This window comes from Vulpes vulpes, chromosome 11, assembly GCF_048418805.1.
Source record: "Vulpes vulpes isolate BD-2025 chromosome 11, VulVul3, whole genome shotgun sequence".
NCBI lineage: Eukaryota > Metazoa > Chordata > Mammalia > Carnivora > Canidae > Vulpes > Vulpes vulpes.
The window spans coordinates 8,491,406-8,549,091 of NC_132790.1; the positions used below are offsets into that span (position 1 = coordinate 8,491,406).

Sequence of the window (57,686 nt, forward strand, 5' to 3'; positions counted from 1 at the left end):
TTCAAATTTCACCCTGGCATTTTTTTCAGAAATATTTTCAAACCCCCCACCTACTTGGAGGAATCAAGGTGGGACATGGGTTTTAGAGGCTCACTTTTCTTTTTTTTTTTTTTAATAAATTAATTTTTATTGGTGTTCAATTTACCAACATACAGAAAAACACCCAGTGCTCATCCCGTCAAGTGTCCCCCTCAATGCCCATCACCCATTCCCCCCCACCCCCCGCCCTCCTCCCCTTCCACCACCCCTAGTTCATTTCCCAGAGTTAGGAGTCTTTATGTTCTGTCTCCCTTCCTGATATTTCCCAACATTTCTTCTCCCTTCCCTTATATTCCCTTTCACTATTATTTATATTCCCCAAATGAGTGAGAACATACACTGTTTGTCCTTCTCCGATTGACTTATTTCACTCAGCATAATACCCTCCAGTTCCATCCACGTCGAAGCAAATGGTGGGTATTTGTCATTTCTAATGGCTGAGGAATATTCCATTCTATACATAGACCACATCTTCTTTATCCATTCATCTTTCGATGGACACCGAGGCTCCTTCCACAGTTTGGCTATTGTGGACATTGCTGCTAGAAACATCGGGGTGCAGGTGTCCCGGCGTTTCATTGCATCTGAATCTTTGGGGTAAATCCCCAACAGTGCAATTGCTGGGTCATAGGGCAGGTCTATTTTTAACTCTTTGAGGAACCTCCACACAGTTTTCCAGAGTGGCTGCACCAGTTCACATTCCCACCAACAGTGTAAGAGGCTTCCCTTTCTCCACACCCTCTCCAACATTTGTTTTTTCCTGTCTTGTTAATTTTCACCATTCTCACTGGTGTGAGGTGGTATCTCATTGTGGTTTTGATTTGTATTTCCCTGATGGCAAGTGATGCAGAGCATTTTCTCATGTGTAGAGGCTCACTTTTCATGTGCTCTTAAGCAAGAGACCTTACCACTTTGAGCCTACATGCTCTCATCTGTAAAATGGGACTAGTAAGAGAACCTACTTCATAGGATAGTTGTCTGGATTAAATGAAAAAAATGTATGTAATGTACATACAATAAGTGCTCTGTAAATGTTGGTCAGCATTGGATACTAAGACAACTAGAAAAGCTGAGATCTTAGGGAAAACTCAGCCTTACCAATGATTATGATCTAATTCTGAAATGTTCATGACTTCACAGGAAATATAATGACCACAGTTCCACTGGTCAACATTTATTCCTTGTTCCGACAAGGACGTTGATTTATGACATTTTATAGGAGTAATTGTTCTTTCCTTTCCATCACCACCCTGTCCTACACACTAAACTATTTGCGTTGATGAGGAGAGCTGCATTCCCGTCAGCTGTGCCTTCACTAGAAGACAAGAAACCAGTTAAATCTGCTGTTAGCTGCTGCCCAGCGGGCTCCAATTATAGTGACAGTGGTGTCCATGGTAACGGGCCAAGCTGGCTTGCTGTGGTGCAAGTTGTTTGAGGATATAGAAGGGACCATGGGAGGCCTAATTGGTTAACTGTCATCACAGTTTCTAAATGAAAGAATTCCACCCTGGGCTTTGGATGGATGGTGAATCCAGACAAAATCTGGATTTCCCAAGCTGAAGGCACTGAGGTCATTCCCCATCTGAGTTCCAGATGAATAGTTTATCAGCAGGGTAGTAGGTGGGATGGCAGGAGAGGTAGATCACTGAATAAAATGATAACATGAAATTCCCCCATTCCCTTGAACCTTCTGTGGCTCCTGATTGCCTGTGGCAAAGTCCTTTGCAGACTTGGAGTTGAGCAGTAAGGCACCCTTAAGAACCAAGGTAGGCAAAAAAAAAAAAAAAAAAAAAGAACCAAAGTAGGCATGGTCAATAGTTTCTCTCTCTTGTCTCTGTGCCTCTGGACATCTCTCCCTGTAGAGTGGGGTCCTCTGTGTACTCTGTACTCACAACTCTCACTTTCCCACAACTTCTGCTTATATGTGACATTGACTCCATCCCTGACTCTACAAGATCTTACAGGCCCGGCACTTGCTACCTGCTTGTCACCGACTGGAAGAGCTCTCAAGGCCGGAATATACCCAAGGTGTGGAGGGGAGGGTACAGATCAGAAAAGAGAATCAAGACTGGTGACTTATATACAGGACCCTGCCGTGCCCCCTGACCACACTCGCATGCTGGAGAACCAGCGGCTAGAGACACTGAGCAATCTGCTCCAGAGCCAGAGCCAGTTGCTACGTGAGCTAGTGCTGCTGCCTGCTGGGGCCGACTCACTGAAGGCCCAGGGCCATCGTGCTGAGCTGGACTGGAAGCTGGCACAGGTAGAGGAAGCCATCGAGATCTTTTCTCGCCCCAAGGTTTTCATGAAGATGGACGCCTGAGCCCTTTTATGGGGATAGTTATGGGGGTCCTCACCAGGGATCACTGCACAGTTGCAAAGGGCAGGATCAGGCCCCATTGTAGAATGGAGTCTGAAGACAGGAGCTGTGGGGTGAGCAGTATCCCTGGAGCACTCTTCCCAACCACTGGTTGTAGAAGGGTCAGCCCAGCCTCTTAACCCCTTTGTCAAAATTAAACCTTTTGTACACAGTGGAAAAAAAAAAAAAAAGCCCAGGCCTCCAGCTGTGATCAGAGCTGGGTCACAGACCCACAGAAATCCTGAGGCAAGAGCCTGGCCCTTCCCTTGCTTGGCTTCCTCCTCCATCAGCCATGCCCCTGAGCAGCTGGTGAAGGAGATGTGTGGGACAGTGCTCAGGGGCATGGCCCTCCAGGCCAGCAATCAGGAGGGCCAGCTTTCAAGCGGTCAGTTATCGGCTGAGGTCTCTGGCAAGACATCAATCCTCTATAGGTTTCCCGACCTGCAAATGAAACTTTGGCCACAGCACACCTGAGCAGTACTTAGAAGTATGTGCCATGGAAATATCTGCATAGTGTGTCATATGCCACAGACAAAAAAGGAGTCCTGAATTTCCAAGGCCAAGTTAGTTTGATTCCAGTCCCAAACATGGGACTGTGGACACTTAGGGTTGATTCTCTTCATGTGAAACAAGCCAGACTTCTGCCTTGGGAAGGAAGAAATAGTTCCCCATCATTCCTTTAGTGCAACACTGGAGTAATGGACCCAGGGGCACAGAAGGAAGCTCCCTGAGATGCCTCTCAGACAAGACACGGGCTCTGCGCTCAGTCCCATCGCGTCCTTTTCTCAGGCAATTCACGTAGAGTCTGAGGCAGAGTATTAAAATTAGTAAAAAATTTTCAGACAAGCAGTCTAGTCTTAACTGGATAGGCATAAAGTACGTTTTAAATGACAAAATGAAATTAAAAAGTCTGGAGATGTCTCAGGCAGACTAAATTGCTTGAATTGCATGAAAGTTTGCAAAACGTCCCCATGGTGTGTCTATATTACCAATATATGGTTTTGTGGGGTTTTTTTTGTTTGTTTGTTTGTTTGTTTTTAAACAACCAATGTGTCATTTTGACACATTTGAGTTACCTAATTTTTTTAGTCAATTTACCTTCTGGAGTTGACCCAGAATCTCGGGGGAGCCTCGTGAAAACTGTAACTTCAAGAAATGGGGTGAGCAGAAAGCAAGGAGGGGTTTCATGGCTGTAGGATCTTTAAAATCCCTCTGCCCAATCTGCTCCCTGAGTCAGGATTTTCTCACTCTTCCACATCCCTCAAAAGCTGCCCCATCACCATCTCCTTGAACACTCACATCACCTTCTACCATTTGGGTTATATTGAGCAGAGCTTCAGCTCACTGTAACTTACATAGTTGGTGCTGTTTCTGGCTCTTGGGGCCACAAAAATTCCAGTGAATTCTCTCTTCTACCTCATAGCCCATTGGATATTTAGATGAACAGTGACACCCCTGTGTGTGCTGTCCTGCTGGTTAACATCTCTAGTTCTTTCAACCATCCCCCCACTAGTGTGAAGACTATACGGGGGAGATGCTGCTGTTGGGGGAGCCAAACCAAGGTAGCTTTGTATCCCGGCTTTCACAAGGTAGCTACATACCTAGGCCAAGTGACACAATCTTTCTGGGACACTACTGCTATTTTGTAAGGTTGTGAAGAAGAGTAAATGAGAGCATGTGTGTAAAACATCTGGTATGGTGTCATGGTGTCTGCCTCGCCGTGGGTGCTTTGTATGTGCCAAGGTTGTTATGGGACCAAGGAAAACTTGCTTATGATCACCCCCCTTGAGGACGATTTTACATCAAAAAAGGAATGGAGCTGAGATATTTAGAAGTGGGAAGAAAACAAAGGCTGATGTGACTTGGCTAAAGGGAGTTGGGCAGACAAGGCTTTGAGTCCAAACGGAGAGAACCTGCAGGTCACCAGGAGGCCAAAGATGATTATAAGGTGAAGATGAAAATGCCTGCTTCGCGGTGGCTGGCATCATGAGGAACAAATTACATGGTGTATGTGAATGTGTTTCATAGAATAAATGCTCCCCTGTGCTCCTAGAACACTTGATACTTCACCTCATCACATGACAATAATTTGTCAAGATGTCTATTTCCCTCTGAAGATTGTAAAGGTATCATAGTGGGAAAATGTTGGGGTTTTTTCTGCCCAGCTCCCTCTTTCACTGGGGAAGTGTGTCTGCCTCATTCCGAGTGGTTCACATGGGACAATGTCAATACCCTGCCTGTGATGAGCTATAGGGCTGGGTCCGTGATCAGTGTGCTCCAGTCCTTTGTCCAGAGAGATTGGTCCAAGGCACAGAGGGGCATGTGGCCCAGCCAGGGCCAACTAGAATCCTTCCATTTAATTTGATCGTTGGATGCTGGAGAAGATCTTTCTTTCTTTTGAACTGTGAGCTCTAAGAACATTAGCTTGGCAATACAATTTATTCATTCAACAAGTATATATTGAGGACCAAAATATTGAATCAGAGTTGAGAGGATCCAGTCATATGGATATATAAGACATATAAGACATATACCTCTCTCTGGATATATTAAACAGAGTGAATTTAATATAGAAAAGGGACTCTATAATGTTGGAAGGGCCCAGGAGGTAAAAAAGGGACTTTGAGCTAATCCAGAGCTTAATGACACAGAAAGAAGCTGCCAGCCCTAAGAGTGGAACAACAGCAAGATAGATGTGGTGTGAGCGGAGTCCAGAACCTGGGAGGACGGGGGGCTGGGCTGGTGCTTTGAACCATAAGATTTCCCAAAGGTGGCCAGAACTGAGATCATGATGGGGCTACACTGCAGGCTGGTGCCAGAACCATGTCCGGGCTCCGAGGAAGAAGCTTCACATGCAGGTGCTGGAAGTGCCAAAAATTCCTTATGACACTCCGTGCCTGCTGGGGAGACACTAACGCAAGTCCAGAGCAGGAAAAGAGCCTCCCCGTCAACTCTTTCTGCCAAACTTCCACCGTTGCCTAATTGATAGAGACGATCTGAAAGCCTCTTGGCAAGAAAGTCTGGAAAATGCGGTTACGGCGTCCAAGCCTCCCTAAGATACACAGCAGAACAAAGCAGAGCGGACATGGAGTCTGAGAGCAACCAGGCAAAGCACCAGCCAAAGTGCACTACAAAGTAGTGCTATGTGCTAGGTCTTGTTCTAGGGACTCGGGTTACAGCAGTAAGCACAACAAAACACCCCGCTCTCCAGGAACTTACTTCTAGAGGGGGAGGGTAGACAATACAAAAGCAAGCCAAAAGCAAACGAAGTAGTACAGCAGGACCCAAAGCATCAGTTGGTCTTAGCACAGTTCCTTGGAAGCGGAGTATGAGATGAGGATTAATATAAAAGTGATTCAGTAAGGGCACGCTCTCAGGAACACCTGTTAAGGCGAGAGGACGTGATGCTTAATTTTATGTGTCACCTTGGCTAGGCTGTGGTAAGCAGTTGTTTGGTCAAACACTAGTCTAGATTTTGCTCTAAAGGTATATGTTTAGATGAGATTAACATTTATAATCAGTTGACTTTAAGTGAAGGAGATGATCCTATATAGTATGGGTGGGCCTCATCCAATCAGTTGAGGGCCTTAAGAGCAAAGATTGAGTTTTCCTGAAGAAGGAACTCTGCCTCCAGACTTAAATATAGAAATTCTAACCCTCAGACACAAGACTGCAACCTCAACTCACCTAAATCTCCATCCTGCTGACTTGCCTTACAGATTTCAGAGTGCCAGCCAGCCCTAACAATGGTGAGCCACCTTAAGATATTTCTCTCCCTCCTTCTCTCTCTCTCTCTCTCTCTCTCTCTCTGTTTTGTTTCTCTGAGGAATTTTGACTAATGTTGCAAGGGAGAGGAGGAGAAACAGAACAAGGATGTGGTCTCAGCCGGATGTCATGGGGAGCTCTGGAGCATACATTGCACCACAGACTTTGCGGTGCCTGAGACAAAGGAGTTGGGCTTTGTACACATGCATCACTCGGTTCCCAGGCAACCCTTCAGAGAAGGTTGTGGGTGCAAGTTATACACATACTTCAACGCTTGGGAATTTCTTTTATCTATTTGTTAAGGTCATGTTATTTTATTTCCAGAGGGTAACAGAGACTCCTGGGAGGAATAGTTATTTCTCCATTGTCCATTGACAAACTAAAAGGGATTCCTTTAATTAGGAAAATATCTTTGTGTTTTGTGGGACACAGGACTTGGATAAGGACTGAGATGATCTGGTTTCAGGTTCCAGCTTGGTTAACGCACTGTGTGATTTTTTTTTTTTAATATTTTACTTATTCATGAGAGACACAGAGAGAGATGCAGAGACACAGGCAGAGGGAGAAGCAGGCTCCCTGCAGGGAGGCCGATGCAGGACTCACGATCATGACCTGAGCCAAAGGCAGACGCTCAACCACTGAGCTACCCAGGGGTCCCCTCACTGTGTGGTCTTAAAAAAAAAGTGGGGCATCTGGGTGGCTCAGTCGGTTAAGCATCTGTCTGTGGCTCTGGTTGTGATTTCCGTGTCCTGAAATTGAGATAGAGCCCTACATCGGGCTCCCTGCTCAGCAGGGCGTCTGCTTCTCCCTCTCCCTGTGCCCCTCCCCACCTAGTGTGCGCTCGCTCGCTCGCTCTCTCAGATAAATAAATACAATCTTAAAGGAAAAAAAAAAAAGGTGCTTGTCTTCTTTGAGCTTTACCTCCTATAGATATATAGGATATATATATGCCAAAGAGCTAGCCAAGACAGTTAAAAGCTCTACTCAACCCTGTTTCCCCACTTATACCCTCCCTATCTCTACTGTTTGCCACTACCAGGTAAATAGCACTTCTGGAAGCTTCCCTGATCTCTCCAGGAGGGCAGCCCAAGTGGGGTTCCTTTAGGGTTTCTGAATATAAAGACAGTTCTGGTTGGAGGTATGTTGGGCCAGAGAAGATTTGGCTTAACTAAAAGGCTACTGAAGCTGCTCGTTCCCAGGGCTTCCGGTGCCCTAACATAATTTCCCCAAGGTAACTGCGGGCCCCTAATGAACCAGATCAGCACACTCAAAACGGTATTTTTTTTCCCTACGCCATCAAATATAAAGCGGCCAGTTTCTTCATCATACCCAACAAACGCCTGTACAGATTAACCCGATTCCGGAGAGGTGTGAGGAAGGCTGGAGCCGAGGCCACCTTGGCTTTCACGGGACAAGCAGAGTGTGTGCCCTGGGCCGCCCGTGGTCGCTAGGGAGGGGCATAGGCTTAGGAGCACAGTTTCTACCACACAGTAACTCACTGTAGCCCACTCAACTTGGGCTCTCCAAGCCTTAGGCCCCTCATCTGTGAAATGGGGTACAAGGGGCTGGATTAAATACGTTCAGCACAGGAGAGCACCCAGAACTACTGGCCGGCCACCAGGCCACCAGGATGTCCAGTCTGGTGGAAAATCTTCCCTGAGGCTCTTTTGACAACGATTTTCCCAATGGCTCTTCTGTGTCTTCTGGCAGCAGGTGTTTTCTCCCGAGCGCAGCATGTGCAGAATATTTAATTAAAAAAAAAAAAAAGTGGCACAGTGACTCACATTTTAATATTTGCATTGCGATTATCTATGACAGCCGTCTTCTGAATCCTCAGATATTAACATTCCGAACCTCTCCCGAGTCCGATTTCATAACTTCCCCAACACACATCCATCATGAAGATGATTTCATTATTAAAAATTCCATTTCTCACAATGGATTTTTTTTTTTTCTAATGTGGGCTCCACGGGCAAGGCGCCGAGATGACATGATTGACTGCTTCCACTTTGCAGGCCTTGGATACCAGCTCCGCCTGGTATGAATGTTGTGGCAGGTTGAACTTCTGCTTCTTGACCAGCTTCTTCCCACAGGAGGAAAAACTGCAGCACCTAATACCTTCAAAACAAACCAACCAAAGCACGCCCAGAAGGTCGAGGCACGCCTTTCCCTTAACACAGAGCTCACATTTGTTCTGGATGCTCTTCTACTGTCCATGGCCCCTTGAATAAAATCTCAGAAAAATAACTGCTCTGGTAGGAAATGGAGCGGACTGATTACTTTTTAATTAGCATCCTTGTAGAGTAAACATCCTTGTGCCGGAAGCATCTACGTGGTCCTAATGGGCATTAGATTTTGCCTTGAACATATTTACTCGTAATGGAGGTCTTCCTTCCTGGCAATGAAATAAATATGGAAATACATGTTATTTATTATATAATACATGTGCATGTGTACTTTCTAGAGCTCAGAAGGACTTTGAAGAGAGGGAAAATTAGTATCTACTCCGTATATTAGTTTCCTGGGGCTGCCATAACAAATCACCACAAACTTGGCAGCTTCAAACAACAGAAATGTATTCTCCACCAGTCCTAAAGGCCAGAGATTCGAAATCAGTGTCACTGGGTCAAAATCAAGGTGTTGGCAGGGCTGCACGCCCTCCAGAGCCTCTGGAGAAGAATCCATGCCTTGTTGCCTCCAACCCCTGGTGGCTGTCAGTGTTCCTTGACTTGTGGACACATCTCCAAATCTCTTGAAGCTATTTCACATCACCTTCTCCTCTGTGTGTGAAATCTCTCTCTGCCTCGCTTTTAGAATAAGTGCACAAGTGATTGCATCTAGGGCCCACTTGGATGATCCAGAATAATCTCCCCACCTTGAAATCCTTAACTAATCACATCTGCAAAGACCATCCCCCCATTATTGTTCTGCCATATAAGGTAACATTCACAGATTCTAGGGATTAGGACACGGATATCTTCTGGCCTTTTGCAGCCTACCAACTGAGCATTTACTCTGTGCTATTTTCTACCTGTGTCTCTATACCTGCATGCATCTCCTTCCACAAGGGGAACATGCAGCAGGGAAAGAATCTGGGACTGCAAGTCAGGAAATCTGAGTTTGTTAGGTGTTTGTTTGTTTGGGGGTTTTTTGTTTTGTTCTTGTTTTTTAGATAGGGAGAGAAAAAGGGAGGGGGAGGGGCCTAGGGAGAGGGATAGAATCCCTGCGGCGTGGAGCCTGACACGGGGCTCAATCTCATGACCCTGAGATCATGACCTGAGCTGAAATCAAGAGTCAGACCCTTAACTGACAGAGCCACCCATGTGCCCTGGGAAAACAGGTTCTTTAACGCACCAGCACGAGTGCCATCACCTTCCTCTTCAGTCCCCAGGGCAGACATTGCTAACTGATCACAGCACTGGTTTTTGCCAAACCCCTGAACTTGACCTCAGAGCCCTCAATGCAATGTTGCAGAAAGTCAAAGTGAATTGAAAGCTATCTGTCACCCCTACCTTGAACCCTCAGTCTTCTCATGTGTAAAATGGGAGTACTTTTCTGCACATCTACTTTCTAAGGACAGCCTAAGGATCAAATGACATAATGGGTGGGAAAGCACTTATAAATGCTTAAAGTAAGTGACTAAAAGAGATATGTCCCCAACAGGAACTCATGGGGAGAGTGTCAAAGCAGCCTTGCATAGAAAGGTAGAGGGCTCTCAGTGCAAGGAGATTATGGTGGTCAGGTTCAAGAGTAGTGAGGATAGATGTTCATTCTGCTTTTTCATCCAATAAAATAGCATAAGCAAACATAGCCTATGCATTCAGTAAGGATAGCTTTAAAATAACGTCACCAAGCACATAAATCTTACACTAGTGTCTCCTTGGCTCACAATAGCTGTCTGGTATGTGTCAGCCTAAAGTCAGGGCTATATACTTACTAGGCATCCAGCATCACCAACTCTTTTCAAATTATATCAACCCTTCCAGGGTTGTACCCTTCCAGAAAGTTTTCCCTGATATATGGCGGAAGGGACTCTCTCCCAACTCCACATACATTTTTGTCATTTTGCATATGCATTTTAAGGTCCCCTTAGATGGAGAAAGGGACAATTCATTCTTGTCTGCATAGATGTTTCATGGGCTCTTGCCAAAAAGCTTTTAAGTGAAGACCCTAAATCCCCAACCAGAACATCAAAGTGTCTCTTCTTCCTTTCCACTTTTGGAGTCAGAAAACTACCTCTAAACATTTTGGTCATTGCTTCGGATGCCAGGCCCAGCTGGCCTGCCTTCCCTGGGATCTGGCTGTAGGCTTTATTCTGCTTACAGCCCAGCCACGTGATCTTGACAAGGTCTGAGACTCAGCTTGCTCTTCTATAAAATGAGAAAGGTGTGGAACACTGCCCTCCCTGCCTCTCAGGGTTGACTAAGAAGACAGGCTTTGTTGCATACAGACTGGTTCAAATCCCAGCTCATTTACATTTACATCCCAGGTGGGAACTTGGGAAAGTTGCTAAACCTCGATGAGCCAGTTCTTTTCACCTATAAAATGGGAATGCCTACCTTCTAGGACTATTAGTGAGAATAATACCTGTTTAATGCCTAGCAGTACTTGACATCTAATAAGTGTTCAACGCATGTTAGCAAGGGTTGTTATTTTAAAGAAACTGCTTCAGTTGGAAGATAGGTGTTGTCAAAGTAGAGATACAGTTAGGCAGAAGAGAGGCATCTGGGGCTAGGCAGGAGCAGGCAGGTCTAGGAAGGGGGATCTTTAGTCTGAAGTTCAAGATCAGGCAGGTTGTGTTGAAGTAATTGTAATGGTAACAATCGACACCCATGATGGAATTGTCCTAGGCATTGGCAACTCTCTTCCCATTCCCCTTACCCTCCACTCAAGATTCCAGGTGTTTCTGGGACCCAGCCTGATAGGAATTCAGAATATGTGAAACATGGTTATCAAGTACAAGGTGAAGATCCCAACTGGATCTTGTAAGCAAGGACTTGTTCTTAGGAGCTAAACAAGACCCCGTTTATACTCGTGGAAGTCCAGCACTAAGGCAGCAATGCCCTGGTGAAAGTGAGGCCACAGCATGTCTACCTGGATGTTTCCTAGAGGTAAGTGTTCTCACAGAAGACGGTGCTATTTTACAGATGAAGAAATCAAGACTCAGAGACGTTAAATGACTTGCCTAAAGGTCACACAACCCTTAAGTGGCAGAGCCATCCATCGTCTCCAGGTCGTGTGAGGTCTCACCCTTGGCTTTCTCTGCTACATGATGCTATCCTGCGATTCCAGGAGAGAAATGGGCAGACCCACTTCACTTTCTCCCCTTTCTGAGCATTTTCTGTCTCTACTGGATTTACTGCTTTGATATCACTGGTCAGTAGTATGTCTGCGGGGGAGCCTCATCTCACCCTGCAAACCTTTTCCTCCTGAGAGTCCTTACAGCTTATCTGGAACCTGAGAGAGGAGGGGAGCAGTTTGGGGGCTGATTGAAAAATTGAGAGTTACATTGCTGGAGATGTATAAATTGGTATGTGTTTTCTAGAGAGTTGGTAGCAATATGTACCAAAATCTTAATAATATGGATATGCTTTGATTCAGCAATTCCACTACTAGAAATTTATCCTGAGGAAATAATCCAACAGGTATATAAAAATACAAACAAGTGCAAAATAAAAAAGAAAAGAAAAGAAAAAGAAAGCAAGGTCTAAAAAGTCCTAGTAAGGGATTAGGCAAAGGTAGCATATCTGTACAATGAAATACTATGTAATCATTCAGAGGGATAATGTTGGATTATATTTATTGTTACGTAAATAAACAATATGACCAACCAAAAAATAAGCCATATGGGTAGTGTGATCTCATCTTTTGTAAATAAATTATATTCGTGTGTGTATATACATTGTGATCTCTCCTGGTTGGCATTCAACCACTTAGCTGACTCCCCACTTGAGTCAACCCTTCCCTTCCACCTGAAAACCCCTAGGACTGATGCCCAGATTCACTGAAGGTTCTGGATGGAAGGCTGTGCCTTTTTATTCCCCACTTGTGCTCCCACTAGACAGCTCACATCATCAGCAAGTGCCAGTTTTATGGTTCTCTAGCCTCTTTATTTCAATGTCCTTGTTACTAGAATTTCATAGTTAAATATTATGTAAATTGAAAAAAATGAGTGAAAGCAGAAAAAAGATCCTTTAAAAAACTGAACGGAATGCTTTGAAGAATTCAACCGCTCTTGTAGTAATTAATGTAGTTACAACGGATTGGCAGGGTGGAGTGGGGGGGGGGGCGGTCAGAAAAATTCAAGATTCTGCTCTCAGAATGCTTTCTTCTTCAAAGAGGCCAAAACAGGAATTCGGAGACACCAACCATCATGGTGTCTATAGAAGAAAGACAAAGGCGATAGTAACATAAAAGGCTATATTAAAACATTGATAAATTTGAAGCTAAAATAAAAGATTTAAAGGATGTATATATCTTGGGGCTAATTATCATTCATTATTTCAACTAACTTTTTTGCTTAACCCACTAAGCAATGTCTCAACAATATCAGATGAAAAGACTTCTGGTACATAGGTCTAGAAAAAGGAAGAATATAATGATGTATCTGGAAGATTATAGTGAGATTATGGTTATTTTTACTCCTGTGCCTTTCTACACTTTAAAATATAAAAGTACCTCTTGTTTAAAAATCAGAAAATACCATAAAGCCATCACTATCTGGAGAAAGGAAAACAGAAGGAAGAACTTCAGGATGAGGGAATGATGTGCTGATGCTGACAGAGTGCCCTGGGGAAACCCCCCCGTCTGTCTTCCTCTGATGACTGGAGCTGGTAGGATTATTTTGCTATAAATCATGATAGTGATCATGAGTGACTCCTTGGTTTCACCCTATCCCGAGGGTCAGGTTGACATCAGCACTTGGACATCCCAATACACTTAATTGCTATGGGAAGGGGGCTCAGGGACTCCAGCAGAGCAGGTCTGGGGAGGAGAGATGGGACATCCCCAGGTGACACAAGCCAGGCTGGGGGTGGGGGGCACATGAATAAGCCAGACCAGAATCAGTATGCAAAACGGAGGGCAACAGTTCTGAGCACCTCAAGTTACTGTCATTCACAGAGATTACAGCAAGTTGCTTAAGATGCAGCCTTGCACAAAGATGAGCTCAACTTCCTTATATATGAAAAAGCCCAACAGCTTCATCTTTATTTTTTTATAAATATTATGTTCTTTCCATAGAAACTTTTAAATAATTCTTCATTCTTGACTTATAGAAATATTTGTTGAAAATAAAACTCTATGTTAATATTAAAAGGGAACCCACAGGACCCCAAATGGCATTACGTAGGCCAAGTCACCAAACCGGAGTTTAAGACTTAATTGCACTTTTAAGCTCTTCCAGAAATGTAGTCTTAACCAGTCAGTCAGGAATTTTCTGGCCAGCACCAACATGATAACCTATCACATGGGCCCTCTCTATCCCCAAAATGAAGATGAGATAATCCCACCTATAAGGACCCATTGGACCCCAGATGGAGATGATCTTGCCTGAAATATTCCTTTTTCTGTTTACGACGTCCTTGTCCTGCTTTAGAAAACCTTCTCCTTTCAGTAGCCCTTTGGAGTTCCCCTCTACTTGCTGGATGGGGTGCTCTCCAGTTCATGAACTGTTTAGTAAAGCCAATTAGATCTTCAAGTTTACTGAGTTGAATTTTGTTTTGTTTTGTTTTTATCAATAACTGATTTCAAAATTATAATAAAGTCTTTCAAAGTCTTGCATTTAAAAAAATATTTTATTTATTCATGAGAGACACACACAGAGAGAAGCAGAGTCACAGGCAGAGGGAGAAGCAGGCTCCCCGCAGGGAGCCTGACATGGGACTCAATCTGGGGACCCTAGAATCACACCCCAAGCCGAATCCTTGAGCCACCCAGGCATCCCTAAAGTCTTGCATTTTAAAAGAACAGCCACCATCAAATGGGAACAAAAATGTGTTCTCTTTCCAACATCTCTGCATAATACACTCTGCTCCAGCGCTGGCAAGGCTGGGACCGTGGGACAGACAAAAAGAAACCCTGACAGGTTTGCCGTCCTGCCCTTGGCAATAGGATTCTTCATTATGCAAGGAAATTCTGGGGAGGTGGAATTTAGCAGCTGCTCAAAGAGAAAAGATTCAGGGCTGTTCTTGGAATGGGTGCTCAGAGCAGGGGTCACACACAAGCACACTGAAGTCCTCGTTGCTCACGGTCCAGCTGCGACTGGCGCAGGCCTGCCCGTGCCCAGAGGAGCGGGGCAGAGGTGGAGATCCTCACCCTTCCAGCCTGCTCTTAGGAGTGCAGGCACTTCACAGTCTGGGATGAGAGCTGCAATTGCAATCCCATTCCAGGCACTATTAGGTGAGTTAACTTCACTCTGATGCTGAGCAATGGGCTTTGGGGTGAGCCAGACTGAGATTCAAATCCTGGCTCTACCACACATGAGTTCTTTAACACAGATTTTTAAAACCAATTCAAATAGAGGGGGTGTTGGAGGGCACTTATGCTAAAATTCAGTCAATATGTCATTTTATGTAACTTTATGTCCCTGGAGTTGACACGCAGAGCAAATGCTGAGTCAAATGCATGAAGGGCACGCACACTCTCTCTATCCTAGGCACACACATAAAATCAATGTAACCCATTAGACTCAAACACTTGAGTCTTTTTAAATCTTTCTGAAATCTTTCTGAATCAACCTAACTCTTGCTCAGCTCCCACTGCCTGGTTGGCAGAGTCAGGAGATAGAATCTTTCTGAATCAACCTAACTCTTGCTCAGCTCCCACTGCCTGGTTGGCAGAGTCAGGAGATAGAATCTTGGCCTTTTGGAAGGTTGTGCCCTGTTGCTTGTGACCGTGCATGCATTTTGAACTTGCACAGTCCAGGAATTCTGAGGAGGCAGCTTGATTCTCACACAGCCATGTAGATGCTGATGACCAAGCCAGTGTGTGTGTGGTGCATTTCAGGGCAGTGGCTTTACTAGTGGCACTGGTACCATCTCAGGCACTCTTGGCCACTGGGCCTCATGTGGCTCTAAGGGTATAGTGTCCTGTGATTAGTACCTGGGCAGCCCTGTAGCCCTCCTCACTGTTAAAAATCCTGCTACCTCCAGGGAGGTGGGGAGAGGGGGTGTGAGGGCTTCCCAGCCTTCCAGTTATCCCGATCCTGTATTCCCAGCTCCCCCAGGCTGGGCCAACACTCCTCTTACTTTGGTTGCTCAAAGCCTCTACCCTCTCTGATGGACCCAGCTACCTGCCCCCTACATCTCAGAGCTGAAACAGAAAAGCCATCACCTCCCGAGAACCATCCAGGTCAGAGGAGCCCAGAACTGAGAACAGAATCCCCAAAGGAACTTCCTGGGAGGAGAAAGGAAAGTTTAACTACCCCCCACCCTTTTATTTCGAACTTCTTTCTTTCTCTCTGTTTTGTCTTAACACAACAGAAAGGATGACATAAATTAATTTCTCTATAACTCAGTGTCTTTTTTTTTTTTTTAAGAAAGTTCTTTTTTTTTTTTTTTTTTATGATAGTCACACAGAGAGAGCGAGAGAGGCAGAGACACAGGCAGAGGGAGAAGCAGGCTCTATGCACCGGGAGCCCGACGTGGGATTTGATCCTGGGTCTCCAGGATTGTGCCCTGGGCCAAAGGCAGGCGCTAAACCACTGCGCCACCCAGGGATCCCTAACTCAGTGTCTTTTTAATGAGGAAACCCTGTGGCAAATCCTCCAATAGAGTAAAAACATCCTCTAAAGATTTGGTTCATAGTCACCTCCCAATATAATTGCTTTGAAGCTAGTTTTTTTGGTAAGTGGCAAAACCAATAAAGTAAACACGATGGCCACATCGTACTTAAAAAATTTTGGAGGCAACATCGGCTTTGAAGTCAGTGGCCGTAGGTTTGATTCCAATTCCATCACTTACCAGTGTGTGATCTTAGACAAGTCACTCCATCTTCCTGAGCTAGACGGCAAATATCGAAAAGGCAGTTACCACGTGCTTACCTTTGTATCGGTATATAGATGCGTCGGATAAATGAGTAAGCTAAAACCACTTAGTACAAGCTAGATATTTAGTAAGTATGAGGTTCCTTTGCCTCTTCCTTCCCAGTCCGTTTTTCACTTTTTTATTTTGAAATAGTTACAGACTCACAAGAAGTTCCAAAAATAGTACAGAGAGGTCTCACGTACCCATCACCCAACTACCTGCTGTGGTGACATTTTACATGCCTGTAAAGCACGACCAAGCGACTGGCATGATAGCTTCACAGTTTCTGCAATGCACCTTTCTTTTGGTCTGTCTTTGCATTTGTATAATTTGTAGAACAACCGCCAAAGCAAGACCCAGAACTGCCCCTCGCCACAAAACAGCTGTTTAATGCTTCCCCTAATGGTCATATTCCTCTTCCCATCCCAAGCCCCTGGCACCCACTTATCTCTTCTCCACAATCTGAGAGTGTTTTATAAATGAAATTATACAATATCTAACCTTTTAAGATTGGCTCTTTCCACTCAGCAGAACACCTTTAAGATATATCCAGGTGGTTGCATGTATCAATAACTCATTCCTTTTTATTTCTGGGGAGGGTTCCAGGGTGTGGAGGTGCCACAAGGTGTTTAACCTTCACCCCCTTGAAGGCCACCTGGCTTGTTTCCAGTTTGTGGCTACTGCAGATAAAGCTGCTATGACCGTTTGTGGGTAAGACATTGTGTGTGAACACATTCTGTGAACATTTTATCTGAAACAGGTTTGTCTGGAAAAAATGCGCTATGAACATTTTGTGTGACTATAAGTTCTAATGGCTCTGAAATGTCCAGGATTGGGAATCATAGGTCATATAGCAAGTATATGTTAAACTTTTAAAGAAATTGCCTACTTCCTGAGTGGCTATACCATTTTTACATGCCCACCAAGGACATAGGCAAGATCTGGTTTCTCCACATCCTTGCCAGCATTTGTTTTATCAGTATTCTTTATTTTAGCCATTCTAATGGGTATGTAGTAGAATCTTATTGTGGCTTTAATTTGCATTTCCTGGATAATCAGTGATGTTGAAGATCTTTTCATGTGTTTGTTAGCCATCTATAGATCTTCTCTAGTGAAGGGTCCAAGTCCTTTGCTCATTTTCTAATTGGATTATTTTCTTACCATTGAGTTGAGAAAGATCTTTATTCTGAAAACTAGTCTTTTGTCAGATACGTAATTTGCAGGTGTTTTCTCCCAGTAGATACTTATCATCTCATGTCTCAACCAAATCTTTCACAAAGCAAAGGGTTTGAATTCTAATAAAGTCCAGTTACTTATTCTTTTCTTTCATGGGCCATGCATCTCGGACCTCTTCTATCAGCTCATGAAGATTTTGCTCCTATGTTCTCTTCTAAGAGTGTTACGGTGTTACATTTTACACTTAGGTCTATGATCCACTCTGAGTTTATTTTGTACAAGGTGTGAGGTGTAGGTCAAGGTTCATTTTATCAGCTATTAATGTTCTATTTGTTTCTATCAAGTGAGATAACAGCACCAGATTCTGGAGTCATAGAAGTAAGACGATATCCAAGGAGGTAGAATATCTGAACATAATCTCTTGCAGAAGATTAATTACCCCAATGAGCTTGATGCTATAGAAGCCAAACACTTCACCAGTGAGTCTTCAGAAACCGTGTTGTGCAACTAAATGCCGTTCATACTGGATCCCTGAGGAGAGTCCTGCTGCCTCTTGCATCACAGCCTGGGGCATGTTTCTGTTTGAAGCAGGAAGTAAGCATTCCTGTTTGCAAATTCCTGTTGCACATGATAACATATTATGTGTAAGGACAGGAAAGGGCGTGTCTTATAGAAACATGGTCCCAGAGGTGGAAAGGGCCCAAAGTAGGAAATCCCTTCTATAGTCTCTTGGAAAGGATGACCCTTCATTCAACAAATATATACGGACAGAGCAGCTACTATGTGTTAGGAACTAGACAAGAAAGACGCAGAGTGAACAAAACAGATATGGTTCCCTCCCTCAGGTGGGGAAGAGGAGGGGAGTATAGGTGATTATACATACATACACAATTCTGTATGCCAAAAGCTAGTGGAAGGATGCAGAGGTAATATGTGGCAGAAACATCTAACCTAGACCTGGGGGGGGGGGGGGTAGGAATAAAGAAGAGTCTTCCAGGTGAGGAGGAGCAACACATGCAAAGGCCCAGAGGTGGGAATGAGTGTGCTGGGGCATGGATCCAAAGCATCCAGTATTGCTAGTGTGTAAAGTGCAAGGGGAAAGCGCAAGGGATGAAGCTGCTATGTCAGACCACGAAGGGCTTTCCAAGTCATAGTAAGGGATCCAGTCATTTCATGAGGATACCAGGAGTCCACCGGAAGGAGTATAACAGGGGAGTAAGGGATGTACGTCTGTAATTTAGAAGTCACACTCTGACAACATGGAGGCAGGTAGCTGACTGAGGCATTGGTTAGAAGACTGTTGGAAGAGGTGATGAGACCAGAATGGGGGCAGTGGAGAATGTTCCACGTGTTTACATCAGAGTAGGATCTGAGGCTTAAGGGCTGGAGATGAAGATTTAAAGATCACTCTGAGAAATGAGGGGAAAGAGTTGTATGGAGAAACAGAGGTAAGTGGCTGAGTTGAAGATCAGTTGGGGAGGAAACTTTATGTGGGCACTCCGAGCAGGGAGAGTGAACTTATTATTCCCTCCCCCTTGAGCCTCTTCCATGAGCAGGACTCTGCTTCCCTATAACCTTCCTGTCCTGGCCCTACTTCAGCCCTGAGGGGCCACACAGAAGGAGTCCCTCTTCACTAGTCAATGTTAGCCTTTGACCATTTTAAAGATGTGGGTCACATTCTCTCAAGCTTTCTTTTCTTTCCTTTTTAAAAGATTTTATTTATTTATTTATTTATTTATTTATTTATTTATTTATTTGAGATAGAATGAGAGAGAAAGAGAGCACAAGTGGGGGTGGAAGGGTTGAGAGAGAGGGAGAAGCAGATTCCTCACTGAGTAGCTTGCCTGACACAGGCCTTGATACCAGGCCTCTGGGACCATGACCTGAGCCAAAGGCAGACATTTGACCGGCTGAGCCATCCAGGCACCCCTCAAGATTTCTATTCTTCTAGAAGAAGAGAAATCGTGCCTAGTTCTTACAACCGCTTCCCATTTGGCAGTGGTTCTCAACCCTTCCTCTTCCTGGTAATCCTTCCACCTCTGGCCTTTTATCTAATCATGTGGTGTCTACACTCTGGATAGAGTCTGGTCAGCCAGAAAACAGTAAGCATTGCCTTCTGGAGCCTGGACACTCTACCCCTGCCATCCCCACATACTTTTGCCCTTGTAGGGAAAGTTGCCTCCCTTCCTTGGACATTTGAGCTGATATCCCCTGGTGAGATCTGTGGTCACCATGGGCATTGGGGCCAGCTCAGCTCAGAGCCTCAGCTGGGGAACAGGTTTAATGAGCCCCTCACTGGCTCACCCCAACAGCAGGCAAACTGGGTCTGGGAGCACATGACCTAACCTTACCTAGAAATGGATTTCCTGCCTTTTCTCCTCTCCTGAGAAAACAAGACACCAGCAACAATTCACTGACCGCATTTGGATGTGTGGCTTAGTGAGGAAAACAGATGTGGGACACCAGCTCTGACTTCAGGAACCACACAGCTTTGTAGGGAAAGAGGATACAGAATGAGCAGAGAAGACCTTTTACAGAGGAGATGGGGCCACAGCTAGGTCTTAATGGACAGAAGAAAAATCAACTGATGATAAAAATAAGGCAGTGCACTAGGATGGAAAGGAGAAATGCAGAGGTCAAAGTATCTAAGATGGACCTGGGGGAAAAAACATACAGTGGTCTAAGTACAGACTATGTATGTGAACATTGAGAGAAAATCCTGCAAAAGTAAGCTGGAACCATGTTGAGATGCCAGCTATAGAAGCTGGGTTTCCTCTAGGACAGTATCTGCCAAAGGCTCTTGAACCAGAGATGGAGATGTTTGAAGTGGCTGATGGTTTGGTTTCTGATCTGGCAAAGCTGGATAGATGAATGCATACTCTGCTGTGACCCAGGAGGACAAAGCTTCATGATATCTGGGGAAGATAAAACCCCTCCATGAAGTAGTCCAGGGAATACAGAGAAGCACCTAGCTGGCCTAGAAGATTGTCTTCAGGTAATTTTTCCAATGGCCCTTCCTACGGGGATAAAGACAGAGAGAACAGTGAACTATACATATGAAGGAGACCCATATGTGGGACCCCTTTGCTTACAAATTATTAAGAATTTCAAGGTGGCAACACTAAACCAAACATGAGGCCTTTCTAAGCATAGAATCCTGTGCAACTTTACAGGTTGGATGCCCACGATGTTATCTCTGTCTGAAGACAAAGATGAGGGCAAGTTCTTACCCAAATGCATGCAATGGGTATGCAAGTGGCTCCCACACTCAGAAGGCCCACAGGCAGTCATTTCCCTCTCTTTCCTGGGCAGGTGATAGCCCAGCATTCTAGCCCAGGCAGTCAACTTATAGCTGCTAGCTTCATGAAAAGAACAGTAGATGAGGACAGGATATCTGAGTTCTAATTCTGGTTTTGCTTCAAGATGGATGTGAGTCATTTTTATACCTTAGTTTTGTGGCTTATATTAAGTGTTCAGTAAGTATTGCTTTTCTTTCCTTCCATATAGAAATCCCAATTGTAAGATCTCTACCATATGGCTTCTTGCCAGAGTATTTGAAAAGAAGATACAGGCGCCAATGATCAGTCTGGGGTTGTAGAAAAATCTCAGTGAAATGCATTTTTATTTCAGAGCAAACTCCTAATGCCATTCTGTATCCTAATACCTTACAACCTCACTAGAAAAGTCACCTTTAGCCATTCTCTGACAAAGATATAATTTAAGAGACTTCAGGCCTTTCCTTAGCTGTTCTGCAAGTTTTCTGTAGAACCACAAGCAACTGATTTCCTCTCCTTATGTCTCAGTTTCCCCTTCTGTAAAATGTGAGAATTGACAAGGTGATCTCCAAAATCCTGGTCCAGCAATTGCCATCACCTGGTGTTGAGATGAACTTATCTGTCTGCATCAATAGAAAGTAGCCTCACTGAGACCAAGAATGATTGCAATCCATCTCTGAATCTCCATTTCCTGGCACAGCACCTTGCACTCAATTATGTGTTGAGCTATCAATGGATGGACAAGATTGCCCAGAGATGAACTTAAAACAAATGAGCCAAGGAAGTGAAAACAGAGATATAATCAGAAGAAGCAGAATAATGTAAAAAGGGAAGAAAGAGAATCAGGTCAACATCGTATTAAGGGAGATTGAGTACTGGGTGGCCAACATTTCAAATAATGCAAAGGAAATATAAAATTTTAGGTTAAAAAAAACACCACGAACAGCTGGGTTGCACAGTTGATTAGGTGTCTGACTCTTGATTTTGGCTCAGGTCTGATCTCAGGTGGTGAGATCAAGCCCTGAGTCAGGTTCTGCACAAAGTCTGCTAAGGATTCTCTCTCCCTCTCCTTCTGCCCCTCCTGCTCATGTTCTCTCTCTCTCAAATAAATAAATAAATAAATAAATAAATAAATAAATAAATAAATAAACTCTTTTTTAAGGTACCAAACTTCATAATTAAGATGTCATTGGTGTCTTCTGAAAGAATCAGGCAGCCAAAAGTTAAGAAGTGGGGGAGTCATGAAGTGTGGACAGCAAGCATAAAGGAGTCAAGAAATTTAGTGGAAGCACAGAGAAAGATAAGAAGGTCTCTATGCATGTGACAACATTGAAAGAAGAATTACTGCTTGTTTATTGGTTTCTTCATTTTAGGAAAAAGAGAAGGAGAGAGAGCCAAAATATTTGTTAACCAAGAGGAAGGAGTGAAGGAGAGGGACTAAAGATTTTGGAGAAAGGTAGAAGAGGCCATTGATGGATTGACATCTTGGAGGAGTCTTCTGACTCTCTTCTGAGAGGACTAAAAGCATAACCTCTTCAACTCCACCACCTACACATCTAGCAGGTGCATCACCAGGGGCTATAGAGGAAGTCTCAATATCAGGAGGGGGTTGGGCAACCCAACTACTAAGAGCCCTTTCCACCAATTCTGTGACCACCGTGTCCATCCATCTTTATGTGCCATGTGACCTACAAGCAGATAATAGGAGACAATGTGAAAAAAATCTTTGCAATATGGCCCAGTGCCTGAAGTATTTCTTGACCTACCAATGCCAGTAACTAATCAAAGAGGAAAAATGAGCCCCTGGAAACAAACTCTATCTGCTTTGGAATGTGCCCCAAGGAGGGAGAGTGGCATCACAGAAAAAGAACCAGATCGAGGGTCAGGAGTTTGGATCTAGTCTCTCCTTGTAATTCCTTATGGTCCCTTGTGTTTTTGACACACGCTTTCTTCTCTGAGTTGGTTTTTCTTGGAAAACGGGAGGTCAAGATAGAAGATTGACGTATTTATATGTGTTCTGACTCTTGAAAGCTACAGAATCATCCTGAAAGAGTTGGCACTTGCCTCCATGGTTCTTGGGCAGCTCTGTGTTCAATGTGGCCTCTGTGATACAAGGAACAAAAGTGAGGCTAGAGTAAGTAAGCCCTCTTTGGCAATTCACAATGACATCACCACAGAGCTCAGAGTATTTCCAACAGCTCCAACAGGAAAATCCACATGCTTGTCAATGACACTCTGGACTTTCTTGTTTGGGCTGTGCCACCAGCGTGACTGAATCCTGTTTAGCAAAAGAAGGGTTATGTCTGTCCATGTGCTGATGACACTAATGAAATTCAGCATTGCCTTGGGGGACTGAGTTCCAGACTGAATTCCAAGTTCTGAGTTCAAAACTTGGTTTGTACTTTGTTGACCAATCTCCACTAGGATTAAAGGGAGGTGGATGTATCTTTGTCATCAAATATATCATGATAATTAGCCATCTGTTAATTCATCTAAAATACATGGTGCAACTGCTTTATTTATTAAATGTATGTGTATTGGATGGATGGATGGATCATGGATGGATGGATAGACTGATGATAGATGAATGGATGGATGGATGGATGGATGGATGGATGGGTTATGGGTGGATGATGGAAAATGGATGGGTGATAGATTGATGGATATTGGTTGAGAAGACCCAGGATCTTGTTCACAACATTACTCACCAGATAGGCATATGAGCCAGAATTTTTTCAGTTACAAGTGACAGAAAACTTAATCTAAGTAGTTTAAGAGGAATTTTTTTTTATGATAGTCACACAGAGAGAGAGAGAGAGAGAGAGAGGCAGAGACATAGGCAGAGGGAGAAACAGGCTCCATGCACCGGGAGCCTGACGTGGGATTCGATCCCAGGTCTCCAGGATCGTGCCCTGGGCCAAACCGCTGCACCACCCAGGGATCCCAAGAGGAAATTTTTGAAAAGAAATGTGCTGACTTACATATCTGAGAAATTATCAAGAGTAGCAATGTCCCACTTGTTTTGCAGCTCTGGTTTCTTGTGTTTGAGCTTCAATTTTAAATGGTCTTTCCCCCACCTGGTAGCCAGTTTCACAATCAGCAGCTTCATGCTTATATTCTTCTAGCTTTACAGTCCCAAAGGAAAGAGTGCCATTCCCCCAAGAGTTCTACAAGAAGTCCTTAAGAGGGTCCTCACTGGCCCATGTTGGGTCACCTAGTCATCCCTGAGCAAATTCTGTGGCCAGGAGGCTGCAGCTCTCTGATTCGCTGGGTCTGAGTCTAGAGGTGATGGCAGCTCCAATGAAACACACAGACTGAGAGAGAAAACAAGGTGGCATTCCCAGAAGAGAAGGGAATGGACACTGGGCCGGCAAAACCCAGGAATATGCCCTCTCACTAGATAACTATGCTCCCCTGATTGTCCTCACCGCACAGGCTTCATGGAATGGGAAAGCCCTTTGACAAGGTGGGCGGCTATTGTTTTCACTCATCATTTATGAGTAACCACCATGGCTCCTCCTCCCTCTTGAAACCTTCCCCGGCATCTTGGCCTCCAGGTTCCTTCCTTTTCTGATCTAGGCCATGTAACCTTTCATGCCATCCAATGTAACAACTAATCATCAAGTGTATCTGGAGCAGTAAAAAGTACCTACAATTTCAGCAGGCCCAACAAGAAATATGGCCATGAATAAGACTCTCTCTCGACATGGGAAACTCCCAATCTAGTCAGTGATAAATCTCTTTGCATTGTTCTCTAATAGCTCTTGTGTATAAGTCTAATCTCTACAACAAGCTGCCGGCTCCTTGTGAGCAAGGCCATGCCTCCTCCTTCTCTCAGGTCATTCATATCCCTCCAGGTTGTATCATCCTGAGAGTACCTTCATGGGCCCTTGAAGCTCCCATCAGTGAAAAATCTGAATCCTTCCCTGTAAGTCTCCACCTTCGTGCTAAAGGATTCCCATGCTCCCAGCAGCCAGGTCAGTCCTCCTCCTTGATGCCTCATACCACGTGCCTTGCTTCCCACACCATCTTGCTCTGGGGTCCTTGGCCACTGCATCACTGGCACCCTTATCCCCAGCTTAACAGTGTCTTCTGTCTTTGGCTTCTAAAGTCATTGGAGTCGCGTGGCCCTGGCTGTCCTTTGGATCTAGCCATCCGCAAGCTGAGGAAGGAAAGCATCCTTCTCTAGCCTCTGTTGACCGTCCTGCAAGGCTAGAAACAGGGTGGCAGCTTCATGATCTGCTCTGTTGGTCACCAAATATGTGCTGAGCATCCACTTCTCTGTGCCCAGAACATGTGGTGAGGAAACTGGTGAACAGGCAGGCAGGGTTCTGCCCTCCATGATCTCACAGACCAGAAGGAAAGACTGTAGGCCCCTCACCCAACCCTGGGACAGTGAAGTTTCTTGTCATCCGCAGTGATCTCTTCTATCTATTCATTGGAATGGGGATGAAAGGAACTTGGGACAAGTACCACAGTGGCTTGGTTATGGTGCAGGGGACTGCGGAGGAAAGGAGAGGAGTGGCCCTCGTGGGGAACTGCTCAAAACAGTTCTTCTATGTCATTCATCAGTCAGGTCCCTGGACTTAGCATATGGACCCAGACTCATCCTCTCTCCTCCAACTGCCAGGGAGGTGTTGGGGCAGCAGCTGGCCACATGCTGGGGCATCTTAGCTTTGGCTTCAGCCATTCATTTAAGGCAGCCAATCAGGGCTCTCCTGGGAGGTTCCTGGACCCCTTGCTTGCACCAGTGTGCCCAAACCTGCAATGGGTACACTCTGAGACCTTGCTTCTTCCATCACTGAGCACAAGCCTGAGTGCTGGGGATCAGCCTAAAGGACACCTGATAAAAAAGTCTAAAGTGAAATGAAGCATATCAAATTGAACCAAGCCAAATTGAATGGCCCTCTCTTAGGCACTCACAGACAGAAGGTGATCTTTTAAAAAGGAGGAAAATTCCCTGATCCATCTGCTCTTCACTGAATAGCCCTTGAATTCCTTCTGAAAGTGAACATTTCTTTTGCATGTGTCTCTTCTCTCCTTTGAACTCAGAGGTGAAATTGCTCCCAGGATCTCAGTCCCCTTCTCTCTGCCCCCATCTCTTCTTTCTTTTCCTTCCTTCCTTCTTTCCTTCCTTCCTTCCTTCCTCCCTCCCTCCCTTCCTTCCTTCCTTCCTTCCTTTCTTCTTTTTCTTTTTTTTTTTTTTTTTTAAGATTTCATTTATCTATTTGGGAGAGAGAGAGAGAGAGAGAGAGAGAGGGAGGGAGCACAAGCAGGGGGAGGGCCAGAGGGAGAAGCAGACTCCCCACTGAGCAGGGAGCCCCATTAAGGCCGGATCCCAGGCCCCTGGGATCATGACCTGAGCTGAAGTCATACACAACCAATTGAGCCACCCAGGCGCCCCTCACCTCTTTTTTCTGACATTAAAATCAGTCCCTGCCTTTCATATCCACATGGGAGGGGGTGGGGCTTCACTAATGAATGTTTGAGAAGCCCTTTGAGATCTTGGATGAAAGGCACCTTATAAAATACAATTAAAAATAATAGGGGTAATTACTAGCTGGGTTAGTCCCTGTAGGTTAATTAGAGAGTTTTCTTCTGGCAGATTCTGAATCTGTGCAGAAACACACGGGTTCAAAAGGCAAAACAGATTTGAGATGTCAAGGGCCACTGTTATGCTTCTTCCATTCCAGGATCACGCACTGGCATCTTTTTTTTGAAATTGGAGGAGCATCGCAGCAGTCCAGAGCTGGAAAAGATCTTTCAGATAATCTGTCCAACTTTCTTGGTTTGCTGATGAAGCTAGTGAGGCCCAGAGGGGTGATGTGACTGGCTCAAAGTTGCACAGCAAGTGTAACACAACCACAGCTCTGGAAGTCCAGTCCCTGGACACCCCAGTTGGGGTCGTGGAGGGGACCTCTGTCACCACTCCTAATCAATGTTGTACTTTATCCAACCTGTGCGTACTGGTGACCTTCTATTGCATAGTAGAGCGTTGCAAAAGAGTCAGACAAAGCTGAGTTAAAATCCTAGCTCTGATACAGTGCCTAGTGAGTGAGCCTCAGTTTCCTCATGTGTAAAATGGGGTAATAATACCTGCCTCAGAGGGTTGCTGGGAAGAACCAATGAGCAATGCATGCCAAAGCACCTGGCATGGAGCATGTATTCAGTCAATGCTGCTTGAATGAGCGCTGCAAGAATGAGTCTTGGCATTGCTAGGGTTTGACCTACAGTCCTTGCTTTACACACCTAAGTTCAGCCTATATTTAATGAGCCCCTATTACGTGCTGAACACTGGGCTAAGCTCTCCAGGGCTTTATTTCATTTAATCACCATGATATCCCCATGAGGTTAGTTTTGTGCACCTGAGGATCAGAGAGGTTAGCTAAGTCATCCAAGGCCGTGTAGCTAAAGAAGGGGCAGGAATTGAACCCATGCTGTCTGCCACAATGAACACTGCCTACCATTGTGAAAAGAAGCATGACCATTGTCATGACCACAATGGAGCCCCCAAAGGATTTTCTGCTGTGATACTGGAGACAAGTGATGGAGGACATCAGGGAACAGGTATAACCTAAAATATCCATTGAAGCATTTTTGTTTTCAAGGTTATGAAAACTAAACTCTTCTCCTTATCTAATATTTATTTATTTTGAGCATCTGCACTGATGCAAGAAGTTAAATGACCTTCCTCAAGAAAAACAGTAGCTGTAACTGAATTTAAAATCAAGAAATCTAGATTCACCTCCTTAGAAAACATGTGCCTTTGGTCAAGCTTCTTAACTTCTCTATCTTCAGAGTCTCATGGTCCTGGTCTGTAGCATGGGGATGAATCTATGAATCTTCAGAGGCTCAAGTGGCATGAACACAGATATACTTTGTCGGTTGCAGCCCTTTACAAATGTAAATTGTTACTGTATTATTCACAATTTAGAAAGTTTTCACAGTGATGGAGGAGGTAGTTGCAAGTCCCAGGCCAGTGGACGTCAAGAAAACTGACTCAGTACCTGTCTCCAAAAGACAGTTCAGAGCATTCATAGCACTAAGCTCAGATTATCTGGTTGAAAGAGAGCACTTTAGGGGACCAGTCCTTTGAGATTCAATTGTAAATCATAATAGGTTCCATTTATTTGAGAATGAAGTTTTTTCCCACCAGAATCCCAAAATCAAAACCTGTTGTCACATTTTCTACTTCTGTGTGTGAAGAAGAAACATGGCCCCTATGAAAGGCTGCTCGGTAAGGCCAGCAAAAGAGGAAAGAAGCTGACCTTGAGTCATTCTCCCCATGATTTCCTCATCAATCAAACCTTTTCTAAATATCTTCTCGAAACTAGAATAACCAGGACTATATTCTTCTGTACTATTCTTTCAGAATGGATGGCTCTGAGTCATCCTCTCTAGGGATTTCTAGAGCTGAACAAGAGAATGATAATGTTTGGGCCTTCTGGAAAGACAGTCATCTAACACCCCCAGTGATGGGGCGCACACTCCTTCACTTTGTCAGACACTTGCTAAATGTTCCCTATCTCTGGCCACCATCTACCTCCATGTAATTCTCATTGCTCAAGAGTCTGCCCTCTGGAGTCACAGGAACAGATATTCCCCTCTCCGACACCACTAGTTACGTGTCATCCCTGAGACACCCCTTCCCAAGACTAGATTTCCCATGTTAGAGGGATGGGATGATGCAAACAAAAACACGTGGCTCTAAGCATCAGAAAAAAAGGCTTACATTCAAATCCCAGTCCAACAACTCACTGGCTGCATGACTTTGGGAAATTTACTTCACCTCTCTGAACTGTATTTTCTTACCTTTCAAACAGATAATTATCAATACCTCTCTGGATTGTTATAAGGATTTGAACTAACGTATAGAAAGTGTTCACACATAGTAGGCATTCAACAAGCAGCAGTCTTTATACGGCAAGATTCATTCATATTTAAGACATTTATGAGGGCTTACTTTGTGCCAGGTACTTTGGGTACTGTCCAAAAGGGAGCAGAAAGAGAATGGTTTGTGGTGTCAAAGACCAGGGTTCTAATCCAAACTCTATCAGATTTATCAATCCTGTGATCTCAGACAATGGACTGAGTGAAGCTCATCTTCTCATCCCTGCACAGGTATTCCTGAGCCTTACCTGTCTCATTATCTGCAAAGGGATGTTGTGGGGATTAAATGAGGTGATGCATATCAAACACTGAGCCCAGCACCTGGTTCGGTGTGAGGACTCAGTAAGTGGCCACCTTATTGAAAGAGTCAAGGATACTGAATACATAATGAAGTTAATGCAAGGCCTTGGGCCTGCAAGCAGGACAGCACGGACCTCTGGGGCCATCCTCTGGGCGGTCATGCCCTGCTTGGATCTGCCCAGGGCTTAGTCTGCCATTTCGGGGTCTCTGTGGGGTGGAGGAAGGCAGCGGCTGACAGAGATGTCACCACAAATCCTAATCTTTCTCTCCACTTGAGCCACCGGAGAAACATATGGAGGAGAAAGGAATAGGTTTGGTTTTGTCACTATCCTAGAACATCTGAGCAAAGTGCCCATCCTAGTCCTGTTCAGCTTGGTGACTACACTTAGTCATCCTGTAGTGCATACTTGAAAGTTGCTAAGACAGAAGATCTTAAAATTCCTCATCGCACACACACAAATTTGAAACTATCTATGGTGATGGATGCTAACTAGCTTTACTGTGGCGATCACTTAAAAATATATACAAATATTGAGCCGTTATGTCTTACACTTAAAACTATTATAATGTTATATGTCAATTATATCCCGATTTTTAAAAAAATGTTTCTAATGGAGTGACTATTCTACTCCTGTTTTAGGCAATATGATAAAGGAAAGCTATGCTTCTCAACCCCTGTAAGTCACCCGGGGTCTGCCGAACATGCAGATTCTGATTCTGTGGATCTGGATGGAGCCCCAAATTCTGCATGTCTGAAAAGTTTCCAGGTGAGGCTGGAACTCTGAAACTCTCTGTCTAGGAAACATATCAAAATGTTGGGGGAAAAATCTTTTTTTTTCTTTAAGATTTTCAAAATTTATTCATGAGAGACAGAGAGGCAGAGACACAGGCAGAGGGAGAAGCAGGCTCCCTGTGGGGAACCCGATGTGGGACTCAATCCCAGGACCCTGGGAGCATGACCTGAGCCAAAGGCAGATGCTCAACCACTGACTCACCCAGGTGTCCCAGGAAAAAAATCCTTTATAAAAATTGCTTTTCAGCCAATGGTAGAGACTTGAAAGAAGGGAAACCTGGAGCCAGAAGTGAAGACAGAAGCCAGTCCAAGTGGATACATGTGAAAAGAAATGGTCATATCGTATAGGAAATTCTGCACAGTCCTGTGGCCTAGACTCGTTATGCATAGAACTTTGCTAGGAAGAGGAAGGTGACACTTGGCACTAGTTCTTGTACCCGTGCAGGGGGCAGGGGTCAAACTGGAGAACCCTCCTCATAAAGCCAGAACTCAGGAAAGTCTATACGCTGAGAAAAAAATGGTGATCAATATAAATAAAAACGAAAACAGAGAAGTGTCTATATCAGCCTTGATTTGGAGTAGTTGGGGGGAAAAAAAAGGTCATTGAGATTTTAGAGCTACTGGATGACCCTTGCATGATGTGAGAGTCTGAAATGACACTGGTAGCTTGGTCGTAAACCCCCCCCCCCCCAAATGATCATTTAAATCTAAAGCAAAAAATAAAATAAAATAAAATAGAATAAAGCGGGCCCTGGCCTGTTATCAGCATGTCCTGATGCCCCACCGAAACAATCACAAAATCCTCCCTACAGGAATGCACCTCAAAACCAGGCCATATAGAATTCTCGTAAGATTTTTTAAAAATAGGGGCTCACAATTGAAAGTTCAATGCATACAAGGCAACAGAGTGCCATGAATGGGAGGCAGCAGGAACTGCCAACCTTAGAGTCAGGCCCTCACAGACGTCAGATACTGGGATACAAAACATAAGACAATTATATTTAATGTGTTTGGAGAAATAAAAGAATAAAAAGTGAGTAAAGAGCACGAGACCACAGTAACCCCCCTTTATCCACAGTCTGGGTTTGCACAGTTATAGTTACCCAGGGGTCAGTCGAGGCCCAGAAGCAGACAGCCCCCCTCCACGTGACATCAGGTCAGTAGCAGCCTAACGGTACCTCACGATGCCCCCATTGTTCGCCTCACTTCCTCCCATCACATAGGCATTTTATCATCTCGCATCATCACAAGAAGAGGGGTGGGGGGTCTGGTCCAATAAAATATTTTGAGAGAGAGACCACACTCACGTAACGTTTATCACTCTGCGGTGGCGTGATTGTTCCACTGTATTACTGTTGTTGTGACTCTTACCAGGCCCAATCTGTAACTGGACTTCATCGTAACGGTGGATGTGTAGGAAAAAACACAGCATGTATAGGGTTCAGTACCATCTACAGCTTCAGGCAACCACTGGGGATCTTGGAACGTGTCCCCACAGATAAGGGGTGGGGGGAATCACGGTGTAAAAAATGAACAGGTAGTTATGAAAAAAAATGATCAAAATGCCTACTAATGATAAATCAGTATCCCTATCTGCCCCAGAGCATTTTCTGCTAGAAAAACATTGGGAACTTTGTCCGCCCCATCCCTGGCCACTAAGCAAGCTGCCCATGTCTGCCCTGTGTCACAGTGGGGAATGTTATCAAAAATATTTTTCATCATCTTGTGCTACTTCTCCTCACTCTGGGGTACCCTGGCTCTCTCCTCCAGTTCCCAGCTTCTGGCCCTCCTCCTTGTTGAGGTGACGTGTCCAGACACTCCCCCTCCCAAATGCACACGAGTCCCTGTCTCAGGACGGCACCCGCAGTCTAAGAGGCAGGGGTCTCTAGCAGCGGCCCTAATCCCCCCCATTCTGCCTTCACAACCCGCATTCCCGTTTACAGAGCGCCTTTCCTGTCCCCAAGAGCACTGCTGTCCTCACAGACGGAGGAGACGGGCTCAGGGTTACTGTCATTCGGCTGGAAATCTACAGAACCAGAATTCAAAACAGGCCTCGCCCCCATGTCTGTACTGTGGCCCAGGGCTGGTTCTCGTCCACAGCTCATCCACTCAGCAGTGATCGATGACCAACCAGTACCCGTCTGTTCCTTCATTATGGTGAACCCTTGCCAGCCTTCCTCAAACTGAATTGACATCTTACTCTTACCCAGTTGATTGGGGAATCTCTGGGTCATTGCCAAAGGCGGACTTATGCTCAAGGAAATGTTAATTTACGTTCCATATTTCTGAAGATAATCCATCTCTGGTTGTAGTCCATAGAGACATAAGTACAGGTTCTCTCCAACAAAGGCCTAAACCCAGGGAAGGAAGACAGGGTCCCCATGCGTCTCCTCTCCTTCCGTCCCCAGGTAGTATCTTGAAGTCCCACAGATAAACATTTTTTAACTCTCAAAAAAAAAAAAAAAAAAAACCACAAAACATGAGCACCTGGGTGGTTCAGTCAATCAGTTAAGCGTCGGGCTCTTGATTTCCACTTAGGCTGTGATCTCAGGGTCCTGGAATCAAGCCCTGTGTTGGGCTCTGTGCTGCACGTGGAGCCTGCTTGAGAGTCTCTCTGCCCCTTCCCCCACCCTCTCCCCCTCTCTCTCTAAATAAATAAGTAAAAAAATCTTAAAAAAAAAAAATTTCTCTTTCTACCTCTCCTTCTGCCCCTCCCTGCCTGGCACATGCTCTCTCTCTCTCTCAAACAAAACAAAACAAAACCACACCCCACAAAACATGACTGTATGTGGTGGGCCCAGTAGGAGGATGAGCCAGCAGAGGCCTGGTTCGCAGGGCATCTGGGCATCCTTGGAAAGGTTCCTAGGTATGTTGGAAATCTTTTATGCCCCACTTCACATATCCTAGGCTCACCTTTTAAATTTAGCCAATACTGTGGTAACCCAGCTGTACAACAGGTGCACAGAATACCTCTTGCTTTCTGACAGCTACTACTGTGCAATCCTGGGCAATTCCTCAACCTCTTTGTGTCCCAGTTTAATTATCTGGAAAAAAGGGTGGTAATGGCACTCACTTCATATGGTGGTAGTGAGGATTATATGAGTTAATAAATGTAGGGTATGTATAACAGGACCTGGCACAGCGTAAGAATCATAAAAAAGATAGACATTGCTGTTGTTATAATTGTCATTATTATTTCATTTTTCTTCTTACGCTATCTGGGGCTGCTTGCTAGAAGAGGAAGACTGGGCTTCCTAGCTCTGAGTCTGCTAAATTGGAAGCTAACTTGCCATGATTGGGAGTTGACTTCAGCCCTCAGGCCTCAGGGGTGGGAGGAGTGGGGCAGGAAGGACAAGAATCCCATTTACTGAAGGTGCAGGAGCTCAGGGAATTCTCACAACACCTCAGGGAGAAGGTGTTCTTATTACCTCCTTTTTAGATGTGAGGAAATCAAGGTTGAGAGAGGTTGGAAGACTTGCCTGAGGTCACGTGGCCAGGAGTGGCGACCAGATGTGACCCACGGAGCCTGGGCCTGCTACCTGGGGCTACCATGTGAGGCTGCAGAGGTGGTGAAGGGAAGGGCATGTTTCTATTGTTACCTGATTGATACTCTTTGGGAAGAAGAGGGAAGTCACAGGGAGGTGCCTCCCAGTCACCCGTACCTGCCCACAAATGCCACAGGGGATCACCTGTCAGGGCTCTAAGAGGAAGGGGGGCCCTGAGTACTCCTTCCTAAAGTACAACCTGGGCTTCAGGTGAGGTGGGCGGGAAGCAGAGGGTCTGTTGGAAAGGGCACTGGGCCAGGAATCAGGACCTGGATTTCAGGGCAGGCTCCCTGGGCAAATTCTGACACCCAAAACAGGGCCTGCCAGGCAATGGGTGCTCCATGGTTATGATCAAATGAATGAATGAACCAATGAATGACGAACAGGGTCCCTGCTCTCAGAGGGTTTCCAACCTGGAGAACATGCTCATAAGTGTCCATATAGAGCAGCCTGTGCTGTGTCAAACCTATAAGGCAGACCACAGGGGTTGTGGGTTCAGCCCCGGGAAATTGCCCCTGTGAACTGGGATCTATTCCAACAGGGGAACCTGATTGGGCCAAAAGGCTAAGGAGACTTCCGGGAGGCAGAGGAGGGGAAGAGCGCAGACCATGCAGCCTGTACGCAGAGGCACAGAGGCTGGGGCAGTTTAGTATTTGAAAGGCATGTGAGACAGCGTGCGATCCTTCTATCCTGCAGCATAGTCCGCTCTCGCCCCTTCCTTCCATTCTCCCAAAGCGTAGCTCCCAACTGTGCAGCTATCTGGAAATCGGGCATGTGCCCAGCTCCCCAGCGCCGGTTTTCTGAAGTTTGGCCTCATACAAGGAGCTGGTTTAAAACAGAGATCTGGGGATGCTGGGGTGGCTCAGTGATTGAGCGTCTGCCTTCAACTTAGGTCGTGATCCCGGGGTCCTGGGATCGAGTCCCGCATTAGTCTCCCTACAGGGAGCCTGCTTCTCCCTCTGCCTGCGTCTCTGCCTCTCTCTGTGTCTCTCGTGAATGGATAAATAAAATCTTTTAAAAAATAAAATAAAACAGAGATCCGTCAACTCCCAGGCCCCAAGGTTCTTCTCCATCCAGCAACTGTAACAAGGCCTGGGACCAACCCAGCCCTCAGGGAGCTGCAGGTTTAAACCGAAGCCAGGTCTGGGCCTGGACCTCTGTCCTCCTCGGCTGCCCAACCCAACCCGGGTGTTTACACATAACCCTCCCCACTCCCTGGCAGCAAGGCCCACTGCCTCTCCCTGTTCCCCCCTGGCAAAATGCCACCACCTCTCCCCACCCGCCCTGGCCAAACACCAGCAGCCAAAGCTGGAGAAAACCAGACCAGCAGGCCTCACCAGGTGACAGCCAGGAAGAAGAGGGTGACATGGAGGTCACTGGGGTTCCCTGAAGCCAGAAAGACACAGAGAGGAGCTGGTGTCTGCTGCAAGCTAAAGAGCAGCGAGTCTTGCCTTGTTTTGCTCCCCAACAAACGTTCCTGTGAGAGTTAAGAGAGTTATTGTAGCCATAATGATCCTTTACATTTTTATAGGGTTTTATTAGTTCACAGCCCCTGCTTACATGAGGTATCTACTCTCATAGAGATGCCAGCGACAGGAGTGGAAATGGGGTTCACCCTCAGTCACACAAAGGCAGGTGGAAGGGCCTGGGCCAGTCCCCCAGAGCTCGCCTTGGCCGATGTGTGCTGAGTAGCTTCAGACCCTGAGGGTCTGGGGAACTGGGAGGTCAAGACCAAGCTTCAGACCAAGCTTGTGGGATTCCAGGGAAGGATGTGAGGATCCTGATGACCAACAATGAGCATTTCTTGACAGTCTTAGAGCTCCTCCCACATGCCAAGCCCTCACTCGTGTCTTTGAGTAAGCACCTCACAGCAACTCCGTGGGCAGACATCAATCACCATTTCACTGAGGTAACTGAGGGTTAGTGGGATGAAGCAATTTAACCGTTAGTAAGGTTCAGGTCGTTAGTAATCCTGTTGGAACTGGGACTTAAGACCAGGAATGACCATTCCAGAGCTTGGTCTCATAGACCCTGCCCTACACTGCACCCCCCCCCCTCCGTGAATAACCATCCAGAAATAACATGGCTCCCCTTCCCTCTTCCAATTTTAGGTTGGGCCTCTTCCCCAGCTTCAGGGCCAGGGCCTCCTGCTGGCCAGCTGAGGGTTACAGGATCCCCACAGTAATCACTGACTACCACCTAGCGGCGCCACGTGGAATGTCGCATTCCTTATCCCTCCATCTGAGTTTCCTGACGTTCCCGCCTTCTTACTCCCAGGGCCTACTGGGCACAAAGTAGACATGCGATAAACTCTTGGTGAGTGCACGTGAGCCATCCTTAGAGGAAAAAGAAATATCAACTAGGAAAACAAGAGCATTGGCCGTCCCAACTTTTTTAGCTCCAGAAACTTCCCCAGGCCCATATTTCATGTTTCCTGACAGCAGATCTGAAGGAACCGCAGAACCAGACGGAGAAAGAGGTTGGCTTTCCTCAGTCAGACGAAAACGGCCGCGGGCTTCCCTGACCACACAGCTGCTAGGAGCCCGGGACTCCTATCTCCATGATCCTCTGATCCTCTGAAGAACTAGCCCTTGTCTGAGCAACAGCAGTTTGACCTCATGAGGCGGAGGAATGGAAAGGGAAGAATTCAATAGCTTTTGCTTTCCGTCTCCTCTACTCCAGTAGAAAGTGAGCTCAGAGCTGCCCGCAGGCAGGAAGTCCTTCCTGGAGCTCCTGACTCTACAATGAAGTTGCTGCCTTATTTGGTGTCATCAAGGGCCTAAGAAGCCGGGTGATTCCCTATGCGAGGACTGTGAACCCCCAGACGTGGAGGAGAGCAGCACAGGCCCTCACTGGGGAGGCCCCTCCTTCCCGGCTCCTCTGCTCTCCCCGATGGCTTCTCTTCCCTCTCTGAAGCCTTGGGACTGTTCTGTCCTCCATCCAGCCAGTTCGGGTTGACCTTGACCCATTTCCTCCAGCAGGCACCCCACCCCTGAGCCACCATAAGGCCGCCATCGTTCTGACGCTGCAGTCACAGTCCTCCAGCCCTGGTGGAGACGAGGCAAGAGATTGGTGAGGCCCACCCTCAGTGGGGGTTTTATAAAAAGGATCCTGTAACCGGGTGACTGTCCTGTCCCCACTCCCAACTCCAGCTTATTCTGCTCCCACGTTCCTGGACTCCCCTGTGATTCTCTGTGTCACAGTGGCCTGCTCCCCCATTCCTTCAGAACGCCGCTTCCCAAATGGGACCGTCACAGAGAAGAGAATCTAAGTCAACCACAGATGAGTTCTGTTTCCCACAAGAACTGGGCTTCTTAAATGTTGTGTACGCTTTAAAGCGGACTGTACCCTGTCAAATATTTTTTTATCTGCATCTTGTTTTGTTCTTCTATGGGCGAGTGTTTAAAGCCCCAAAGTTGGGCTTTAAAATTCTCCACCTCGAGTGACTTCGCAATCCTCACTTCTCCGGGTCATTTGTTCAGTCTCGAATTCACTCATCCTTACAGATCCAAATGCATACACTTAAATTATTATTATTATTATTTTTTTTTTTTTGCTGAGTGTTGAGTCAGATACTGTCCCTGGCACTGCGACTCGAACACAGGTTCATTATTCTCAAGGCACTCACAGTGCAATGGGAGAGAAATATGTCCTCAGATGCTGAAAGTATTATGTGATCAATGCTTTAATATGGGCATATTTGTGGCTGTGTGAGCAAAAAACAGGACCAAATTAAATTATTTTTAGCAAAAATAGACATTATTGGTTCTAACTACTGAGAGGTAGCAAGACAACCTGGCTCCAGGCATAGTGGGACTCAGAGTTCAGATGATACCATCAAGATGTGCCCCCCCCCGCCATCCCTCCCCACAGCACCCCCCACTTTGGTTTCATTACATGTGCTTGGCTTTCAGCTCTGGTGCTACCTGCGTGGGATGGAATGAGAAGAGGCTCTGATACAGGGATGAGCCACACCCTCCCAAAATATAACTGCGAGTTCACATAGTGAAATCAGCTACACATACATACTCACACTCTTCCACACACACCACACACGTGGACACGATAGACAACAAAACCGTTCTTTACAGGGACTTTCTAAATGACATTGCCCTGCATGCTCAACTCTACTGAAAAGAGTTCATAACACAAAATTTTGGGGTGTGGAGGGTGCCTAGACTGATGAGTGTAACACTGAGAGATGAAGAGGGGAGCCTCTGTGAACCATTAAGGACCTGATAGATGAGAGTCACTTTGGGATCCGATTTGGCCTTGGGAGAGAGCCCTGTTTGAGGTCTCCATTCTCCTTGGTACAGAACAGATCCAAGGGGGGTGGAGGAGGGCACATGAGGAGAGAGGCCTCCACAGGCCCCAGGGATTTCTTAGCTGTAGATTCATCACAGCTGGGAGTCATCTCATTTTACAGATGAGGACCCGAGATCAAAGAGATTCCATAATTAATAATTATTAAATTGTAAATATACTACACCTTACAAAGCAGCAGAAACAGTTGTATATTTTGTGTGCATACACCAAAGTGTTTGTGCAGTTGTTTCTATTGTAGAAGTATGAGCGGAGATTTATATTTTCATTTATAGCCTATATATTCTCCTCTTGGCAGCCTGAGAGACTTTCCTGAAGCACAGAGCTGATAAAGTTACTTCCTTTAATGGAATGCCCTCTGCTCTCAGAAGGAGATTCATATTTCCTATTATGGCTTCTAGAAGATGGAGTTTTAAGACAAGGCAAAGGTCAGAAATCTACGAGAAGTGCCCCCATGAAAAGCTGGGACCTCCAAAGACTAAACCTTTAGTGTATTCCTCATTAGTGAGAAATAAACCACCAAGAAATTGCTTGATCAAGCTTGACTTTTATCTTTTGTAAGGGCACTCGATATTCCCTGCTGTTGTTATTGGCAAGCCAAGAGCAGAGGTGTAGTTTTATTATACAAAGCTATAGTATTAGCGCGTACAAGAACTCAGAAGGGAAACTAGAAACACTGGTTGCTAATGGGGAATGAGATTAGGAAAGACTCCACATTTCACTTTCTACACCCCAGCGTCATTTGAAATAAAATGAATGTGCATACAGTGCTTCCGTGCTTAAATTTAAAAAGATCCAGTGAGCCAGGCCATGCAGGGCCTTGAATGCCAAGCAAACAATTCTGAAGCTATGGGAGGAAGCTCATGCCGCTTGGTGGCTGGTTTACTGCCTAGACACAGAGGGCAGCAAAAGGCTCCAGGACAGCCGTTCCTCACAAGGAGGGGGGCCGGCTGGGGTAGACCGTAGAGAAGCCGAGATAAGGGGTTGGAGTCACAGCAAATGAGAAACATCTCATGAAGTTTCTTGTCTGTCAAGTCTCCAGGATCTCATGTGCCAGTGCATTTTGGGGACAGGAAATCACAGGGGTTGGCCAGCATCTCGATAAGCCCCGGGCGGTCACCAGATTACAGGCTTGCTGCTGCAGACCCCTTGCCTTCCAGAGGGTAGAGAAGCATTCTCTGCTGTTCCTCAGTTCTCAGGAAAGCTTTTCCTTCTCTATTCTCTACCTCCAGCAAGAAGAATGGTGCTCAGGTAAGAGTTTCTTTCAAAGGCAGTTTTGATTCCTTCCTCTTAGTCCACACACTTGTGAATTCATCTTAAGGGAGGGCATGCAGGAAGCCAGGGCCACCCCACCGCAGATCAAGAGGCATGAAGCTCCCTCATGGGAGCCTTTGGGTGCTGGGAACTGGGGCTGTGGGAGAGCCACACAGGGTCCACCAGGCTCTCTTGGCTTCTTTCCTATCTCCGTATACTCCCTCTTTCTCTCCAAACTTCAAATCCGCAACTATGGAGAGATGTATGTTGCTAATTCTAATTTAGAGAGCAAGATGGCATCTTGACAAGACATTCCAAAGCTAAATTGTTTTAATAATATCAGGATCCACAAATTTGCTTGCTATCCAAAGGTGGTTTTTCTCCCCTTTGTATCCTTGTATGTGACATTGTCCAAGCAGAATCTATAGGGCATAGTCTAATGGGATAACTGAGGAGAGTAATGAAAGGCCTGGTTACACAGGTATGGGCAGAGCTAAGGGAAATCTGTAGAGGGTACTGACTGAAGACCCCAGGGACACAGCCTGAAGGGTGAAGGGGAAGAAGTTACCAGAACTCAGGAGGGCTGTGGCTGTAGGTGTAGTTGGAGCTGTGGCTGTAGGAAAGGCCATTAGACCGGGGTGAAGCCCTTAGGCAGGGTAACACCTCCACTGCTAACTCACAGCCTGGCAGAGAGAAAAAGCTAGAAAGCCACAAACCCCCAATCGCCCTCCTCTTGCCCTCCAGCTCTGGTCTGTGTCTCCCTTTGGCTGAAAGCAACACTGAGCCAGAGAGAGAGGGAGCCCCTGGATGAGGACTCTGAGGATGCAGAGGAGGGTAAGAAGATGGAAATGAGATTTGATGGAGAAATGGACAAAATCCATTTCTCTCTCTCTTTTTAAGATTTTATTTATTTATTTGAGAAAGAGAAAGAGAGAGGAGTCGGGGGAAGGGTAGAGGGAGAAGTCGGGGGAAGGGCTGAGCAGAGAGCCCTACTCGGGGTTCCAACCGAGAACCCTAAGATCACAGCCTGAGCCAAAGGCAGACACTTAATCAACTGAGCTACCTAGGTGTCCCCAAATCTCTCTCTTCTTATGCCCTCCTCATAGTTGGGATTTTCTGGGATTTTCTCTGTGTATTTGGATCAATTTCTCATGGTACTCCTCAGGAAGTTCATTTGACCCTCTGCACGGATCTGGTGTCACTTCAGAATGATCTCTCATTATAATCATAAATGCCTTGAGAATGGGGACGCCCGGGTGGCTCAGTTAGTTAAGTGTCTGCCTCCGCTCAGGTCATGATCCCAAGGTCCTGGGATAGAGCCCTGCTTCAGGCTCCCTGCTCAGTAGGGAGTCTGCTTCTCCCTCCGCCCCTCCCCTCTGCTGGTGCCCCCCCCATAAATAAATAAATAAATAAATAAATAAATAAATAAATGCCTTGAGAATGGAACATAGTTTTGTGAAGGGTTTTTTGTTTGTTTTTTAAAGGTGGGGTACACAAATATTTTATTTTATTTTATTTTATTTTATTTTATTTTTTCACAAATATTTTATAAGTATTTTAAGTTTATGATTTTTGACTGCTCTAGGAAGAAATCCATTGTAAGAGTGACTTAGAGTGTCTCCCCTGCAACAGAGCAGGGCACTGGGGACACACTAACGGACAGGAGGAAAGTATTTCCTGTCCTCATAAAGCTGACATGCTGGGCCATTTCTGGCCAAGAGGGTTGGCCATACTCCTACCTGTCATTGCAAAAGGTCACATTCTCTTCATAACCCTAACTCATGATCTCCTTTGCAGTGGATGGACCACCTTCAGTCACTGAGATTGTCCATAGGTCTTGGCCTGGGTCTTCCAACTTCCTGGCCCCTAAAAGGAAAAGCTCAGTCCCAGGCAGAATGAATGTGGAGCTCAGAGTCCCGTCGTCACCACACATAACCTGTCCAGACTTTTCTCCTCCTGCCTCCTGCAGATCTGACATGGTCTGGGAGGTTAAGAAGTGTTTGAACCCTAGAATATCCCCATGTCAGTAGAAGGTCTGACTCCAGGTTCCAGAACTCCAAAGCAGTGTGGTGTTCGGCAAGTATCTTAGTCTCTGCAAGCCTCCTTTTCCCCCCTCTGTAACGTGGACATGGTAATCCCCCACGTAGCAGGGTGGCCCTGAGAATCAGTGAGCACACAGCAGGTGCTCAAGTCTCTTTTGTGTTCCCAGGAATACCAGTGGGGGGTTTCTGAGCATTGATCCCACGGACCCCACCTGGGAGAGCACCTTCACGCCAAAGAATGCAAGTGACCAGCCCTTTCTGCAAACCCCCAACGTGCAGACCGTGATCATGGCCTCGCTGAGCCTCACATTTGCCCTAGGTGGGCTGGCAGGAAACATGATCGTGCTCTGGTTCCTGGGCTTCCGCATGCGGAGGAACGCCTTCTCCGTCTACATCCTCAACCTGGCAGGAGCCGACTTCCTCTACCTCTCCTTCCAGACCGTATATTCCCTGGAGCAACTCGTCAACTTCCACTCCATGCCCCTCGTGATCCCCAACTTCTTCACCACCGTGTGGACCTTGGCCTACATCGCGAGCCTGAGCATTCTCAGTGCCATTAGCCTGGAGCGCTGCCTGTCGGCCCTGTGTCCCATCTGGTACCGCTGCCACCGCCCAAAACACACGTCAGCTGTGATGTGCGCCCTGCTCTGGGCCCTGTCTCTGCTGCTCAGCATCCTGGAGGGGCAGTACTGTGGCTTCCTGTTTCTGGATTTGGACTATGATTGGTGTCGGGCATTTGACTTCATCACCGCCACCTGGCTCATCTTCTTATTTGTGCTTCTCTCTGGCTCCAGCCTGGCCATGCTGACCAGACTGTGCGGCTCCCAGCGGGTGCCGCTGACCAGGCTGTACATGACCGTGGTCCTTACGGTACTGGCCTTCCTCCTCTGCGGCCTGCCCTTTGGCATTCACTGGTTCCTCTTATTTTGGATTCAGATGAAGTCTCATGTCATCCTCTCGCATCTTTATCTGGTTGCACTTGTCCTGTCCTCTGTCAACAGCTGTGCCAACCCCATCATTTACTTCTTCGTCGGCTCCTTTAGACAGCGGTGGCCACGGCGACAGAAGACCCTCAAGATGGTCCTCCAGCGGGCTCTGCAGGACGTAACCGGAGGGGATGACAGTGAAGTCAGCAGCCCTCAGGAACATCTGGAGATGTCGCGAAACAGTCTGGTATTCTGACTCAGAACCGCCTCCGTCGGATAAATGGTGGCTTTGAGAGCCAACTTTCTCCCCGTCAGTTTGGAGGGTTTTCTTGACTTCTCTCAGCCTCTGGGCACTCCGATCTTAGGACCTTAAGGTTTTCAGATATAGCTTAAGTTTGAGGTAACGATCCTCCGCATGAGGACTGGGACAGCACCCGTCAAGCAGGCACTGAGTGCAGCGGCTCAAGGACCGCCTGGACCAGGGCCTTCACACCATCCCAAGCTTTGTCAACTCTGGGGTCCCCTTCTGAAGAATCCCACCTTCAGCGGAGGCTGAAAGCAGTGCAGGAAAGGTCTAAATTTATTTGGTCACTGCACTCAGGACGGATTAGGAGAACATTCCATCACAAGTGTCTGTGGTCACCCTCCTGTCATCTGTCTCCATAAAATTAAAAGAATTAAAGTGCAGTCTGGCCCCAAAGAGTAATCTTCTTTGATTTGGGAAGGCCCTAGAATATCTCCCTAGTTTAATGAATGCTTACTGAATAAATGACTTAATGCATAAATAAATGATGGATTTTTAAACCGAGCCTGTGCTAAACATCCATTTACCAGATTTGAGTCACCGTCTGTTTCTTCCTTGCACCATTTCCAGTTTGTGCAAGCACAAAGCTGAGTTATGTACCCGGACAAATCGATGTCAAAGCGCACTTAAGGTTTGAAGCAGGTTGTCTTGCTGTGACTTCTTGTCCCACGCCCTCCAGGGGTACCCCATGTGCATGCTTTCTCATTCCTGCCCCCTGAGCCTTTGCCCCGGCTCTCCCTCTCTGGAGCTCTCTGACCCATCATGGCACATTTCCAATGGGCCTTCCTAGACTCTGTGTTCCCCGAGGACAGGATCTTCGTCAGATTTATCTCTTACTCCACAGAGCTTGCAATATTTATTGGAGCTTGCAATATTTATTTTGTGAATTTGATTATGGAAAAATCTTTCTAAAGTGACATGTTCTATAAAAAGAATATGTAAAGTTTAAGTGTTGCCTCGTCTGATAATTTTTTAGTCCTTTAACTAAGGGACAGTGAGGAGAGAGTGATGGCACAGATCGGAAGTGTACAGTGCAGCGAGTTCTGGCAATGAATTGAATTTGAATGAAATGAATTTGAGTCACCCATGTGACTCAAACCCCAAGCAAAACACAGCACAGTTTTTATCACCTCTGAAAGTTTTCTCATGTCCCTCTCAGCCATTCCTTCTGTCCGAGGGGCAATTAAAATTCCTACTTCTATCCCCAAAGATTAGTTTTTCCTGACCTTTGATTTCATATACTTAGGGTCGCTCAATGTACTCTTGTGTTCCTACCTGGTGTCACTCAGCATAATATTTTTAGGACTCACCCAGGCCACGGCATTGCATACTCTCAGGAGTTTGTCCTTTTGATGAAGCTGAGTACTATTTCCACTGTACGGGTGGACCACTGTTTACTTTCATATTGACAGATGTCTGTGTAGTATTTCGTTACTGGTTATTTTGAATAAAGCTACCGCGACCATTCTTATTCAAATCCTTTTCTGGATACATGTTTTTTATTTCTCTCGGATAAATAACCTGAAGTGGTATTGCCGGGTCACAGAAAGATGTGTGCTTGACTCTGAGAAATTCTTAAGCTCTTTTCTAAAGTGACTGTGCCATTGCACATCCCCCCAGCCATGTCTGAAAGTACCAGTTGCTCCAAATCCTTCCTAACAAACATTGCCAGTCCTTTGAATTTTAGTCATTCTAATGAGTATAAAGTGGTAGCTCATTGTGTTTTAATTTGCATTTCCAAAGTGACTTATGAAATTGGCATCTTTCCATGTGCTTGTTGGCTACTTGTATTTTTTTTTGAAGTGTCTAAATTTTGCCCACTTTTATTAAGTGTTTCCTTTTTTTTTTAAGTGTTTCCCTTTTTTGTTATTGATTTGTAGGAGTTTTTATTTGTGCCGAATGAGTCTTTCCTTAATTATGTGTGTTATAAATATTCACCCGGTTGGTGGCTTGCCTATTCATTTTTAATGAATCTTGTATTTTAGAGCACTTTCAGATTTATGGAAAATTTTCACAGAAAGTACAGAGGGTTCCCATATACCCCTCTCCCCATACCGCCCCCCACACACACAGTTTCTCCTATCACTAGAACCTTCCATTAATTTGTCACACTTATTAAAATTGACGCATCAATACAGATACATTATTATAAACTGAAGTCCATAGTTGACTTCGGATTTCTTGTATAGCTCAGTAGATTTGACAAATGCACAATATATAGTATCATATAGAGTAGTTTCTCTGCCCCAGAAATGAATTGAATAAGGTTTTTTTTTTATTATTATTATTATTTATTCTGGTTCAGGTTCTCTGAGCTTCCCGAATCTGTGATTTGGTGCCTGCAAATAATTTAAAAAGCTCTTGGCCACTATTATTTCAAATACATCTTCCATTCCTTTCTTTCTCCTCTTTCTGAGATTCCTATGCTATATATCCTATACCTTTTGTCATCATGCCATAGCTCTCAAATACTCCTTTCCGTGTTTTGTCTTTCCTTCTCTTTGCTTTTCAGTTTGGGAGGTTTCTAGTAACTTATCTTGAGGCTCCCTGATTCTTTGAAAAACTGTAGCTAGTCTACTGATGAGACCACCAAGGGCATTCTTCACTTATGTTTTTCATTCTTCACAATGTTTTTATTTTTAGCATTTCCTTTTTCTTAGACTCTCCATCTTTCTGCTTATAGTGTTCGTCTGCTCTTGCATATTGCCCACTTTTTCCATTAGATTCCTTAGCATATTAATCACAGTTATTTTAAATTCTCAATCTTATAATTCCAGATTCTTGGCCATGTCCTAAATTCTTTACATCTTATATGAGGAATAGGTTGATCCTGTTGTTAATACTGATAAGTTAAAACACAGAAATATTAGTTTACTAATCAAATCTATAATTAATAAAAGATGTGGAAGAAATGTAGAAGAAAAACCTAAATAAATCATTGCTTCTGGAGAATAGGATCCAGGAAGTCTTTTATGGTTTATTTGGCACACTTCTATGTCAACTGGAAAGAAAATGTAAATCCACATGTGTCACTAACTATGACAATGAAAAAGTGTGGAATGGGCCATGGAGGGCCTTGAATGACAAGTGAGGAGAGTATGCTTTATTCTTAGTTATGAAACCTCCTCGCACAGGCTCATATTGCTTGCCATTGCTACCCAGGCACACAGTTGGCAGCAAATGCCACAAAACAACGCTCCCTTGTAGGCATGGGCACCGGATGGGCTGGGATGGGCAGAAGTTGAGAGATAGGAGTAGAGTCAGATCAAATGTTGAGAAAGATCTCATGAGCGATCATGACTCAGAGAACCCCACACTCTCACTTGCCAGCAGATCCCTGGACAGGAAATCACGAGGGCTGTGATTCCTCGATAAGCCTCGAGGCACCTCGATAAGCCTTACTACAGCCCCAGGCTTCACCCCTGCTCCCGTTGGCACCTCTCCACGGCAGAGAAGTGTCCCGTAGTGGCAGTCAGTCGCAGGACGCTTTCTCTTCGGCACAGATCAGCTTGTCGCCTCCTGCAAAAAGAATGGAGGAAAGGCACCTCGGTCAAGTATTTATTCCTAACACCACTGTTAGGCTTTTTCTCCTAGTTCACATCCATGTAACTTGATCTGGGAGTGAAGCATTCAGAGGCTCCAGCAGGAAAAGACCTTTTGCCACTTTGTGTCCGGGCAGCCTCAACTGTGGAAATTGGAATTAGTACATCCACCTTGTTTCCCCCTTAGACCCTTGTTCCTTTTGCTCCTCCATCCCAACAATTCAAATTGTGCTGTCATGGTGAGAAATCTGTTGCTTTCCTTAATTTAGGGAGCAAGATTGGGAACATGCACGCATCCCAAAGCTAAAGTGCTGTGAATAACCTAGTCATCTGTTTTACTTGCTTTTTGAAATTTACGTTCCTTTCAGTATCTCTCAGGATGCCAGCAGAAAACAGATGGCTTAAAATGGGATAATTCAGAAGAGTTTAATTAAGGTACAATCTACCAATACGGACAGATTTAGAGAAGATTACATGAGATGGTGACCACCACCCCCTAAGGAAAGTAATAGGAGGAGCCTTAAAATCACTAGACTTGAAAGACAAGGGGATCAGAACTCAGACAAGTTACCAGAACTCGGGAGGGCTGTGGCTGTAGGTGTAGTTGGAGCTGTGGCTCTAGGAAAGGCCATTAGACCAGGGTGAAGCCCTTAGGCAGGGTAACACCTCCACTGTTAACTCACAGCCTGGCAGAGAGAAAAAGCTAGAAAGCCACAAACCCCCAATCGCCCTCCTCCTGCCCTCCAGCTCCAGTCTGTGTCTCCCTTTGGCTGAAAGCAACACAGAGAGAGAGGGAGCCCCTGGATGAGGACTCTGAGGACGCAGAGGAGGGTAAGAAGATGGAAATGAGATTTGATGGCAAATGAAGAAAATCCATCTCTTCTAATAGCCTCCTCACAGTTGGCTGGAGGCTGTGAGGGACTTTCCTGGGACTTTCTCTCTGTGTGTGATTGGATCGATTCCTCGTGGTACTCCTCAGAGTTTGATTGTCTAATGTCACTTCTTGGGAATAATCTCTCTTGGGAATTATCAACATAGATGCCTTGAGAATGGAATGTATTGGCTTTTTTTTTTAAGAAGATGGGGGTACATAGGTATTTATAAGTGCTTTGACCTTATGATTTTTGTTGCTTTAGAAAGCTACCCATTATAATAGTGACTTAAGCAAGAGAGAAGTTACCAGGACTGAACTGGTGACTCCACGGCACCAGACACAGGGTGTTCCACACTTAATGCTACGCATCCCTGGAGGTGGCTCTACATGGCTCTTGGACATTTTAGTTTTCCACCCAGAGGTGAGAAAAAGGAAAGACGCAACCCAGGAATTGGTGACATTGCTTCTGCTCACTTCCCATTGGCCAACGCCAAGTTCCATGGTGCCATCCAGCATTAAGGTGGGCCTGGATTAGGATCCCTTTTCCAGTCTAAAACTCACAGAATTCTTATGTGAAAGAGGAGGGAAATGGATATTTGGATCAACTAGCAGTTTCTATACCCTGAATCTGTCTCACATTCTGAGCTCACATGGGGTATCTTGGGAGGAGCTTCTGTCATAATGACTGATGTGGCAGAGAATGATGGGAAAGCCTCAGGCAGGACTCCGGGAAACCAAGGCTGATATCAGCCCTGCTATTCACAATGTGATCTCAGAAAAATCCCTTTGAATCTTTAAGCCTCAACTTTTTCCTGTGTTAAATGAGGATATTAGAAAAGATAGTCTCTAAGGGACATGCACTGGATGCTGGGGACATCGTAGTGAACAACATCAACCTTGTTTGATGAAACTTGGAAACCTAAGCAGGTCTAGGCATTACAAGCTTTGAGTTTAATAAGGGAAATGAAGAAAATAAAAAGACAAACAAATTAGAGCTTCAAACTGTGCCCATTTCCGTAAGTAAAAACGCCATGGTGCCCTGATGGAGGACAGCGGAGCTTGTGGTTTTCCTCCATCTCCTCAGGCCAACTAGGGCTGCAGGAACTAAGAGTGATGGGTAACTCAGTCCACGATGCTAACTCTGTGGCCCAGGGCGGCCCACCTGCTTCCATGCTGTTACTCCTGCCCTGTGTAGCCCTGGCCAGTCAGGACTGATGGGGACTTTTTAGAGGCAAAAAGGGCCTACTGGGTGTTGTGGTTGGTTCTAAGCTGTCCTCTACCCACTCTTCTTTTTTCCATATTGGAGGGCTTCACTTCCTTGCTGTTTACGCAGTTTGCCTATTCTAGTTAATAAAACACACAAGTAGTTGCCATTCTAGATTTGTCCCTGAGAGTTGCTTGCTTCTTCCCTGCACTACCTTCCATATGCAGTGGACACACCACCCTGGTCGTGGGGCTGCAGGGCTTAGGAAGGGTAAGACTTGACACAGACCTCTACGTGGATTTGTTACCAAAATCCAAGTTCAGCAGCTTGCCACTGGAAAGCCAGTACTCAAGAGGTAAGTGTTGGTTGAAAAGGAAATGTTGCTCTATTCAGGAGGCCAGCACCCTGGGGAGATCAAGAACTGATGTTCAAGATCATCCCTGAGATTCTGGGCTAAGGATTAAGCAGGTTTGTTTGTTTGTTTGAGAGAGAGAGCACTCATGCACACTTGAGTAGTGGGGAGAGAGAGAACCCCAAGCAGACTCCCTGCCCAATACAAAGACCTACAGGGGGTCCAATCCTACACCCCGAGACCACTACCCCACAACCAAGATCTGAGCCAAAATCAAGAGTCTAATGCTCAACTGACTATGCCAGCTAGGATCCCCTTAAGTGAGGTTTTTAAAGAGGAAGTTCGGGGTAGGAGATTACATGCATATTGATGAAAAGGGTTGAGAAATGTATGACTATTCATGAGGAGAGGTGGAGCATGCACATTGAGCAAACAATGTAACACATCCGTGTTCACTTTGGGGTGAAAACAACATCTGAAAGAAGCAAAATTCAGCCCCTCACTCAGGAAGTTATCTTAGGACAAGGAGAAGGGGCTATGGGCAAGCTCAGAGAGACAGTATAAACTGGACGGGGTCCTAGGCTCCTTATCTCAGGTAAGGAATGCAAGGCCTTGCTTGTTCCTAGGCTGGAACCATATCAGTTGAATTTGAGTTAAGGCTTCCACAGAGTATGACCTAAAGCATGATTTCCTCTCTCCTTGATGGGTGGTTCTCTTTCAGTCCCTGAGATTATCCCTTGTTCATGCCTAAGCCTTCTGACTTCCTGGCCCTGAGCAGAAGCCATTGTCCCAGAGCAGAAGTAATGCTGGGCCCAGATTCCTGTTGTCATCCCACACAGCCTGTCCAGATATATCTCCTCCTGCCTCCAGGGGACATGTCATGGCCTAGGGCAGTCAGTGGGGATATTTGGATCACAGAACATTTCCATGTCAGTAGAAGGTCTGTGTTGCAGTAGAGAGCCCAGGCTTTAAAGTTGGAGAGAACTGCGTTTGGGTTCAGGTTCCAAGACTCCAAAGCTGTGTGGCCTTCAATATGTATCTTAATCTCTGTGAACCTTCATTCCCTCCTCTGTAACATGAAGGCAGTAATTTCCATGTCTTAGGGTGGCCCCGAGAATCCATGAGCATACAGCAGGTCCTCAAGTCTTGTTTGTTTTCCCAGGGATGTCAGTGGAGGATGCCCCTGGGAGTACATTCAGGTCAGTGATGAAGAGTCTCAGAAATGACTTTGAGAGTCAACGCTGCCCTGTCAGACTTGGCAATCACCCACTCTTCTCTCAACCTCGTGCCTCCAGAATGCCTCAGTGATTCCTCAAAGTCTTCAAATTGATGGTTTTAGTTTTTTTTTTTTTAAGATAGATTTATTTATTTATTTATTTATTTATTTATTTATTTATTTATTTAGAGCGAAAGAGAGGCAGAGACACAGGCAGAGAGAGAAGCAGGCTCCATGCAGGGAGCCGGACGTGGGACTCGATCCCGGGTCTCCAGGATCACACCCCGGGCTGCAGGCGGCGCTAAACCACTGCGCCACCAGGGCTGCCCAAATTGATGGTTTTTAATATGGCTTTTCCAGTTTTTCTCAGAGAAAGCATTAATCTTCTGAATCTTCCCTATCAAATGCTTTTTCTTTCTTTTTCTTTTTCTTTTCTTTTTGGCAAATTTTCCCTGCATTGGAAGAGATCGCTGTCCAAAAATCATAAAACCCTTGTTCATAATTGTTTTCTGATAGTATAGGAAAAGAAGAACCCTTATTTTTCCCTCAGACTATGTTCCCCTAAGATTCACATTTGGTCCCATGGCTGAGGACACTCTGCAGGTAGAAAGTTTGAATAAGTGAGTTCTGCTATTTTTAACCTCATTGGATTTTCTGGGTTTGGGGTAAATGATGTCCTTTGAAGCATACTCTCACCTGCGTAAGAATAGTCCAGGTAGTTCAGTTTATGAGAAGTCATCTGGTGGCACTTGTCCATGGCATGGTGACAGCTAGCCTTAGGTTCTAATAAAGAAAACCATGGCTTTTGCCCTTGAGAATTGGTAAATGGTTATTCAGCTCTGGCCTCAACCAGTGTAGAGTCAATGGCCAATTTGGCCATTGCAACCTGTATTGATTTCAAAATAGAAATTATCTTGGGAACCACTTAGTATTAGCTTACAGATATTAAGTTTGGGAACACTCTGTAAACCTCAAGGTTTTGAACCAGTTGTTCTGGCTATGGCTTTTTACTCAGTTTCATGGCCAGTCCCCATAAGGAGCAGGATTGAAAACATCTGATCCTTCCTTAGTCACGTCAGTCGTATTGATAAAAACTTAGATTCAGTACAGAACTCTGGACTATTCTCTGCTAGTGGTTACTCACTCCTCATAGAACTCAGCAGACAGGGAGGTGCCACCATGAGATGGTGGGGAGAGGAGATGTCTCCTCACAGTGAGACTGCCTTCAGATTTACCTTCAGAGAGATGAGCTAACAAATGAACACTGAGTACTCAGGAGACAGCACAAGGTAGCTATGAAAATGATGCCAACCACAGTTTTCTATTTTTCCAACCACGTATATCAATCATTACTGAAATGCAGTTCAGTACTCAGGACTCTGGCTCCTGACTCCAGATCCAATGCTCTTCTCTGTCCAGCACCCAGCTGATTGTGCATCCCGTGTGCATTCCTTGATTTCCAAACATGGTTGTAGGGCTTGGTCATAGGTTTGGCTCAGCTAGAGTGCAGGGTAGCAGGAGGAGGTAGGAAGAGATGGCTGTAGCCTATGCACCAGACAGGTGCCACTATGATGCCACTGACTTATACTGAGGGTTCCTATGACGGTCAGTCCTGGGAGTCTTGTGATATCATCAACTGCACAGCTTTGGCTAAATCCATCCATCACCCGGAGGTCTATAGAGAAGTTTCATCTAGTGTGTGAATCAAAGACTATTGGCCTTCACCTAGACAACTGATTCTTTTGCTGTCAGTGGCATTCCTCTTCCTATTGGTTGCAAGGAAACAGAGTTCCTGGATGCTTAAGCCTAGCCACTGCAGCCCACACTGAACTTGCTTGACCCTGACATCTCTCTATAATAGCACTTACAGCATTGTGCCGCGATGATTCATTTGTATGCCTCCCCCTCCACCGCACTGCGAAATCTTTTAAGAAAGGATAGCAGGTCTTTGAATCCCTAGTGCATGGGGTTTGTCCTGCAATTGTGAAGATGCTTAGCAATTATTTTCTCAAGTAACTCCTCCCTGAAAATCATGGTGTTGTCCAGCTTCTTGAAAAGACTGTCACCAGGCACCACTGCAGTGGGAGATGCTCAGGAGAACAGAAAGTGTCCTCTGGAGGCGGTCAGTCTGAGAAGGGCTCTTCCCTTTCATTGCAGGTCTGTTTGCTGCCTCTGGGAAGCGAAGAATGAGGGAAGGAAAGTGTGTCTGCTCATGAGCCCCTTCTCCCCAAAGCTGATGATGATTTTCCTTGTAGTTTCACCTTGGGGTGGGTCATGCAGGACATCCAGGAGTTCCCTTCAGGGAGAGAGAAAAGTCTCTCATGTCACCTTTGGGAGCTGACATCCACAACTGTTTATGCACAAATTCAACAAACATGATTTAAACCTACTTTATCAAGCTCTGTGCTATTTCTGTGTAAACATCTTTTAAATAAGCCTCTGCTTAACAGACTCTATCTTTTTAACCAGTCCTGTTCATTCTACCTCGAACATGTCCAGTAAACGCTGAGCCCTCGGTGCCATTCACTAATTCTCTAGTACACCTGGACACAGGAGCACTGATTTACCTGCTTCGTGAGAACCAACTGGGTCTGTTTCCAATCCTTCTTATGCCAGTTGGACTTGTTCATGTAATTACCTAACTTAGCAAAATACAATGTAAATCAATGTAATAAGAGAATGAAAGGAGAAATATGATTTCAGTGAAAATTACTATGAATGTTTGAAAGGGCAATAAAAGCTAGTCTCAAAATTATTGTTATTGAATTAGCCTGACAACTATACTAGATTGAAAATAAATCTAGCAATATTGAAAAATATCTTTGGGCGGAATGCTATACATAAGATGTTATGCTCTCCACTTTAGTAAATCCAACCGCAAATCCCAGACAATGCTTAATGGATGTGCTTTCTGCAAGATAGACAGTAGAACTCTATTTGCTAATCCACATTCGAAGGGAAGTCCTTCTTTCTCCTTCATTTTCGGTGAATGAACTTCTAGGTAAAAATAAAATATTTATACAAATGTATCCTTTTTTATCATTGCCATTTAACAGATCTTCGCAATTAACCTATCCACTTGTAGGCTTGAATATATCGTTAAGTGGGCTTTTCATAGCAGTCACTCAGTCATTCTTCTGTTGATTCTATAAATAATAACTGAACATCTTCTATGTTCTAGCCCCTGTGCCAGGCACTGGAGATCCAAAGGCAACATACTCATCTTCAAGGAGCTCACAGTCTGTGGAAGGAAGGAGCCCACTGCAAGACAGATTGCTGCACAATGTCGGGGGGGGGGGGGGGTGGGAGGGGACACAGTTCAGCCCATAGCAAGATCCTTATCAAATATGTGCTTGAATATATCCATTGAAGAATTTTTCTGAATATCTGAAATAGTTTCTAATTCAAATGACATATTTTTAAAAAAAAGATATGTAGCTTAATTTGACTTGTAGCATGAGGCCCACAAAAGAAGTATATGGGATGTAAGACTTAAGTTTTTTAATATCTGCACCAAATAAAACTAAATATAAAACATTTCATGGAGGGCAGCCTGGGTGGCTCAGCAGTTTAGCGCCTGCTTTCGGCCCAGGGCGTGATCCTGGAGCCGGGATCGAGTCCCACGTGGGACTCCTTGCGTGGAGCCTGCTTCTCCCTCTGCCTGTGTCTCTGCCTCTCTCTCTTTCTCTCATGAATAAATAAATAAAATCTTTAAAAAAAACATTTCATGGAGTGTAGGAAGAAGAATATGTTATGTGTGCTGAACTCTTTACATTTTTTATAAGAGAAGTCACTTGATCCACTTGATGCTAATAAACTAAAAATAGAAATATAGCTATTCTGGGAAGCACCTGAATGGCTCAGTGGTTAAGCATCTGCCTTTGGCTCAGGTGGTGATCCCGGGGTCCTGGGATAGAGTCCTGCATCAGGGTCCTCACAGGGAGCCTTAATCTCACTCTGATAGTGTTTCTGCCTCTCACTCTCTCTCTCTGTGTGTGTGTCTCTCATGAATAAATAAATTAAAAATCTTATAAAAAAAAAAAAGAAGAAGAAAAAAAAAGAAATATAGCTATTCTGAGCTAATAAGAGTAAAAGAAACAAGAATGGAAACTGTCATAAGTGGTGGCCTCTGGAGAAAGGGACTGAGGGATACTGTCACTGTATACATTTCTCTATCATTTGGAATGAAATCATACACATGAATGCATTACTACTATGATTTTAAAAACTCACAAAAGAAATGGGGTCAGGCCGCGGTGAACTTTCAATCACTCTATAATATACTTTATTCTTTAGTCATAAAGCCTCACAAGGCAAGCACACACTGCCTCATGTTGCTACCCAGTTTATGAGACCTGGTTTGAATACTCCAAGGCCTTCCGACACCAGCACTCCTTCCGACTTGCTGCTCCTGTCTCCGCTAGAGGCCTTAGGGTCCTACATGGCTCCTGGCCACATCAGCATTTAGCCCCATTCAGCCCCAGAGCAGGGACTAGGGGTGGGGGGAAGCCATGCTCCTTCTGTAAAAACCCTAATCCAGGAGTTAGTTACATCAGCTCTGCTCAAGTCTCATTGGCCAGCGCCTAGTCACATGGTGCCATCTGCTTCAAGGGAGTTGGGAGATGAGGCCCTTTCGCTGGAAAACTCTCAGCATTCTTACCTGACAAAGGAGGAAAATAGATATTGGGGACAGTGTCTGCACCCCTTGATCATCTCTAACGTTCTGTGATTCTGTTGAATCAGTTAATTTATTTTGAAATAATTAACATCTTAGAATAAAGAGTCTTTAAATTCATACACATGGTATGACTTGTTATTTACTTAGTTCTTAATTTTTCTCAGCAACTCATATAGTTCCCACTACACAAGTCTTGCACACCTTTTGTCAAATTAGTATTTTGTGTGTTCTAATGCTGTTGTACATGATATTTTTTACTTCATTTTCTGATTGCTCATTGCTAGAGTATGGAAATACAATGAAGAGTGAGATGGCTGGATAGGAGGCTCCTGACTCGCCCTCCTCCCATGGGGGATCAATTCCCCTCTGAGAGAAATCCAGAAAGGAGTTGACTGACTCCTACACATCAGGCAACTGAGAAAATGTGAAGAGTTTATTTTTGCTTATGAGAAAGAAGGAAAGAAAAAGAGAAGAAAGAGGAAGAGGGGAACTAGAAACATGGCAGATGGCTGGCTGAGTATCCCATAGGACAAAGGGCCAGTGAGAAATCTCTAGTGAGGGAAAATAGAAATGTTCAATAGTTATACAGAGATCATTTGTTTGCTTGACATATGACCTCTCCTCGTGACTCTCAAATCTTCAATGAAGTCTACGTCGCAGTTACAAATAACGTGGGTAGGTTGGTGAGGGAGGAGGGAGTTGTGTGCGGGGGTGAGAGCAAATCAAGTTAGACAAGCTTTCTTCTGGAAAGATGTATCAGAGAAAAAAGAGGTCAAGTATAAAACAGATCCTGGAGACAGAGGTGATGGAAGAAGGCAAGGCTCCCGATGACATCTGGGTTACCCATGACAGTATGAATTAAACATGGGGCAAAAAATAAAAGAAAAACACTCAGGGTTGGAGACAAAGTGATGCCAGGAATGAGACTGAAGTGCCTATCATGCAAACCCCTTAGGGCTCTGAGTTTTCCAGCAGGCCTGAAGACCGAAGTCCTGTCAGCAGTCACACATTCATTATATATATATATATATATTTTATATTTATATGTATTTTATATATTTTATATATAAATATAATTTATATTATATATTTTAGTATACATTATTTATATATCTATATTTTTATATATTATTTTATATATAAATATATTTTTATATTATATATATATATGAATATATATATATATATATATATATATGAATAGGCCAACTTCCCAGGAGAACTGCTGTTTTACTTTGTCTCAAGATCAGAATGGACTCTGCCCCCGGGACACTCTCACATAACTCAACATTCTCAAGTACACCCTGACAGAAGACGCAAACGTGAGCCTCTGTGATGACCTCTGACACTGACCATCTGGAGTCGGGCCAAGCTGCGCAGGTGAAGGGCACAGTCCTCACGAGACTGCCTTCACCTCAGACACCAGCCGCAAGGGTAGGGGACCTCTGTCCAACCTCACTTCTAAGCAGCCGGCTATTAATTCAGTACTTTGCACTATCCCCTCAGGTTTAATAATTCTCCAGAATGACTCACAAAACTCAGAAAAACACTGTACTTATGATTACAGTTTTATTATAGCAAAAGGATACAAATCAGAACCAGACCAAAAAAAAAAAAAAAGAGGCATATTGGGCAAGGTCTGGGACATGAAGTTTCCATCATCCTCAGGAATGTGTCACCCTCCTGGCACACCAGTATGTGGTGTTATGCAGAGTATCATCAACTAGAGAAAATTCCTTTGAGCTTCAGAATCCAGAGATGTTTGGTTTTTTCAAAAGATTTTATTTATTTATTTATGAGAGACACAGAGACACAGGCAAAGGGAGAAGCAGGCTCCACGCAGGGAGCCTGATGTGGGACTCGATTCCGGGTCTCCAGGATCACGACCTGAGCCAAAGGCAGACGCTTCAACCGCTGAGCCACCCAGGGATCCCAAATAAAGAGTTTTTTTTGGAGCTACATTATGCAGGCATGATCAATTGACTCACTGGCCAACTGATGGACCTGACCCTCCCCAGGACTCAAAGCCCCAAGCCTCTAACCCATGGTTGGTCTTTCTAGCATGGTTAGCTTCCATTCTGAATCATCTAATTAGCATTAGTTGTCTAGTCACCCCATTACCATAAACTATCAGGTGTGGTCTGAAAGGCTCACTATGAATAACAAATATACTCCTATCCCTCAGGAGATTCCCAAGGGTTTAGATGCTACCTCCCAAGAACCAGGGACAAAGGGCAGCCAAATTCTTTATTATACAGCTTCTCATTGGTTGCTCCTAACAACAGCCCTCAAACTAGAAATGGTAACATCAGATCAAAGCACAAACCAGAAAAAAAAGAAAAATTATTCTTAACTGAGAGCTATAGCTGGCTATTTATGGTGGAACAAATGAAGCCCTCTCTCTCAAAATTCTGGGGAGGAGCCTTTTCTCAGCCTCAGGACAGCATCTGGATAGGGAAGTAGGATTTAAAGAATTTAACAGGATTTAAAGTTAACTTGGTGCAAAGTGCACTAAGATCAAGTATTGACCCCTCATCCATCAACTCCTTGGGTAAACTTGGGCTCACCCGTCCTCTGTCTGCCTTCAGCATCCCCGTCCATAGAAGGAGGGGTTGGGATGACATGGCCTCCACACACCTTCCATTCGGGGATTGATGGCTTTTTACTTTCAGGGCTGGTAGACAGCAGGATCTTAGGCTACCCGAGTAGCTTAGACCTTCTGTCCCTTTGCCTGATCTCCAAGAATCAGATTTCCCCTCACTTGTTCTCCCACTCAATTCTAAGGCAATGCCCTCCTAACACACACACTCATGCTTCTGGTTGCTGAGAGTAATTTTCTTTTTGGGTGGTTCCTCCTGGTTCAAGCTTTTACCCACAAGGTGTATCAAGCTGGATTGCTGTTAGGCATCACGCTCAGAATGCCACTGGAAGGCTCCGTGGTCGGGTCTCCCCAGCTTCCAGTCACCTATCCATACCCCAGCCCACTCAGCTATGACCTGAAATATCTAATCCTCTTCTCTCACCTCTACCTCAAAAGAAATTTAATCTGCCTTCATCTTTTACTCAAGTACAGGAGTCAACAAATATTTTCTGCAAACAGCCAGATAATACTAATGGTTGCCACTTACTCAAGTGAATCATGAGATGCCTTACCTCTTTGAACCCTCACAACAACTCTAAGAAATGAGTGACAGCAACTAGAAAAGGCATTGAGCCCTATTACCAGGTTGGTATGAGTGAAAATCGCGGGTGCAGGTAGATCCAGGAGCCAGAGGGCAAGGCCACAGCTAACAATGATGGAACACCCCACATGTGCCAGGCACTGGGTACATTTTTCTCATTCAATGTTCAAAATAACCCTGAGAGGGGAGGGCTATCATTATTGTCTCTTTTCAGACAGGACTGGAGTCACAAAGCATTAATGGAGGCACAAGGTCACGAAGTCTTAGGTTCGGAGCCCAGATTTATTCCCAGACAGCCTATCTGCAGAACCCCCAACCACAGGCACTGTGCTCTCCTGCTTCTCCAGCTGTGCTTCCACTGGGCTACACATAAAGAAAAACAGTTGGGGCACCTGGGTGGTTCAGTCAGTGAAGTGTATGCCTTTGGCACAGGTCATGATCTCAGGGTCCTGGGATCAAGTCCTGAATCCGGCTCTCTGCTCAGTTGGGGAATCTGCTTCTCCTCTCCCTCTGCCTGCTGCTCCCCCTTCTTGTGTGCTTATGCTCTCTCTCTGTCAAATAAATAAATAAAATTTTCAAAAAAGAAAAAAGTTATCATTTCCAGTCCACAATAACACAAAAT

At 45.1% G+C, this 57,686-nt stretch overlaps 1 protein-coding gene across 1 annotated transcript; it reads left to right on the top strand.

Moving 5' to 3' along the window:
• Positions 1-1,318: 1,318 nt before the first annotated feature.
• Positions 1,319-42,070, top strand: MRGPRX2 (MAS related GPR family member X2). Its single transcript, XM_072727428.1, has 3 exons — positions 1,319-1,433; positions 36,149-36,239; positions 40,924-42,070. The coding sequence occupies exons 1-3, from the start codon at positions 1,319-1,321 to the stop codon at positions 41,966-41,968; spliced, it is 1,251 nt and encodes a 416-aa protein (XP_072583529.1). The 3' UTR covers positions 41,969-42,070.
• The last annotated feature ends 15,616 nt before the right edge of the window (positions 42,071-57,686 follow it).

Coding starts and splice junctions, on each gene's coding strand:
- MRGPRX2 (XM_072727428.1), top strand. CDS start 1,319: ATGAGGAGAGCTGCATTCCCGTCAGCTGTGCCTTCACTAGAAGACAAG. Junction 1,434..36,148: donor TAGTGACAGTGGTGTCCATG/GTAACGGGCCAA, acceptor TTCCTCCAGCAG/GCACCCCACCCCTGAGCCAC. Junction 36,240..40,923: donor GGAGACGAGGCAAGAGATTG/GTGAGGCCCACC, acceptor GTGAGCACACAG/CAGGTGCTCAAGTCTCTTTT.